The 72,089-nt window shown below is 34.1% G+C and overlaps 2 protein-coding genes across 4 annotated transcripts; both read left to right on the top strand.

The window, feature by feature from the left end:
• Positions 1–29,988: 29,988 nt before the first annotated feature.
• LOC127832277 (cytochrome P450 7A1-like) lies at positions 29,989–34,649 on the top strand. The gene is made up of 5 exons (XM_052357672.1): positions 29,989–30,116; positions 30,928–31,110; positions 31,451–32,367; positions 32,543–32,721; positions 32,900–34,649. The coding sequence occupies exons 2-5, from the start codon at positions 31,031–31,033 to the stop codon at positions 33,260–33,262; spliced, it is 1,539 nt and encodes a 512-aa protein (XP_052213632.1). The 5' UTR covers positions 29,989–30,116; positions 30,928–31,030; the 3' UTR covers positions 33,263–34,649.
• A 24,981-nt stretch (positions 34,650–59,630) lies between these two features.
• On the top strand, positions 59,631–61,399 carry LOC127832304 (uncharacterized). Of its 3 annotated transcripts, none has more exons than XM_052357724.1 (3): positions 59,631–59,706; positions 60,177–60,359; positions 60,651–61,399. In XM_052357724.1, the coding sequence occupies exons 1-3, from the start codon at positions 59,680–59,682 to the stop codon at positions 60,906–60,908; spliced, it is 468 nt and encodes a 155-aa protein (XP_052213684.1). In that variant the 5' UTR covers positions 59,631–59,679; the 3' UTR covers positions 60,909–61,399. The 3 variants fall into 3 exon arrangements, with proteins under 3 accessions (XP_052213684.1, XP_052213681.1, XP_052213683.1); XM_052357721.1 differs by having other exon boundaries at positions 60,177–60,365; XM_052357723.1 differs by having other exon boundaries at positions 60,177–60,369; positions 60,655–61,399.
• Positions 61,400–72,089: the final 10,690 nt, after the last annotated feature.

Below are 72,089 nucleotides of genomic sequence, written 5' to 3'. Positions count from 1 at the left end.
GGGCTCTTGGTCTTCTTATAGCTAAATGTAAATCTGCTGGTGGTCTTCCATATAACGTATTTACTCACCTATATGATTCTACTGTTTGGCCTACAATCAGTTATGGCTCTGGTATCTGGGGTTATCGTTCTTAGTCGTGTATTAATGCCGTGCAGTATCGCGCCATGCGTTTCTTTTTAGGTGTCGGTCAATATACGCCAAATGTTGCGGTTTCTGGTGAAATGGGATGAATACCCCCGGAAATCAGACCGTGGAAATCCATTGCTATTTATTGGGCTAGATTATCTAATATGCCTGACTGTAGAGTAAATAAACGAGCTGCACTTTGCACTGCATCTGCAGCAAATAGATCATGCAGGAACTGGGTTTACTTTGTTGATAATATGTTAAAAACTTGTGATGCACAACAATATTGTAGCATTAGTGTTTCAATTCCAAAGCATGCTATTGTCAATAAAGTTACTAGCAAGATGCAAGAAAAAATGGTTTCAGAATGGCTGGAATCTTTAAATAGTGCCACAGGCCCTTCTGGTCGTGGTGGTTATAAATTACGTACGTATCGGCTGTTTAAAAATGATTACCAGACCGAGATTTATTGCACACTTATTATGCACCCACAACATCGCGCTGCATTTAGCAAGTTCCGCTGCGGTGTCGCTCCTTTGCGCATAGAAACAGGGCGTTACGAGGGCCTAAGTGTACTGGGAAAAAAATGTCCGTTTTGTGGTAATATTGAAGACGAAAGCCATGTACTTCTAGATTGCTTTTTATACGATGACATATTGTGTCATCGTTAAGACACTCCATATTTGAGAAGGCTAAGCTTGTATATAATACATTTACTAGAATGTCTAAAAATGAACAATTGATATTTCTTTTCACAAATACTGAAATGATACTATTTGTGCCAAAACCTGTTTTAATATTCTACAGCGTCGTATTTTATTCCTGTGTATATAATGACATTGTACTTTATTTAATCATATGTACTTTTACATATATGTACTTTTATTTGACATTGTACTTTCTTTAACCATATGTACTTTTATTTGCATTTAGGTAATCATTGCTAATCAGTTCACCCTATACCTGATCTTGGATGATATTCGGTATTTTACAATGTTTTTTTTTTGTTATACGCGCATTAGGACCCGATTTACAACTCTCAGTTTTTTGTTTTTCTTTACAAATTCATCAGTCCTACAGCAGTTGTTATTTAATGATTATAGATGATCACCTAACTTTTAATACTTTGTGTAAATATGTAATAGACTTGAAGTAGTATAATATTGAATTGGTACCGTGTGCCTCTTAAAATTATTCAATATAATGGTCGTATGCATGTTTTATGTGAATATTTGTATGTGTATATGTATAATTATATGTATGTATACGAATGAGACAATAATCAAGTTTGAATGCAGTACAGGCTTGCATAGGCCGCTTTGAATCAGAGTGATCAATTTAAGTTTAGATTGTCAGTGTCATGAAAAGCTCTTATTAAATCACTCGATTCTGGTTTATTAACTGTATGTTAAAAAGTGCATTTAAACAGGCATATTTTATCGTTTGTTTCTTTCATATTTGCTTCATCATATCGTTGTTGTTAAAAGTAAAAAAATGCACCGTCATACTAACATGAAGAACAACAATGCTGTAGGCAAATGATTGTACAACAGAAACCTGTAAACGAATCGGTAATGGGAAGGAAGTTTAACAAGTAAACTAAATATTGGACGTTAAAGCCTATTTATACCAGGTGCAATATACTCAACGAAAGCCAATGTAGTGTTTTCTATGGAATATAAGGCTGATCATACACTGGACCCCAAGCGGAGTGTTATCAGCAATAAAAGAATCCATTATCAAAATGAGGCACACAGTGGTCACCTACAAAATTTGTTTTCAACAGATGGGATAGCCGCTCTCATTCATACATAACGAACAGCCCACTCTTTTTTAAACACATGGACTTACAATAAAACAGTTACACATGGGGGCACTTTTCGAATTAGGTATGATAAAACTGTCAAATTGTGCCTATTGATCGGATGTTTACTTCCTGAACTTATTTTGCACTACATGCTTAATTAAATGTTGTAAACAGAGCCACGCGAGAGGTGACATCCAACGAGTGAACGCGATTCTCCGAGGGAGTCGCCCACAAACAAGATTAATATAACATCTGTAAACAGTCAGGAGTATTAACGAGGTTTGCCGATGATTAGACAAGTGGGGTAGTATAAAGTTGTAAACACGCTCTACTGGTCATGTCTCATGAATGGAAATATTGAATAACTGGTGGAGTTTATGTATGCTATCAAGCTTTGAAAGTGGCATAAAATCTGCACGTTGTTTACTTCACTCACAACTATCGAGGACAGTGTTACTCACCAAGAATTAGCAAAGTCATCATTTTATGTCAGTGTTACTCGAACGAGTGGTACGACTGCTATAATTTTTCACGCTTGCGTGGATGTTGACCTTAAGAAACCCAGGACGGTTAATCACGTCTTAAAGTCACAATGCAGCCAGTGGGGCAACTAATACCAGGTGGTTAGGTTGGTCGTTGGGGGTGGGGGTACACTGGCAAAATAACAGAGGAATCAGGTTCACGCTTCTGCTGTGGCAAAGGGTATTACTAAGGACATGTGTACTCATTTTATGACAGTTGATGTAGATTAAAAGCCTGAACTTCTTGAACGTGAATGGTCTTCATGATTCACTACGAGGAAATGTTGTAATTGCTATTGTTACAATATAAAGCGTAAAAAACATCGAATGGGTACAAATTGTCAACATATTTTATAACGAATTTGTGGTTATTGGTTGCACATGTTACACACATCCATATAATATGACTGATAAAGAGCTAGTCATCATATACGCAGATACATCGGCCATTTTAATGATAACGATACTAAAGATAATAAACTTGTGTCAAAAAACTTTCTGAAGATTGTATAATGGTAAGACAATAATTATTTCTTACTTGTTTTTTTCCGTCGGTAAACATTTACCACATTTTTGTATACTTAAATGATATTTGATATGGGTTTTAGTACTGCATATTCAATTATTAAGAAAAGGAAGAAATCATTTTTATTTATCAAAGAAACTCTGTGAATAGGTCTCTTTTCCAATAAATTATAGATTCGTACAAATCCATGCATATCGTTTCTTAATAAAAATAGATACAGATTCTAAACAAAATTATTTTCCTTCGCAATGTAAAGCATTTATTTTCAGGATCACAAATAAGGACATGTTTAATGGTATTTGATTTACATACAATCTTATCTTCAAGACAGCCTATATAATGGTCTAACTCTTTGTGTTATAATAACACTTATGAAACGTTTTTTGCAGATCATGTTACACTCGTTTATCATTTTGCAGGGTAATTTGCATGATATTTATATTATAAACATATCGTCTGCTCATCGGGTTCACCTCGCCTTGCGGGGGACCTCCCTACCTCTTCACCCATAGATAAACTCTTCGTAGGGTCGGTCCAATCATCAATCTACACTTCACCATAACACGAGGAAGAGAGTTGTCATAAATTTTGAAAGACATGATTACTATTTATTGTTTGTTTGAGGAAATGATTAAAACTACCGCTGGATAGCTAACTAAACCTAAAACCTTGGCGGGTTACCCTTTAGAAGTTGACAAACATGGTAATAAAACAAGCGCGTGTCAGCGGCGTTGATACGACTATATTTTGATATTTTCTGTAGCACGCACACTTTGTATAAATGCATAAACTTCTTCTATATATATTGGCAAAATTGAAAAAAGTTGTTGATTCGCAAATTTTCGATTCAGTTATGATATTTGTGAGGAACAGTAATATTGAACATTTACCATGCTCTAAAATAGCCATTATATGCATCTTTTGACGATTTAAAAACCCGAAAATTATTAAGCGTTGCAACGCGAAACAAATTAATAATTTGGAGTGTTCTGTTGTTGTCGTTGTATTTTGTGAAACTACGAGGATTGCTTATATAAATTAATCAAAGCGCTGAAGGCACTGTAGGTGTTCGCTGTGCGCATAGCACAGTATGCACATGCTAATCTTATTTGACATGCATTAAGCCCCGTTTTCCCTGAAAGCAGCCAATATGTACAGATTTCAATGATAAACACCAGACTGGCCAATCTCGTCTTTACAAGCTGTTAAACACTATTAGACATATAAACCCTCTGCAGTGTGCCAGTGGTGAACTAAAAAGGCAAATACACTGCGGTTCATCAAATTCACATGTATGTTGAAACACGAACGACAACTCTGCTAGGAGAATGGCATTTGTCGTCTGCTACAACAGCCATGGTTGTCTTTCTATACCGTAGTTAAGGCTTCTAAGCACATACTGATTTGCAAAATATGGTCTGCAACATTAGCGTGAGCTAATACCCACACTAAAAAGTACCCCGGTGATTGTATCTGGAAGGATGGCCGAGTGGTCTAAGTGGGAGACTTTTTACTCCATGACTCCAGGGGTCAGTGGTTCGAGCCCTGCTGAGGGTTACCATTTTTTATTTTTTTATTTTATTCTTGTTTTTGTACAGGAGCTTTTTATTTACAAAGTTTACATTTATCAATATAAAGCATTTAATGACAAACTTCAAAAAATGCCAAAATCTGTGAAAAGGCCCCTTTAAAAAAAACGTGCCCTACGTTGGGTACGAACCCACGGCTTGGAGAAGGAAAAGATTTTTCGCAGCTACTTAACAGCGCACGCTGTCAAATTGAAATGAGATTTTAACTCAACGGCATGATGGTAATAGACGTTTTGCAAAATTATGACTGAATTGCATTACACATGCGTTATTAGTTATCAGATTTCGACTGTTTACGACTATCTATAACCAAACATACATATATTTAAAAGATTTTATTAGTTAGTAGTGTATTTGTGCTGGTGTGAACATAATTATTGTATTAATCTATGAAAAATGTTATTTAGCCAAAATATGAACAATTCCATTTAAATGGATCTTTTCACTGTTTGGTTAATTGACAAAATTGAAAAAAGTTGTTTCAGATTCGCAAATTTTCGTTAAAGTTATGATATTTGTGAGGAAACAGTATTACTGAACATTAACCATAGTCCAATATAGCCATTATATGTATCTTTTAACGATTTGAAAACCTAAAAATTATAAAGCATTGCAACGCGAAACGATTGAATAATTTGGAGAGTTCTGTTGTTGTCGTTTAAATTTACGAAACTACGAAGATTGCTTATATAAGGTATAAAATACTTATTCTGTGAATACTCCGCGGAATAGCCGAGGGGGCTAATGCGTTTTTACTTCAGACTAACTCGAGGACTCCGGGGGTCACTGGTTCGAGCCCTGGTACCGGCTACTTTTTTTTCCTTGTTTTAATTTTATTCTTGACTTTTTACTGGAGCTTTTAAGAACCAATGTTTACATTTATCAATATAAAGCATTTAATGCCAAACTTCAAAATATGCTTAAAACTGTGAAAAGGCCCCTTTAATGAATATAAGGAATACCCACAGTGTTTGCTTTTTGAATACGGGCCCTTAACTTTGACTATCTCCTGATTCAAGATTACGATGTTGAAAATTCGGAAAATCTGTTTTTGGTAATTACAGATATGAGAGATATACGTATTGAGTCGATAAATAACAGAAATATCAACACGTATTGTCATATAAAAACAGTACTCGAAAGAATATAAGCCATTTTAATGGGCTTCAAAAACGAACTCAAAGCGGGCGATGTCAGTAGAAATATGACTTTATACATTAAATTCTCAAATGGTTGTGTAGCATGTTGATTTTGCACATGTATACGCACTATATAGAATCGGAAAACATGTTGAAGAGGTTTGTATAATGGTATTAATTCGCAATGTAACACTAAATTAATTTACACGCTATTACAAAACAATAATATTGAAACATTTTAATTGTTCACAGCACAACCCGCTTAAAGGGCCATTTCACGTTTTGGTAAATTGACAAAATTAAAAAAGTTGTTTCAGATTCGCAAATTTTCGTTTTAGTTATAATATTTGTGAGGAATCAGTAATACTGAACATTTACCATGCTCTAAAATAAAAGTATAAAATACATCTCTCATCGTATGAGCACGGATGGCCGAGTGGTAAACTTTAACTCCAGGACTCCAGGGGTTCGAGCCCAGATGAGAGTTACTTATTATTATTTTTATTCTTGTTTGTTTACTGGAGCTTTTTAAATCCAATGTTTACATTTATCAATATAAAGCATTAAATGACAAACTACAATACATGCTAAAATCAGTGAAAAGGCCACTTTAAAACAAATGTTGCTGACAAGAAAGCTTAGTCAATTAAATATATATCTAAAGAAAACGCCCGGTGTGTTTAATCTTCTGCCAGTAAATAGATGCAAGCTTTCTATTTGTCAATAGAATTATCAGGTAATTTAGCAAAGGAATTAAAAACACCAACCAATATCTATGACACTGATTTTTTTTGCATTTCATATCGGTTTTACAGCTTTTTTTAAACGAAGGTCAATCATATATTTTGTCAGTTTAGTAAAAGATTGACCTCCTTGAATCAGAGGAAGTGGTACAATGGGCGTACAAATAAGTTCACGATCCATCATGAAACAAATGATTTTACCGTGCCGGGAATCGAACAGCACTTCTTAAATTTGACATTGTCGATTCAATTACAAAAATGCATTTTTTTGTGGTGTATTTTAAACATAAAATTTATAAATAAATAAATTAGAAGAATCGTTAAAACATGTCAACAAGTGTAAAAATATCATCATGTTGGACATTAAATTAATTTTTTTAAATAACATTACGGCTCGGGTCATTTCCTCGTGAAAAAAATGTTTAAGCTGTTTAAAGTAAATGCGTTGAACGAAGGGGGATTTAGCAAAAATGTACACATATTACAAGTCAGAAATTGTACAATCTAGCTGTGCATGTCTTTAGAAATAGTTTTCAAGTTGGAGTCTAAATTGACTGTAAATGCGATTAGCAAATAAACATTCCACATATGGGTATTCTTTTTACATACAGGCAAAGATAATGTATTTAATTGGAATGTAAGACGTAGAAATCTTACCGCAGACGTCAAAGCTTACGTACATGAAATGTAATAATATGTTAAAATGTACACGAACAACGGCAGATTTTGCAATTTTAACACGCGTTGAATGTCCATCTGTCGTAATTAACTGTCAGAGTTATGCAACACCACTAATCATGTAAACATGTTCGTAAATAACTCCGAGCCAGTTCGCGACAGTTCCCGAGTGTACATGTTCTTTCCTACGTTGACGCTTACGTCCAAGCAATTATTTTTCAATTAACGCTAACCAATGGGACACAGTCATGCTCAAGTGACCTCATGAGTAAACCACCTACATTTAGGGTTTGTCAGAAATTTGAACATCAAACAAATTAATAATTGAATAGATCACGTCAAGCAAAATTAGCGGAAAATGAAACAAACATTTCGCAAAAAGCATTGCGAAGCTTACATAGAATAAGAATAGAGGCAAATAAATCTTACATTGTTTGAAGCGTTCAGCGATAAATCGAAGCGTTTGACGCAAGGCGTACACTTGTTACCCATGAGTTATACTAAAAGTCGAAGGCCACACATTGTTAGGTGTTTCCTAATCTGTTATCATGACAGATATTTGTTGTTAAGTCGTGTGAAAGGTTTATGTGTGTGCAGTTGTACACCCACGCATGAGGCAACATCTAGATAAATGAAGAAGTACTGCATCAGCACCATCAGTAGTTGAAGTAGTAGTTAATTTATCAGATGCTCCATTGTCTAAACTTACAGCTAGAAATGCAATCTTGCACTACGTGAATAAACATCCGTTGTATACCGGCTCCAGAAACATTAGAATCATGTTACGAACTAAATAATGAGTTATATTTCAATCAATTCATAAAAGCCCCCACATCCACAAATATAGCGCGACAGTTACAGATTGCTTCACAAAAATAACATTATACATCAAATTACCGGCCATTATGATCCATATAAAGACTTTTAGATCATTTGGGATCAATTAATATTTGTTTATGCAGGTTAGTTGTGCCTGAGTGGTCACAACGTGGTCTGCTTTGCAAGACAAAGCTTGGAAAAGCAGATTAAATATGTAATAAATCGCCGTTTAAGGGCGTCACCGCTTGCTTTGAAATGAAGTAACACTTTCAATTAAGGTGACGTAACAATTACAACCGCGCTATGTATGTGACAATTTGGATATCAATTCGATCGCTTTGTTAACCAATGCGTGCTAGTAGCAAATAAATAGTCGTGTGTGAAATATGGCGCCTCCCGCGAAAATGCAACAGTCGCCACCTCGGCGTTGTCGCTACCTAGTGGTATTTTTAAACCGCTCTGCTTTGTTTCGTCGTCTGTAGGTAAAATTTAGAGTTAACGATATGCTTGTTAAGTCAAACAGTCAGTCTCTGAGCGGATTATGTTCAAGCGGGGGGGGGCGTCTTTATCAACAAGTCTGTGAGACGGAAACCGCAAGTGGGAAATTTTGAAACGCTACCCGGCTCCGGAGGGTTTGCTGAAGTGCTTGACCGCTGAAAATTATTACAAAGGTGTCAATCTAGCCGGATGCAAGTTTTGGGGTTGTAAATATTTGTAGATATTGATATACTTGCCGCGTGCAACCCGCTCGGTGGTACGAGGAAAACCCCTGAAGGAACATTCTCATAAGAGTATAGCATATCAATTTCTTTCGAACGCGACAACACTTATATTAAATGTGAACACAAACACAATACGAATCGTGCGTTTTTGTTGTCGTAAATTTATTAGGTTTTATGAGCTTTACATTTTGGTCCAACACAGTATAAACACAGATTTGCTCAGTCCAAAATAACATTCTTTGAGATTCATAACACCTGCATGGTAAAAATATACGTTTCCTGTTCACAGAGAAATGCCAAGTTGCCAGCTGAACCTCGGCTGCTACATGTGTCACATGTCTGTAATGGCAATAAAGGTTACTTACACTTCATCTGTGTTCCGATCTCGTTTAACGACATGTTTTTTTTCTATAAAGATTGTTTCAAAAAGAATGTGCGGCAAAATTTCAATAATGCTATTTTCGCAAATGACATTCAAAATGACATACATGAATTGCGATAATAAAAACAAAGACACCGAAAGGAAAACCAGCAATTCGAACATAAAATATTATCTATGCTGCAAATGTCTGTCTTATTTCACTTACCACATTTATTCACAATACAAGACGGACAAATCGTTGAAATTTTACTAATTGCATGAAGCCACAGATCATGCATATCTCGCACAGCACAAAACATACACCGGTATATAGAATGTATGCCTTGCATTGATCAAGATCTATAACCGTGTAGCGAATGCATACCATGCAATATACAAGATGTATGCGACACAATACCTATAGTAAATTCATGCATCTCACATCGACCTTTATCTAATCGCACATTAAACACATTACTTATAGACATACTTATAGCCGGATTAGAAATGCAGATTCGCATGATATAAGACAATACCCTTATATATCACGACGCACCCGGAAAGCAAATGCATATTTCGAATTCATTACGACTTGTATTCGTATAGCAAATGCAGATATATTGTATTCGTATAGCAAATGCATATTTCGAATTCCTCAAGACTTGTATTCGTATAGCAAATGCATATCTCTAACTGCAAGCGCCCTCATGCCAAGGTCACGTATTATAAGACGTATACCAGCATAACACACGCATATGTCATAAATCAAACGACCTATATTCTTATAACACTCGCATATGTAGTATTGAAACGACCTATATCCGGAAAGCAAAATCTGGCAATCCTTGAATAAGACATATACCAGCATGACAATCACATGGCTCGCATTCCACCAGACCTTTTGGCGCATAGCAATTAAATTGCTTACACTGCGCAAGACCTATATCCGGATAGCAATTAAATAGCTCGCATTTCACTAGATCTCTATTCGCAAAACAACTGCACAGCCCAATTGCAAAGGACTTATACCCCCATATCTTTTATAAAGCCTACATTGCATAAGACCGATACCCGCATAGCTCGCATTCATTTACACATTTTCACGCATCGCAGTTAAATAGCCCACATTGCACAAGGCCTATACCCATATTGCAGTTACAAAGCCCACATTGCATAGGCCCTATACCCCAACAGCAGTTACATAGCCCACATTGCATAGGCCCTATACCCCAACAGCAGTTACATAGCCCACATTGCATAGGACCTATAACCAAACAGCAGTTACATAGCCCACATTGCATAGGACCTATACCCAAACAGCAGTTACATAGCTAACATTGCATAGGATCTATACCCCAACAGCAGTTACATAGCCCACATTGCATGAGACCAATACAAAATAAATGCAACGCCTTCACATAATCTGATGCTTTGAGATTGTGCATAAGAAACATTTGAATCCTGATACACGAGAGAAAATAACACACACACACACACACACACACTGATATTTTAATCAAAACGGTATTAACTCTTCCATTTTCGTATTGTGCACGCGCATTTCGCAGCGCATAGGACAAAATCAACTACTTATGAACCTTAGTTAGCTTACAGTGCTAAATTGCTTACGCTAACAACGTTGAGTTTCAGTGTGGCTGTAGTCGCGCATATCAGAGGGAATAATCACGTGAGAGTTAAGATGGCGACGCCCATGCCGAGACAGTTATTGTTCGTAGTATTATACCCTTTAGTACTTCTGTTTAATTTTTAAATGACGCTCACTTTCCAGCCATATCAGTAAGAACGAGATTTGCCTTTATTTCGTATTACAATTCGCTTTTTATTTCGACTTAACTAGCTGCAAATTTTCTTATTGGAGCTAAGGGTATAAAACAAAAGGTCTATAACGGCAAAAACGTGATTACTCCCTGTGGCATTTTCTTCGACGGAAGAAGCATCATGATAACAAATCACGTGTATGCCTATGTATTAAGTAATTTCTAAACAATGTTTTTTTTAATACAAACTTGAAATTAAGTTTTTTTGTCTTTCAATATCTGTCGCATATTATCTACAAAAACAACTATTTACTAGTATATCAATTTGTATACACGGCACCGCATTGTCGCTCTGTAGATGAAGTATGTCTAGAAGGCTAATAATATATTATGCATTCTACGAAAATAGTATTGATTTCCGCATTGTTTTTATATTTGCTTGATTTATAAAGGTAAATTAAACTTCAAGTGATGTCGTGTCCGCATTACGAGATATCTCAGGAAAGTATCAATTATTTACTGAATACATTGACGAATTACATAAAAACAGCAAGTTGCATATTTATGGTTTGCACAGTCTTCCTTGTTAAAACCAACCTGGGTCATCTTATAAAGTTATGATCGGCTATTTGGTTTAAAGAATGTTATTTGTTACCAAACAGCGTGAATAAATTACATGCGGACAGGCAAACAAAAAGTAAGCAGACATCATTGGGTTAAAGCATATTTATACCTTACGAAAACATCATTGGTTTAAAGCACATTTATACCTTACGAAGACAGCATTGGTTTAAAGCACATTCATATCATACGAAGACATAATTGGTTTAAAGCACATGCATACCTTACGAAGACATCATTGGTTTAACCCATTTATGCCTAGTGGACTCTCCCATACTTTAAAATTGGATCAATTTATTTCCAAAATTAGGGATGTCTAGTATATTTATTTCTATATTTAGAATATTTCTTACAGAAATTCATTTAAGCAAACAGCGCAGACCCAAATGAGACGCCGCATCATGCGGCGTCTCATCTGGGTCTACGCTGTTTGCCAAGGCCTTTTTTCTAGACGCTAGGCATAAATGGGTTAAAGCATATGCATACCTTTCGAAGACAGCATTGGTTTAAAGCACGTGCATACCTTACGAAGACATCATTGGTTTAAAGCACATGCACACCTTACGAAAACATAATTGATTAAAAGTACATAATATCTTACACAGTCATCATTGGTTTAAAGCACATACCTTACGCAGACATCATTTGTTTAAAGCACATGCATACCTCACGGAAACATAATTGGTTTAAAGCATATGCATACCTTACGAAGACATCATTGGTTTAAAGCACATGCATACCATTCGAAGACATCATTGGTTTAAAGCATATACATACCTTACGAAGACATAATTGGTTTAAAACATATACATACCTTACGCAGACATTATGTGTTTAAAGCACGTGCATACCTTACGAAGACATAAATGGTTTAAAGCACATATATACCTTAAGAAGACATCATTGGTTTAAAGCATATACATACCTTACGAAGACATCATTGGTTTAAAGCACATGCATACCTTACGAAAACATCATTGGTTTAAAGCACATACATACCTTACGAAGACATCATTGCAAAACATGATACAAGGCACAAATAACAGCTTCGTTTAATCGTAAATTATTTTACACGATATTCTCTAAACAAAATGCGTAGTTTGCATTAGGGCCACGTTTAACCAAGGTTAGTCAATTATTTCTCCTTTCCAAATATTCTGATCATAAATCTATTTATAAAATATCTGTTTGCTGCAAATAAAGATTTGTTTAAAAAAATGATCGAACGAAACTACAAATTCAACTAGATATTTTTCTAGATTGTATGTGAACTTAGTACGCTTAAAGAGAAGAAAATTGAAAATTAGCAGTAACATAGAATATTGGGAACTCAAATAAAACATACAAGTAATGTCCTCACATCTCAATTAAAATAAAAGTAAGCCATGATATAAAATGCAACAGAAATCGCCTACAAAAAGTGAAGCATTTGCGGAGGATACCTTAGTTTTGTAAAACTATTATTTCTTCTCAATGTTTCAAATCAACACATATTTCTGCAACAAACATAACTGTACAAATCACCAAGCTCAATGTACAGTAGGTTGCATGGATGTAACATAGAGTGTAAGAGAATTGCACACGGCAATGGAAATCCAATTCAATTTAATATATAAGGTATATATACAGTCAAACGTATTGATATAAAAATATATTGCGAAACTGATACAAACCCCTAATCTTGTATGCAAACATGTTCATGATAATATTTGTCCCAAGATACGTTATGCATATTTAAAACACATAAACGCAATTACACTTGTTAATTTCTCAATTTGTTGCTTGTAATGAAATTACATATACCTTTTCAACCCAAGGAGGATCAAATTATACTCAGAACGGCAATGCCATAAATGTTAAAGCGGGTATATACGATTTTGTCAAATATTTATGAATTTATATAAACTGTGTTAAAAACTTATTATATATATATATATTTCAATATAAATTAAAATAAAAGTTAAGAAGAACATGTGTCGAAAAATGCGCAATAAGCCAGATATTTAATTCTGAAATTGAAAACAGCTGTACAGCCGAATTCGCCAGCATAAGTACCATACTTGTACGATGTGCATATAAACTTACGTAGTTTAACGGTTTATAATACAAAGACGAATGCTTCGGTTATTGTAGGAAAAAATGTACGTTACTATCGGCTCGGGGCGCTAATTTGTCTTTGCTGCATTTTATGAAATTCGGCTTTAATGTATAATTTTTCTTGCCTATTTTGTGTTATTGTAACATATTTTATCAATATATTACAATTAAACACATATAAAAAATCGTATAGGCTATACCCGCTTTAAACATTTCTTCAATGTACATATACATACTTAGAGTACAATGTTTGCGCGTGGAATTGTTTATATAATACGTTTTAACATCCTCTTGTATAATCACCACTTTGTTTAAAGAACTAGAAGGGGTATTTTATCAATAAATATGCCATCTTTTTGAAGATTCGATAAAACGAAAGTGATCCCCCATCAAGATTTCTGCTGACACGAGCGCTTAACGAATGACGTCACTGAGTTTATTTATGGTCATAAACTCAGTGCAAATATGGCTGGTCTAGCGTTAACATGAATGGCGGAACAGATATTCAACACTCTTGGGGGTCGCACGCTAAATCGTGAACTCTAAGATAGATTTTAGTTACATATACGGAATGTGAACTATTTACCACAGGAAGTAAACCGTACTATACCACAGCGTCACGAAGTGATTTATAATCGTATGTCATTAGTTTCCCTGACTTGTTAAATGACCAGTCGATGTGTATTTTCTTTGAATTTCAATTTAATGACAATGACGTGCGAGATTTACATTTTATTACACAAAACATCACGATGCGAATTCTAAATAAAGCGGAGATTGTTTATCAAATACATTTACGTGAACATTACGCAAGATGTTAAAAATAAATGTGACTTTTGTCCGAATCTTAAGGTAGCGCACCCCTAATGGGCACATATCCAAATATAATTTAATTAGTTATTTTCCTAATCAGCATCATTTCACTGAACTACATGCAAATTTGTAGGTAGGCTTTCCATGCTTTAAAAAAAATATAACGATTTTTTTCAAAACCACCCTCACGCTCGGCTGTTGTCCAGTTTACTTTCACCCATGGGTTATATAAAAGTTCCCTAATTCATTCAAATCTCCAAATATGGGCATGCAGTTGGTGTGTACAGATGCAGTAAAGGTGTTTAAAATTTAAACAAGATGAAATAAGTATTCTTTTACAGACATTTATTTTTTACAAATTTTTATCTATGAAATAGCGCCATGAAATGTAAGTGATTTCAGCCAAGTAAAAATTGGGTCGGTTAAAAACAAAGTGTCATAAAATTCAAAATAGTATCATTTAAGTTATATTTTAAACTATTTTTTTATAGAAACACTATATACAGCAAAAATACCAAGAAATAGACAGATTTACTTTTTAAAATAAAAATAAAAATGCAACATGCATCATACGTATTTTCAGCAGTAAATTACCCAATTTAGCCATGACGGTGTTTTAATTTAAAAAATTGAAGGATGTGCATACAATTTTCAACATATTTAACAATAAACATAGGTTATATGCTATATTAAATCAAATAACGTTAGAAAAGAAATAAAACGCGTCGCAAAAAGTATGCGATGTCGGCAGGATTCGAACCTGCGCGGGAAGATCCCAAAAAGTTTCTACTTCATCGCCTTAACCACTCGGCCACGACAATTTCACTATTAGTTGATATCCATAAGTAAAGAGGTAAAAAGGCTCGTCGATCTTTGAAGAAATCGCAAAATCGTATTTTTCAGATGCTAATTGGATCAAAGGCAATATTTATAGTGAAAATAATGTATTCTAAATGAATTAGGAAAACACATATCAAAATTCGAAGTTTGAAAAAAATAAAATGCATCTCTCGGAAATAACCGATCATTGAAGATCGGCAATGATCGTAAAATAAATCGCGGGAAATCATTAGAGGTGCGCAACCTTAATTGTTGCGTTGAATCTTGAATGAAAATCTTTTTTGACATCAAAGAACGTGTGCAGGTCCTGATGCCGAATTAGCTTACGGTGGAGGGACCAAGTATTGAACTTCTATAGTATTTTGCAATAATAGAAATGATTATTATCATGTGTAAGTGTGCTTATAAATCGTACAATAATGAGAGAGACGGTTTTCCATAAAAATTATATTGATAAGAACGTGTAATCAGTCGCAATGCAAAGTATATATGTTGGCTCATTTGCAAACGTGAACAAAATTATTTTAAAGTTTGAACAGACATGCATGTACCTTATAAGTGAAAAATAAATTTGAAGACTGTATTGATATTAATATCAATTAAACAACATGTTTCATGAATCATACCGGAATTTCACTACAACGAATTGCCATTAATAGCCAGATAAATGGACACGAACATTACAGATTGCATATCGCTTTTTCCACAACATTCAAAGTCACGATCTTATTTGAAACTAAGAAATTAATTCGTATCGTTATCTACGTTTATACTATGCGGATTTAAAACCAGTTTTGTCTCGAGTTATCACGATGTGTAATGCAACATGAGAAGTTCTTTTCCATTCTTTATTTTCAAAATATCCGGAATGCTATGAGTTTTTCTATGGTGATTAATGAGTCTGTATCTGAAATAAATAAAAAATAAAAAAGAGGGTCAGATTTGGTTTCTCCAAGAAAAATAAAATGATTCAACGAAACAATAAATGTCTTCTACGGTAATCCTGTACTGGTTGTAAGTTCGTTAACTTCAATTAAAGTGGTGTGAACGTTAAATGTGTTTTGCTATCATTGTTTAAATCTGTTTATGAAAATGTGTATGTGTAAAACATCGGTTCATGTTAAATAATTAACTATTTGAATAAGCCTAAGTCAAACCCAACGCACGGCGGCCTTATTGTACAAAGTGTTCGCGTGTGTTCGTTTCGGTGCAATCACTTTAAACGCACAATATGTTGGTTTCATTCATTTTATTAAATCTGAACAAATCAATTAGCCGTCATTATGTTAAAAACAAGTATCAACTTTTCATATCCATCAACGGGAGCTTAAAGGAAATTTCATTTATGGATATTGCACGTTTAAATTGTAATTGCCTTTATAGCTTGTAAGTTTCGAATGTTCACATATTTTATGGTTGTGTGAAACGGATACTTGATAGATTTAGCACTTTGATCAATTAGTAGAACGGCAGATTGGGATATAAACTCGGCGATTAAAATATTAAACACACATAAAAAAGTTCAGTCTTAATAGACTATCGAGGTTCACAGCTTTAAATTCGCGACCGTGAAACGATCATGAGAGCTTACAAATATACGACAGATTAAAGTGTGAACAATAGTAAGCATTGTATTGCATTACATTGTAAAGCAGTGGTGGTTTAAAAAAAAATAGCCATGCGCGTCGCATGTATAAAAAGCAACTCGTTAATAGCAAAAATAAATGTGCGACATTATAAAATAAATAAACGCTACTTGATTTGTGAGTAAACGTTATCGTGTTTGTGATTTAAGTGTCACTAAAGCGAATGGATTAAACATCTTAACCATTCTAAGAGCTGGTCGATCAACTAAAATTGTCTTAGATATATCATGTTGTTACAATGAATACTAAATAATAAAACGCAACTATCAATTTATTCCACTTACTTAATAAAAGGAGACTTTCAGTGGTCTTTCGTAAAAGAGTTACATTACAGGTAACCCTTTCTTATCCAGAAGCAAAGTTAAAATGGCTTTGTGCAAACAGCATAAAACCAGAACAGCCTGTGAGTAACTCGCAGTCTGTCCAGGTTTTATGCTGTTTGCTGCTTATCAGTGTATGAGGGTTGGAAATGTAGCCTTAAAAACTTGAATTTATTAAGAAAGGTCTTTAATAAAATTTAACTTTCTAGTGAACTACAAATGCGTCAAAAAACGTATCTAAGTGACAAAGGGTTAAAGTAGCACTGGTGTGTTTGCATTCTAGCGGCTAACCGCAGAGACAGTCTGAAAACAATACTACATTTCATAAATGATTTTATACAATTCACAATTTGCTGACATAATTTATAATTTACAAAAACAAGGCTGGGTTCAGTAATCCGGCATGTGTAATATTGTATCATGCAATATCTAAGTTCGATACATGAAGCAATCCTTAAATAAGGACTGTCAATAAATGAATATCGATACAAATTTACCAAAAAAGTTACTTATGAAACATTGTACTTTTATATTGCTAAAATATTTTGTTTGATAACAGTCCTCCGTGAAAAAAAATTAGACATTATCTAACAGACTAGAATCTATGTTTTTACAGATCATCTAATAGATTGAAGATTCAACTGCAGACAACCTTGCCAATCGAAACAATGTCATTTAACCCATTTATGCCTAGCGTCTAGCAAAAAGGCCTTGACAAACAACGTAGACCCAGATGAGACGCCGCACAATGCGGCGTCTCATCAGGGTCTGCGCTGTTTGCTTAAAGGAAATTTCCCTAATTTTGGAAATAAATTGATCCAATTTTGAAGGATGGGAGAGTTCACTAGGCATACATGGGTTAAAACGATTAATAAGTTTAACAAAATGGAAACTAATGCAGTTTAATTAAGGTTGTATATTTTTTGCTGCAATTACTTTTATTTTTTTATTTATAGAATATGTGTTGTTGTAAAAGAATATAAATTAATATAAATTGCTAGTATAAAAAGTGAGCACTTTTTACCATGTTATGAACTTGTAGCGTTATGCGGCAATACCATCTTTATCCTGGACAAAAAATATTTTAATTTATAAGATATCTATAAAGTGTATGATTTCACGATCTTGTTTAACATTTTAAGTTGATATGCTTTACAAAAAAAATGCATAAACTATAATAACCTCGACATGACTAGTGCTAATTTCAATCAGACGAAAATCCATGACCACAAACTTTCCAATTATATGATCTATGTGTATTAAATTTAAATTTGGTGTTTCAAAACCCGTGTTTATGTTAAATAAATTAGTAAATATCCATTTTAGTTGTTCGATGCGAACAACTAAGGTAAGTGGTATGCGTTGCAAGTCAGTCTGCTCTTAACTACTCTAAGAACGATAACCACCGCAACTGCCTGTTTATACTTCACCACTGGTACACTGCAGACAGTGAATGTGTGTATGTAATCAATAGTGTTTTACATATTGTGCGACGACATTGGCCATATGGTGGTTTTCGTTTAAAAAGAGTGGTACTGGGATGACAATTAATGCATATGCATTAAGCCCTGTTTCCCAAACTGAAGCTTAAATGATCGTTTCAATTAATGATTTGAAAAAAGATAAAAGTGATATTAACTTCAAAGTAACCTCGCTGACAAGGCAAATAAAAAAATCACTTTTAAACCAAACAAACAACAGTAAACATCTTAAAGGGACCTTTTCACAATTTGTAATTAAATGCTTAATATTGAAAAATGTAAACATTGGATCTTAAAGGCTCTATTAAAAGAAGAGGGCGAATAGCCTTAAGGCGCTCACCTGAGACCCGAAGGGACTTAACTATTCTGGGAATGTGGATTTCAAAATTATAAAAATACTTCATGAAACATAACTATAATCATAAGGTTCACAAGAAGAAATTTTCTCGCCCGTGGAAACCATGCTCTTCAGAGCACCGGAACCATTTTCAAACTATATCAAGATATTATAGGAACATGTTCTTAGCATGTTTTTTTTTAAGATTGAAGTAAAATTTGACTAATAGAGAGTTCACAATGTTTCACTATAGCAGTAATAAGAAATCTGCGACCCACCTCAGGGCCTTGCTTTTAAACCAATTGGAACTATTTTCAGACTCACCTTGCAATGATATTTCCAATTTAAACAACAATCAACCCTATTTAAAACACAAATCTGTTATAATCACACCAAAACAACCGACCTGTTTGCCATAACAATTTTAATTCGACTCTTATCAGTCTGAATGTCTTTGATGTGAGTTCCCAGCGGGGCCTATTTCTAAGGACTAAGGGCATTTAAGCTGCAAGCCCGTTACACAGTCATCACATTACCATTTCAAAAGGCCTTAATGAATATTACTGTACCAGACCAATTTAGACACAGTCAATATAGAATTAATTAGTTGCTGATAAGCAGGTGGCTAGATGGGTTCAATTGGAGAGATAATAGTGCATTCCTGACAAGCCATACATTCATGATTGAAGGTTAAACACATTTCAAGTTATATACAATTGTTTCTCCCCTAAGTAATTTGCTGTGAAATCAATATTACTATTTGAAATTTTGAGAATATTTAATAAAGGATTTTCAGATGGCATATATGTTTGTTGCACTTCATCCCCAACCAATCATCATCATAATAATCCTCTTCAGAAAGAAATAAAAATAATAAAACAATTTAACTGTATATCTTAACTGTATATCTTGATATTCAGATGACTGCATGGAGATCATGAATACCATAATATGCGTAAATTTCAATCACAGTGTACATTGGAAATTGCTTTGAAGTAGTATTATAAAAACTAATGGTGTGACTAAGTTTCATGAAGATTTGACTATAAATATGACTTCTAGAGTGATAACAAGGTTTTACTGTAGCATTTAAAGGAAAACTGCCCCGCCCCCTGGCGGTCAATGTCTTTCAACAAACCGGAACCATTTTGGAACTCAGCTGAGATATCATAAGAACAAATGCTCTGATTTTTTATTGAATATTGGACTATAAATATGACTTCTAGAGTGTTTACAATATGTACTATAGCCATCTAAGGAAAACTGCCGCCCCCCTGGCGGCCATGTTTATCAACAGACTGCAACCATTTTCAAACTGAGCTGAGCTATCATAAGAGCAAATGTCCCTACCAAGTTTCATGTAGATTGGAATATAAATGTGACTTCTAGAGTGTTAACTTGTTTCACTTTAGTCATATAAGGAAACCTGCCGCACCCCATGGAGGCCATGTTTTTCAACAGACCGGACCCATTTTGGAACTCAGCTGAGATATTATTGGGAAAAATAATCTGACCACGTTTCATGAAGATTGGACTTTAAAATGAGACTTCTAGAGTGTAAACAAGGTTTCATTATAGCCATATAAAGAAAACTGCCCCGCCCCCTGGCAGACATGTTTTTCAACGGACCAGAACCATTTTCGAACTCAGCTAGAATATCATTGATTCAAATATTCTGACCAAGTTACATGAAGATTGGACAATAAATGTTACTATTAGAGTGTTAAAAAGGTTTCACTATTGCCATATAAGGAAAACTGACCCGTCCCCTGGCAGACATGTTTGTCAACGCACCAGAACCATTTTCGAACTCAGCTGAGATATCATTGGGACAAATACTTGGACAAAGTTTCACGAAAATTGGACTTTAAATAAACTAGAGTGTTAACAATACTTTATTATAGCCATATAAGGAAAACTGCCCCCCCCCTTGGCGGCCATGTTTTTTAAAGGACCGGAATCATTTTCGATCTCAGTCGAGCTATCATAGAAACAAATAATCTAACTGCCCCCCCCCTTGGCGGCCATGTTTTTTAAAGGACCGGAATCATTTTCGATCTCAGTCGAGCTATCATAGAAACAAATAATCTACATTGTCGCACTGTCGTCATCAGATTGTCGCATTGTCGCCATCGTACCATCGCGTTCTCGCATTCTCGCCCTCTGGATTTTAATGTATAACCACGATGGTCCTAACGGTATTCCGTAGCACACACATCTCGACCTGTGTTATAAGACATACTCTTTATAAATTTGAATGTGTTGTGTTCATTCAAACTTGCGATATAAAAATCTATAAAATAGTTTTGAAAACTGAGAATGCGTCTTAGATAATGCAATAGCGAACAACCTCAGTGCCTTCAGCGCTTTGATTTTCTTGACTTATTTTGATAGCGGTTAAAAACCCAAAGACTAAACAATATTTTCTTAGCGTTTATTAAGTATCGATGTCATTCCGCACAACAGACATGAATGACACCTACTACAATAAATGATAGCTATTAAATTAATGTTACTTAATTACCAAACCCAGTTATATATAACTGCAAACGTGTCATTTGTCATGTGCCATTTGTACCCTCCGATCCCTACTTCAGTAGTTTTTAATATATTAGTAGGATTAGTATTTTGCTTCCTATGTATAATCACATTTGGAGAACTTCTTTGATAAAATTGAATATCACGTAATATGGCGACATCCTCCCTAATTAATATTGCAATGAGGAGTGTCGTATTTTATTTATAAATATTGTTTTGTGACGGGCTATGCAATGGAAAATCAATTGTATGAATGAAAATGGAATAAAAAACCCAGATGTGAACATCACATGTGAATCATTTTAATAACCAATTATCGCCTAACTCCGAAGGCCTTTTTACAATTATCTTCAATCCCTGAAAACATAAGGATAGTGAGCCACATCCTGAAAACATGAGGATAGTGAGCCACATTTTAATTGGCGATTTTTTTTCAGTTTTTCATTTATACAACATCAATACGAATCATTCATCAATTACGTTTTTTCAATTTGTTGATACAAACTTTCTATCTGTCTTTGTCAATTCTTCGCATTATTACTCCGCTTGTTTACATTGGGCATAACACTTTATTCGGGTGTGTTTTGGAATAATTCTTGCAGAAATATTTCTCAAACCATACTAAGACATGCGTTTCAACCAAAAAAATAATCGCGCATTAATGCAAGATTAGTGCAAGGTCATCCGAGTGTAATCAACCGCATCGCACACGTGCTTGCGCTCCTAATAATGCAAACTTAAACGCTCACATTCAGATATAAAACAGCAAAAATAATTGTATTGAATGGTATTCCTCTGTTCCAAGTATAGAAATTCATAAACACTTTTCATCCCTATGCTGGTGCAAAGCCATTATTAGTCAATTAGATGCTGGTCAAAACTGATTGATCCCAATTCAGTCACATAATCAGACAATGACTTTGGTATGTCAGCTATGTGTAAACAAGACAAAAGTCATACGTTAAACTTATGCCCGAACGTCAACATTATCAATATGTTATTGCTGTCCAAGTTTTTGCTAGTATTCAATTGTTTGATGGTGACCTACTTATAACTTGAAGTCCGGAAAAACACTTACAGTCGGACATCACCATCAACGTTGTAATCACTGGTAAAGCACTTGTTGAAGTGACGACGGTAAAATTGTTCGCGCACTTAACTACATAAGATGACGTTTTCTCAAGTATTTGATTAACAAAGCAAATAGCAAATAATATAATCTTCGTATATGACGGAAAATGCAGTTCTAGTAACAAAAACATGAGTTTCGTAAAACAAAAAAACACAGAGAAACAGATGTATCGTTTAAATGACAATAGTCATTAAGTGAAATACAGATTTAAAAATAACCCACTGATGTATGACTTACAAATTATTTTAAGCGGAAATCAAAACAACATAAAACGAAATACAAATTAAGTTTTTACGAACGTCTAGACTGAATGATAAAGGACGTGACTGACTATCATAAGGCTCAAGGGCAGCCGCCAATAAAGGTTATTTTACAATAGTAACACGACGAATACTTAAATCAGTCACGTGCAAACTATAGTAAGATTGTCGCATTCTTTGAATTCTCCCGTATAACAGGTCACTATTATAAAACATATAATAAATGGAAAAACGGCAATGGATTTGACGTGAATAAATTGTAACCCACACCCTATGAGTATTCGCCCTATGATTCACGACGATCCGTCGTCTTTCAATAAGCGCATTCTCGTGTTAAATGATGAAATAATTCTTGGCAACAGCTTTCCCAATCGCTCAATGAAACCTTTGACAATTGTCTTCGTTTCGTTCCGTAATTGCCCGATTGTTCACGAAGTGAGTCACGTTCCTTTATCGTGCTTCTACGTAAACAACACCGAAACGAAGTACGTGTCAAGTTACATTCATTGATAAATTTGCGTTACTCTTGACCGACAGACTAGATAATGAGCTTTGCCCATATATGGAAGTTATCGGATCAAGCAGCCTCATACGCTAGAAATGCATACGCCTTTGAATGAGAAGTGTTGATCCATTGCAGACAGCTCGATACATTGATTTCGGGTTGATAATTTGAGCGATACGGCTATATTGTAGACATGAATTAATGCAAACTATACATAATTCTAAAAGATATTGTAAAAACGGATAAACTCGTAACATTAATCGACCGAGAATAGAAAGAAATAGTACAGATATAGAAACAAACATTTTATGTATCGTTTACACATTAACCTCGTTCAGCAATTAATTGTTTTAGTAGACGTTCTAACATATAATTACTTGTCCAATGCGTATTTAAAAGAAAATCAATTCACAATATCAATCCATTGTTTCAAATAATCCCGAGTTTATCGTAACATAGAACATAAAAAGACCGCTGTTGGCGATATTAATTAATAGCGTTAACGTTAAATGTTTCTGCACTTTACATCAATTGTCTTTAAGGTATTTCAATATTAAAAACTTGTATTTAACCCGCAATTAAAAAACAACAGTACATGAGAGGGACATGTATTTCTCCTTAGATACAATCATACAATTTAATTAATGTTATGCGCTAACCATCGTGCAAACCGTACGTCATGAGTACACCTACGTAGGTCATCTTGCAGGCTAATTATTTAAATCTAGCTGCAAGGCTAGGTTGTATTGCCAGTTAGCATTTCATCCATTCGAACACGTTCCATTCGAAAACAGAAGTTTTAATACTGTTGCGCCATTATAACTTTATATTGTATCAATGATTACCAAATAATAATTATGCAACAATCGTCAAATATTTCACAGAGTTATTAATGGTCTGTGTCATTATTGACACATGTTTAAATCGTGAAGAAAATTATTCGAATTTCTTGCATCTCGGGTGTGGTGCATATTTTAAAACGCGGTGATCTCTACATGTTATAGGCCATGAAATTCGTTATTTAAATAAGGAAACGGATCAAATGTCGTTAAAAAAAGACGTGTCACCACACCTTGCTATTGGAAACATTTTAATATGGATTAATTTTACTGACTCTGTCTTCCGTTGTACTATTGTCCGGTTAACTGCCGATTACGCTGCACATTATTATCGGTCTATGTACCTGGTCTTACTATTCCATAGCCACATTTATTGCCCTATTTAAATGTATGTAAACGGTGTTAAATTTGGCCGCATATCTGAGGATCATCAAATTTAGTCATAAAGAGTTCTTTTATTTAATATGGGCCGTGCTCTATGAAAAGGGGGTTTTATGCATGTGCGTAAAGTGTCGTCTCAGATTAGCATGTGCAGTCCGCACAGGCTAATCAGGTTCGACACCTTCCGCCGACACTTTCCGGACTGCACAGGCTTATCTGGGCCGACACTTAACGCACAAGCATTAAACCCCCTTTTTACAGAGCGCGGCCCTTATGTAAACCAACGCTTCATACTATATCCGTTTATTTTTGGTATATTCTTCATATATATCTTCATTTCCGTATATAGTCATTCGTTTGGTAATGGATGTGAACGCCTCTATAGATAGCACCTGTTTAAATTTAACGCAGTTTGAGTTTACATTTTAAATAAACGGTGTAAACAGTTTGATGATCTCTTCGTGACCTTGTACCTGTTTGAACAAACAGATGCGTTCTATAATCCGATTTCCCTATTGTTGTGTATTGATTGATATACGAACACAGTTTGGTCATTATTCGAATCCATTTAAGGTAAAATCAATAATGAGTGTAATATTAATAGATTACTATAATCTTTTTCGGGATAATACACAATGACAAATTGCAATAAATTTGTAGAAAAATGATGTCTTTAATTGCAGCTTTTTGTATATAAAAGTACTAGACACGGTTATACGTACAGTATTTAAGTCTTTCACCTTAACCCATTTATGCCTAGCGTCTAGAAAAATGGCCTTGGCAAACAGCGTACATCCAGATGAGACGCCGCATCATTCGGCGTCTCATCTGGGTCTGTGCTGTTTGCTTAAAGGAATTTTTGCAAAAGAAATATTCTAAATATAGAAATAAGCATACTAGAAATCCCTAATTTTGGAAATAAATTAATCCAGTTTAGAAGGATGGTAGAGACCACTAGGCATAAATGGGTAAAAATATTTCATACAATGAAATGTGTATTTGCAACGATCAAACATCTCGAGTTTATTGTTAAAGATTATGTCGAATGACTACATCGGTAGACTTATATGATGAACCAAAGTTGCGGGTAATAAACACTTCAAAGTTATACAAGTAAAACCTATAATAAGTCGATTTGACTAACTATGCCAGTCAATGATTGGTTTTAAGTAGCAAGTAAGGCGTTAACAACACCCTAAAGTTGATCAGGTTATGCGTTAAACAACACCTTAAAGTTTATCAACGTGTTAAAGTTGCTCATGGAAACAGAGATAGATAACACCTACGTCTCTGATGAAAACAAACGTACAATTAGTCGATTTGACTAACAACACCTTAAAATAGATCAAGTAAGGCGCTTACAACACAATTAGTCGATTTGTCGCCTTACTTTGCTACCCATTCCTCCATTCCACTGAACAAATTGACAGGTTTGCGTAGTAGATTTTGATGACGACAATACTGAAAAACTAGACGTTATTAATGAAATAAATCTGTTGGTAACAATTACATCACTGCAATCATTATGCAGCTTTTGGAACTGATCTTTATAACATGACAAAATGCCAGCAATATTGGAATGTAGTTATAAGCTTATATCATAATTGGTATGCTCGTGTGATAACCATTGAAAGCCGGATTCAATATACGTCACATACCCGGAAAAAGCTCCTTCATATAATCTCTAGACACGATCACGTGATGATCATAGTTGCAACAAGCACTAAAACTATTTGGCTTCAATTATCAAGAACAGACGTTTGGTTACGTTAATATGAAAAATTGACTTCCGTTGTTTAAATATCATGTGAGCAAACAAAGGAGTGTCTGATTGGACGGAATTTGTGACGCATGTTTGAGAACGCAAAGATTAACTAAACGTAGTAACTAAATCGGTAAAATTGAATTCATGATTAGCTACTTAACTCTAATCAAACACTCGTGAAACTATAACTATAACTACATGTGTAATTACTGCAATAAACACCTTCTTATATAAAAACCAATTTACATTGTTAAACCCATGTATGCCTAGCGTCTAGTAAAAAGGCCTTGGCAAACAGCGTAGATCCGGATGAGATGCCGCATGATGCGGCGTCTCATCAGGGTCTGCGCTGATTGCTTAAAGGAGTTTCTGTAAGAAATTTTCTTAATATAAAAATAAATATACTAGACATCCCTTATTTTGGAAAATCCATTGATCCAATTTAGAAGGATGGGAGAGTCCACTAGGCATAAATGGGTTAATGTATACACATTATCTACAATGTTTTTTAAACGTTTTCATAGTTTCGGCCTTGGTGCCTTTTTCAACAACTACAAATGACGTAACGTAAAATGGCAGGAATACCTATTTCAACTATCGATGTGCAAATTAGTCCACGATATTAAACAATGAAATGCTATTCTTTCGGATTATATATAATACATATATTTCTTATGGTAATATTATATAAAAGACTGTAAATATACTAATAAATTTCAACAACAAAAACAACATATTTTTGGGATTCCCACCAGCTTTGAAAGTATCTGACAAGTTCGCGCGATCACATATTTTTAATCATACTCATATAACATCATTGACACTGCTTGGGACAACGACAGTATTAAAATAGGCATGCTATTCGTTTGACGTTCTTAGTATTTAAGGCAGCGTAATTTGATACCAATACAAACATGACACTGCTGTGCATGTTATATTAAAACTTATTACTATTAATTATCGTGTGATGATGCTAATATGCGCCGTCTTCACGTTGCTTGGATACATAAGTGGGGATAGCATCACCAAAAAGTCAGAATGATAACGGAAACAATTAGCGTGGGTGTTTTAATTAACGATTTACCCAAGCGTCGATATTTAAGAAGTACATCATCGACTGTAGTTACAATTAAATAGTTAAATATAGTTATAGTTAAATAGTTCTTTTTAATGCCCACTCATTTTCGAAATACCTTTGGTTTACACAAATGTGTGCCACATTTGGATTTGAGTTGCCTATTTTAATACTTTCCTCCACGGCAAAACGTGTTAATTTACATCAGCATTAATCTATTGTTTACTACTAGTTTTCGTGGGAGAGAATAGTCTACCGGACCAAAGTAAATGAACGTTCCGAAGTTTGATATGTTCATAAATCTATGGTCTTTCATTTGTCGATGTGTGCGCAGATCTCCAATTACTGAAGTATTTTGAACATAATTGTTATTTTGCACCTGTTGTGTCAACAAAATAAATGTATTGTTTCTGATGCAATGGCAACTACAACGTGTTTCTCTATATTGACCGTAAAATTACCACTCATTTGCGAACGCACGTCTCATCATATTGACCACCTCGTATGTGGAACAATTCCATAGTCCCGTTTCATTGCTTCATCGGTAGTCTGAAGAGTGGCTAGTAAAATGTGTTCCCAATTAAGCCAATTTGATCCTTTACTTAGATAGGTCGAGAAAATAATTACATGTTTGAATAGGACTTTAATTTAACTGTAATGGGCGACAATACTTGATAGTCAATATTTCTGATTTTCTTACACAAATGCCTTGAGTATTTTATAGGTATCCAGAAACAAACAACCCATTACGAGACCAGTGTCCGTTAGTCTAAGATGCCACCCACATCACCTTTTTGTCTCAAAATTCCACTTATGTAAAAAAAACTACTTGTTCTATGATCACATCTGACCTTTTACTTTTAAGAGGACCCTTGACCTTTCAATGGGATATTATTTACGTCCCTGAATATAAGAAGTATAATATAAATTTCATCTCAATCTATTTATGATAAAGATTCAAAACAAAAGGTTACTTCTTAAAATAAGTATGAAAAGGTGCATGCATACTCATGTATTATGCGTTCCATAAATGTATTCAAATGTATTTTGCTAGCGTTGATATATGGATTACTAGGTGTTCGTATACTGTCTTCGCGGAATGCTTGTAAACGAAACGTTGCAACAAACTAAGAAAAAAATACATATATGACTAGAGATGACAATAAATACTATTAAATTTTTATTTTTTGCTGTGTATAACTATATATTTAAAGGGATCTTTTCACGGATTGGTAAATTGACAAAATTGAAAAAAGTTGTTTCAGATTCGCAAATTTTGTTTTAGTTATGATATTTGTGAGGAAACAGTATTACTGAACATTTACCATAGTCCAATATAGCCATTTTATGTATCTTTTGACGATTTGAAAACCTAAATATTATAAAGCGTTGCAACGCAAAACGATTGAATAATTTGGAGAGTTCTGTTGTTGTCGTTTATAAAGTTAAATATATAAGCGCCATCCTTCTTTTGCGTGCGAATGTGACCACATCGATGCAGGTACCGTGTTGAAAAATATAGTTAAGCTAAAACAACTAGCAACATATTAGTTAAAGTTGAGCAATATGTTCCTAATCAAGCGTATCTTTTGACGTTATATCAGTATTCGTCATTGGTATAAAACATCGTACATCATACATATCATCTCACTTATTTACCCATGTATGCCTAGTGGACTCTCCCATCCTTCTAAATTGGCTCAATTTATTTCCAAAATTAGGAAATATATTTATTTCTATATTTAGAAAATTTCTTCAGAAATTCCTGTAAGCAAACAGCGCAGACCCTGATGAGACGCCGCATCATGCGGCGTCTCATCTGGGTCTACGATGTTTGCCAAGGCATTTTTTCTTCACGCTAGGCATAAATGGGTTGACATTTCAATCTAGAGCGAGAGTGTCACGTTCCCTAAAATGTCTCGTACAACTAAGAGGTCCGATTCTTTCTGACTGAAATCAATTACTGAAATATATATAAACATTTAAAAAAAAACGTTTAACTGTCATCGACAATATCTTTTGGTAATTCCCAATTTTATTATTCCAAAATGAATAACGATTTTTTTCTTGTGCGAATGATTTAATCTGAGCGATCAATTAAGATTATTAGATTATATGTTCCAAAGATCGCTTAGAGTAAACAATCCACTGGATTAAAATTAAACACATTATTTTGGATATAAATCGATGAGTCACAAAAAATACTTTAGCAATACCAAAATGATACGTCATATTAATACATGACATTAAACCTTCATATGAATTCCTATATCTTGAATTGTCACATAAATAACGCTTTGATTGTATAACAGTTATGAAATAAACAGAATCAGCCTCAACAAACTCGTTGTACAATATCGCACGCATAAATGCCACTCGAAAATCTCAAGCAAGATCGGTCTATCAACGAACTGTACAGCGAGATTTAATACGACACTCGTATTGGCTGTAAAAATAGAAATAGGGCGGAGCGAATTACAGCAAACTGCTATATAAGAATAGCTGTTTACGATTGTGATAGTACACACACTAGAGCGAAACGCACGTGTTAGGATAAAAAACTAAGAAAAAATTAACTCAGAGCTTTGTAATACATTTTCAATCGAAAACGAAGTTACTGGATTATAATATTTACTGGATTATAACGAAGCTGAAATGTAAGTGTTTAAAACCAGACGGAAACATATTGATACATAAAATTATTATTTAATCAAAAAACTTATTTATAATGTTGTATCCTCTATGTCAACCGAATAATGTATATGTGGAACGTGATTATTTAATATACCAACTTCATAATTTGTTTCGCGTTAGGTATTAAACACTTTCCCACAGACAGACCACGTGGATTCTAGTGTACAATAAACATTGTATTGCTCCGTTTAGTCATAGCGTTCAAATTAAATCAGTTAAGTCGTAACAACCGAGTAAAAATACTACGGACACGCGATACACAAATATAATCAACGTCTATTGTTTATTGTTTTAAGGCTAGATGAAAGGAAAAACTAGTAACAGTAAACTGTAGTACTATCTAGCGCTAAATCGCAGGGAACAAGTAGAGAAACGTTTCTATTGAAGAAGATTTTGATAAAAATCAGAAAAAATATCATGGTGTCGTTTCTTAACGTGAATTAGAGGTAAAGGGATTTTCCCATCTAGAGATCGGTAGTATTGTGTTAAACCCTCGATAATCAATTGTAATGTGGTTTAACACAAATTGCCCCGTCACCGGAGTGTTAAATATTTAACAAAATAAAAGAGAAGATAAGATCTGAGAAATTCAAAATGCTGAAGTGTCAACCGAATAATTTGTTCTTTTGTTTTTCAATTTTGACGATGACTTCACTGATTAATCTCCGGAAAGCGATACGGAATTCCAAAAATGCATGGTGAAAGGCGAAGAGTTCCTTTTTTATGATTATTCACTGCTAATCTCTGTGACTTTACCATGCTTTTTTATTGTAGTGACAACCCAACAAACCGCATTCGACAGTTTGAGTCTACCAATTTGAGATTCTTAGAGAAACAGTTCCCGCAACACAGGAATCGTCAAACTCGCATCACGGAAATGGTTGCAGTCACATTATACCTCGCAGTGGCCGTTGTCACCTTATTGGTCATCTATATCAAATACTTCGGTAGAAAAAGGTAAATAAATATACGTGTGTTTTACTAACATTAAAGCATATAAGAAAATATTATTTACAAATTGTTGAAACTGCATGCTTTACCATTTAACTGATTTCTTTTATAGCGCATTAAACAAATTACAGGTCATTTGTTTAACACTTTCGCATGCCAATCTGTCAACGTAAGTAACAAAAACGTAAAAAAAAGCTAGAATTACTAGACGCGGCTTGTCACTGTTCGTGTCATAATCCAATTACCATACGAATAATGACAGTTTCATCAAACAAAATGATTTAATTTATTAATTTGCATGTTGCTGTTCACAAAGAAACTCATAAGATTTTAATTTTCATTTCAGAAAAGAGGGTGAGCCGCCAATTGTTCCTGGACACTTTTTGTTTGGCAACGGAAAGGCATTCTCGCAGAATGCAGTGGAATTCATACACAAGTCTACAGCGCGATTTGGAAAAGTGTTCACAATCCGTCTTTTAAACCAACACGTTACAATCATAAACGATCCTCATTCTTACGAACAAGTTTGCAAGGAAAGGAACTTTGACTTTGATGCGATACAAAAGCAAGTGAACAACAATGTTTTCAGTTTCAAACTCCATGATTCCAAGAAAATGATAAAGGAGGCTTCTAAGAAGGTCAAGGGCCAGTACTTATACGCCAACATGCAATCGTTCGCCCACCACTTACAGGAGGCATTCGATGCCAGCACGGAATCGACGCCTGCTGAGAATGGGTGGTGCAAAGACCGTCTTCGAGCGATGTCATCAAAGACCATGTTCAGAGCAATCTTCCGCACCATTTTCGGCAAGGAGAAGCCTGATGATGTGTTCGAGCCAATGACCGTCTACAAAAATTTCGATTTGTTCCACAAGTACTTCAATTTTCTCTGGCTCGGACTGCCAATCAAGCTTTTCCCGAAGGCGTGTCGCGCCTTGGAGATGCTGGTACAGATGCCAACATCCAACGACATCATCAACAGGGACGACGTCTCGGACTACATTCGCTACTCCACACAGTTCATGAAGGCACACGGACAGACCGAGGCTGATATTATTGGACACAATCTCGTCTTCTTGCACGTCAACTACAACACCTTCCGCGTGTCTTACTGGCTTATCTACTACCTTACTCAGCATCCAGAGGCTATTGAAGCCCTCGTAGCCGAGATTGACGATACAGTCCGTGTGAAATCCGAAACCTGCGACGATGAAAGCGACATTGAGCTCTCTATTCAAGATCTGGACCGTCTGCCCGTTTTAAGTACGTTAAATTTCTCCATACTTTTTATGCTCATTTTTTAATCGTTATCGTAACCGGATCTTTACCAAAAAATAGAAATCCAATTCGAATGTTTTTTTTTTTTAATAATTCGTTAATGTTTTTATTTAATAATTATATATAACGTTTTATATAATGTTAACATGTATAATTACAGACAGTATCCTGAACGAAACTATTCGTTACACAAGCGGCGTGTTGATGGTACGAGCAATCACTGAAGATACCGCGTTCACGATGGAGGACGGAAGCGTCCATAATCTGAGGGCAGGGGACAGAGTTGCCATGTACCCGCCAGCAATCCACAACGACCCCGAGGTGTTCGAAAATCCTGAAGTAAGTAGTATTTTACAAGATTCATGTTAACAAATGTGAAAACATATTCGAAACGATAAATTATTTGAAAAAAAATGCTTTAACATATAAGTACACAATATTTAATTTCCATTCCGAAAAAACAGACTTATTGTTGCTTAGAAAGATGGCTAATGTGTTATTGTTTGTTTATTTTCAGGAGTTTAAATATGACAGATTTATCGATGCCAAATTTTATAAGGATGAAAAGGAGATTCGAAACCCACTCCTCGCATTCGGTTCTCTGTGTCCCGGCAAGAGACTGGCCATGACGCAAGCAAAATGGTTTATTTTCAATCTCGCTCACCAATTTGACTTTCAAACCGAAGAAGGGCAAACCTGTTGTCCAGATGTGAAATACTACGGTCATGAAATCTTACCACCCACCAATGACGTTGATGTCCTCTACAGACGGAGAGAGAATCGCCGCAGAATTGAGTTCGTTCACGACCGGTTTGTAACATTCCATTGTGTTCTTGTCGAAGTAAATCCCTACAGAAACTTACAAAGTTATGTTTTGTGATCCTTAAAAGACATGACATTGTTTTCGCCAAAATATGTGCATTGTGTTACTGTTCTTTCATTTCCACATATATTTTTGTATACGTTTTTGCAGTGCCTAGTTGTTTTTAATTTGGCATGTATTCTTGTTTTATATTATAAATATGTAAGCGAGATATTGTAAATGTGCTTAAGAAAGAATGTGTTTAGAAAATGTGAATGTCAGTATTTAAGTATAAATGCGTATTTGAGTGTTCGTATGTAATATAGCATGTCAGCATCAATCACTGTTAAATGTAAAACGGGTAACGTGCATATATGTAAATAGTTTTGTTATAAGTGATACAACTAATACTGCATATACTTTAACCCATTTATGCCTAGTGTCCTGAAAAAAGGACATTGCAAACAGCGTAGACCCAGATGAGACGCCGCATGATGCGGCGTCTCATCTGGGTCTGCGCTGTTTGCTGAAAGGATTTTCAGTAATAAATATTCTAAATATAGAAATAAGTATACTAGACATCCCTAATTTTAGAAATAAATTGATCCAATTTAGATGGATGGGAGAGTCCACTAGGCATAAATGGGTTAAAAAAAAAAGATAAACGCGAAACAAGCTCAGAAAGACTTTTTGTATGATTTAAGGATTGTTATGAAAGTATAACATTGAACGTGTTATGCATATTCTATTTGTATTTTGGCATTTAAACTTGTTCAGATATGATGTTCATACATATGTAAGTGCTATGGTAATATACATTTTATTTATTGATGTTCCAGCAGTTGTGAAATAGTTAAATTATTTATTAAGAGTTGTGTAAAGCCCTTCACACATCATTTTATGTTCAAGAAATTCACTCATATGTCCAATCTTAAACACATTATCCATCATCATTAATTTATCGTTTTCATCATTACCATCGTCATCATCATCATCATTATCATCGTCGTTGTCGTCGTCATCATCATCATCATCATCATCATCATCATCATCATCATCATCATCTATAATTATTTAATTGTATAAACCCCACATTCACTTGTAAATAGTCATTAAATATTTATTAAATCGTTTACCATTTACTATTATTGTGGATATTAAGTGAAAAGGACTCTCGCATTGCTATTAAATTGAGTTGTTTTAGAAATAATTTCTTTATGGTAAATGACAAATACCCAATAAAAGTACTATCAGTTTACTTGGGGGACCTCTTCATATACATTGTTATATTGTAATTATTACAAAATGTTTGTTGTGAATAATGTGTTTATTTTATTGCAATTGTGTGATGTTAACTATTTATTATGTAGTGAAGATATTTCAGATGTTAAGTAAACCCGTCACTGGTGCTTTGTCAATGTGAATAAAACAACTCCCTATTTAAAAATAAATATTATTGAAAGTACCACATCGTTTATTAATACTGTCCATCAAAAGCGTAACTACCCAGATAATTACGTTACACGGTAAATGTCACACACGTTGTCATGTGTCCGACTTCTGTCTAAAACGTCTGGTTGCAGGACGCTAACGTTGGAAGAGGCGGTCGGTAAATAATTTCATACATTCGTATTGAGACGCAAAAAAATGCTGCTTTCATTAAGGGTGAGGTTGGTATTAAGACGATTACAAACAAACGCTCCTCACATTTAGGGCGCGCACAAATAACCAGTATTGATACAGGCAACGATAATACAATGCAAGCAGTACATAAGGGTACATCTGCGGTGAATAGAGTGGGTACACATGGCATTTTCTTGAAAAAAAAGCTATAAATACAAAACTAGAAAAAACTGTACCCATTCGATTGGTTATACAATAAACACTTACGAACTGAATTGGTTTAGAAAATAAAGTGAGATGTCATAACCAATGTAGAACATTTGCATTCGTGAAAACTCGTCTTGAATTTTGGTACGCCACAACAATGTCTGGTTTGCGCTAACATAATATTGTATAATGTTTATGCGTTTAACTCATGGATATGGACATCAATAAAAATTATTAAAACATTATTTATAAAATAAACTGATTGACAAAAGATGCATAAATTCATATTAAATAGATGACGTTAACTTTCAGAGTCGGCCTTTTCACGAGCAGTAGATATACAGCACATTCGAAACAATTTGTATCTTCTATTATTCTCCTGTAAATGAATATATATTTAGTTTTTTTTTTAATTAACGTATGTATACCGCAAGCATGGCTGTGAATATGTTGAATGTGAATACTTTTTAAAAAGATTCTTAGTAACATGCAAGTATTAAAGGGGCCTTTTCACGTTTTGGTAAATTGACAAAATAAAAAAAAAGTTGTTTCAGACTCGCAAATTTTCGTTTTAGTAATGATATTGGGAGGAAACAGTAATACTGAACATTTACCATGCTCTAAAATAGCCATTATATGCATCTTTTGACGATTTAAAAACCTGAAAATTATAAAGCGTTGCAACGCAAAACAATTGAATAATTTGGTGAGTTCTGTTGTTGTCGTTATATTTTGTGAAACTACTAGGATTGCTTACCGGTATATACAGTAACAATTACAAATCCCATTGAATGAGCACGGATGGCCGAGTGGTTTCAGCGGTAGACTTTTACTCCATGGCTCTGGACAGGGGTCAGTGGTTCGAGCCCATTTGATGGTTACTTTTTTACTTTTTTTATTGTAATCTTTGTTTTTTACTGGAGCTTTTAAAATCCAATGTTAACATTTATCAATATAAAGCAATTATTGGCAAACGCCAATACATGCCATATCTGTGAAAAAGCCCATTTAAGCCGTATATCACACTAAAATAATATGCGTAAAAATATATGGTCGACCACCAATGTGTTCCGATTCCATGTCTTCTTTAGTCTAAAACAGTATTTTGATATGTTTAACGGATGCAGTTAGTAGAACAGGTGTTGATGTTCTTTATAACTAGAGGTAAATGTCATTATAATGTTGGTACATCTGGATTCCCTCCGTTTCAATCCATCTGCCGATTGATGTAAAATGTGAACAGCGGATTGTGAAATGGCGTAAGTCAACTATCATAATGTCAACAGAGAGATCAAACTCTCAAACTTGTTTTATAACTCATGCACATGACTCAATGCCATTTTTTCACAACAATATTGATTGGAATTTTGATATGGTTATAAAGCAGTTTTCCTTTCAATGATATCTCGACAAATTGCGACTTCAGTGTGGTAAATGAAAACAAAAAAGCAATTCTCTGGCAAAGGTAATTTTCAGCGTCGTTTTGAGTATCAGAAAACGAAATAATCAATTAAAAGACACATTATAACATTTGTCGAATTTATAAATGTAATTTTCACACAAAAAGTTAAAGAAAACAAACGGGGGTATTTCATGTCAAGTTGAAATACATTCTGCTTCACACGATAGAAGTAATTCTCATATCTATTACCCCATCCGTGACTTCTTAATAACGCTTTTTTGTGAAAGGATCAAATACAACCAGCGAATCGCGCTAAAATACATCTAACTTTCCATACAATAACATGTTAGATAATCGTTTGCGAAAAGGCATTTATTTTGCAATAAAAATCAAATTATAACGAAGTATGCTCATTTATTTAGCAATAAATTAATCATTATTCTTTTCGGATTCATTGTTCAATTTTTTATTAATTTGTTTTATTAAATTAGTTTTTTTAAATATTAAATTATGTCCGTAATATTTACTTGCGTCAATGCATTGATAAGGCAAAAAAACTCACTTTGACATTAACGAGGGGATTATTGTTATTCGAACTACTACTACTACTACTACTACTACTACTACTACTACTACTACTACTACTACTACTACTACTACTACTACTACTACTACTACTACTACTACTATTACTTCTACTACTACTTCTACTACTACTACTACTTCTTCTACTACTACTATTACTACTACTACTACTGCTGCTGCTGCTGCTGCTGCTACTACTACTACTACTACTACTACTACTACTACTACTACTACTAATAATAATAATAATAATAAAAATAATAATGATAATTATTGTAATAACAACAAAATCATAATAGTAATGACCATATGTAGTTTTGATTTTATTATCACAATCTATTATGTTATGTAAATGCTAAAGAAAAACATGATTTTAGTCACACCTATACAATTTTAACAAGGTATATGCTTTTTTTAATTATGTGTGGCGCAAAAATATCTGGTTAATATAATCATAAAAATACAATTATTATTATTTATGACTTGTAAAAAGTAAAAATCAACTTATATGCACTTGCTGGTTATGTTTCGTGTAATACTCTCATTAAAACATCATTTAAAATTAAAAAGAAATACAAAATTACGTATGTCTTTGTTTCCTTACATTTTTTAAACTTTCCTAAAATGACGTTTAATACGTGTATGACGTTGTGTCGACTTATGCATTATTAACGTTCGCTTAAAATTTACCGTAAAAACTGTATTTGAATGTTTGTTTTGGTTGTTATTGTTTTTATAAAGTGTCCGCATTATCTTGTCAATAAATGTATTTTTAAAGGATTTGCCTGTTTCTAAATACTTCTACGAAATAACGGCTGCATTTTAAGAAGCGTTTGCATCGTATTACAGCTATAATATTATGTACCGGTACATGATAATATATTTCATATATGGTTGCAATTAATAAGCTTCTTTAGAATTTGAAGTTATAACACATTTCTAATTACATATATACTATCGATAGTTTTTAATATAAGAACCTTGTACATGTATGCATTGTTGCAATAAAATGTATTATTACATTGTTTAATAAATAAACTATTTACTTTGTAAACACTAAATGCTATCTTTGATCACTTGGGCTTTTGGCCTTCTGGATGTATGATTTAATAAACTTGTTAAACTTGTTTAAAGTAGAGAATGACTTATATCATGAAAAGGTCCTTCTTTAATTAATGTTATCGCAGGCAGTAAAATGAGAAGTTAAGTCATATCTACATGTAGTTGAAACATGCATTGTTGCGCTGCTGAAGGTCAAGATTCTCAGGTCATGTGAACGTGACCAACATCGTTGTTTCGAACGAGCAGTAAACTTTACATACCCTTCAAACACGCGCAGCCAAAAACATTGCGGCGTCAATTATGTTAGTAAGATACGTGTCAAGATAATTAGGTGTTGTCATAATTATTCAATTTTACCAAAAAAATGTGTATTCATCGTGACATTTTGCGCATGTAGTCAGGTCCGTTTTCAGTTTTATGGGTCAGTGTCACTTTGGCGCATTATGAGTCGACGTTGACCGTCATGTATAATTGCAGAATCGTGACCATGTACCAACTTGGGTACCTGAACTGCAGCCGTGACCCTACACGCTGGTTGCCCCTGAACGTGTGTCCCATTTGTTATAATTACAAGGACGTGACAGTCGGACTGTCAGTGCACGTATATTGTGCATTTTACGGGTATCTCTGAATCGGTATTTAAGTGATTAATTAATATTTGATGTGAGAGGCAGACAGTTCATCACAGGGAAAGACAACATAATTAGGAAGATGTAAATAATTGAATCGCATGATGTGCGTAATTTGACGGGAAAAACGCAACACTGTCGCCTTTTACTGTTTGTAAATATAAACGCAAAACTTAAATAAAATGTAGGAAAAATGTAAATATTTAATTATTAAACGGCCGTTCACATTCAATTGATGTAAGTAATTTTGATCTGTGTGTGTGTAATAAGCTATTGTTGATGTCATAAAATGCCAGTCAATGACGTTTTTGCAAATACTTAATTTTATCGGTTAATGTTTACTTCCGACTGTACACAGTTTGCGGATCTATAGATGAATTTCGTGGTAAACAAAAATATGTGCATAAGAATATGTTTAATTGCAGTCAAACAACATGATGGTGAAATTGCAAATGTTTCTTAATTAATTGAACACGGATAAGTTAGGTGTGCCTTTTTAATACATGCACAGATGTATAATAGCGACCATGTTTACAGTCTATGTAACATCGAAAACGAAAAGCCGGCATCAATAAATTAAATCTGCTCTTGTATCGGTTTTGATTTGACATCGGCATTTCGAATGAATTAATTTCAAATTATGAAATATAAACTTTTATTGCGACTTAAAATTGCCCCGTGAATTGTAAATGGCTCTTTGATATTTTTTAACATAAACATTGCGTGTAGCCTATCAATTACGTCGATAATTTTTCTACGTTTTTCAACATTTGCGTGCTAACGTTGCAACATAAAGGAATTTAAATTAAAAGGACAAGCCGAAGAGAAATTGGACCATTGCTCATATGTATAAAGCAATGACTGCCGATTGCCCAGATTACTTTTGTAATATATCATTCCTTTTAAAAACAAATGTTAAAAGTAACGATTTATGTCTAAACTTTACCTTTGATCCCAACACCGCTTTTTATTGCATTTAAACACGAGACGTTGAGGTATTGTTAAAAAAATAAGAACATGCTATAAAATTTTGGGGAGCAACCAGCGGAAAAATAGACAAAAGATATTAAATGAATTAAAAGAGAAACTTTGAGAACTACATGGGTGATCTCGAGGCCAGATAATTATGTTGCTAATTTATGTTTAAGCAAATGAAGGCTGTCTTTCGGGGTTCAGCCATTTTTAATGTCAAACGAGTGTTCAATCGATATAAAAGAAATGTATTTAACACAAGAGAGAAAGAAAGCAAAAAAGAACAAGAACGTTTTAATAACAGGAGACATTCGTGGTTCCATTATAAGGAGTGTCTGGAAGAGTTTAGATAGATACTTATATTTTTAGTCACGCAAACTTGGTTTGAATGTTTTACATGACCATATACGTTTTTTTTTCATTTTCCCGATTTGTAAATTTAATTCGGTGCTTTTATTTTGGAGATAGGAAAAAACTAACGTGATTTTTATTGGCGAGCAAAATCACTTTTGATAATTAAACTGTTAGTTTAAGATTCATTTTTACCCTTGAGTTTGCGATCATAGTTAATTTTTGGATAAAATTAAATAAGATGTTTGGTGAAGGGGTGGGTTCAAAACAATACAGCATATAATTATAGCTTGTATTTAAGATTACTTATTTCAAAACAAAAGATGTCCTCTTACTTGCGAGAGTTTCTGAAGAAACAAGTTTCCTTAAACATCGTCATCTTCGTCTCGCTGCTAACAGGTATTCCATATAACTTGGTGGACAAACGACAAATGAAAAGAAAAAAACACATGTACAGCATTTGTATTCAGATTTTGTTTGTATATAGGCAATGCTTCCTATTATTTTGTGTTGAAGCAATATTTCCCGACCACAATTTTAATTGTTATTTTTAAAATATGCCATATTTCAATATACACAGTTATTTCACTTCACAAGATGTTGAGTAAAATAACTGTGTATATTGAAATATGTCATATATTAAAAATAATTAAAACGAAATCAATTAATTGTTACGAAAGAGTTTGCATTCATAAATTTTCTCTTAGATGCGTATTAACACAATATAAAATAATACTTGCACATACGGGGTAAAATTTCAGAAAATATGTTAAGCAGCCTTGAGAAGATGTCACTAAGTAGAAAAAATAATGTAAATGATACGCATGCATGTAAATATCCTAATAATTTTTAACTGTGGTAAAAACTAATAACGTGGGTGTGAGAAGTAGTGAAGGCGTTGTCTGCATTTTGGTTTAAGTTGGTGTTGAAATCTTGTTAAGTGAGTGATAAAAAACAAAGACAGTTAAGATATTCTAAGACGGTATGGTAGGCATCTTTTTATCCTGTCACATGCCTTTAAATCAGCCCGATAACCAGGCAACCTAATATCCCAAAAGATATAAGGCTAGATGACCACGTGACCTCGAATATCCGTCAGTTGATGTCCGCGCATGCGCACGCCTGTACTATTTTCTATTTATAAAATATACTTGTTTTCAATAAAAAAAAACAACATACGTGTAAAGTACTGTTTGTTTAAAAATTATTATTTTAACAGCATAATTCCGTCTTTGTGTATTGAATTAATAACGATTGACTCGATTTCTGTGTTGTTTAACAAGACGGAAGCTAGCTTAAGCGTTTTGCATGACGTGACGTCACAATGTATTTGCTGCGGCGTGTTTTTTCCCATATTAAATATTTAAACACAAAATACTGGAAAACTATATATTTTAGAAACAGTTCAACGAATGTTGTAAATGTGACAGGATAAATAGAATAATAGGTTGGTGACGTGGATGGAGAATGGTTATCTGGCTCGTCGGGGGATCTTATCGGGTGAGCCGATAACTTCCTCCGACGAGCCAGATAACCATTCTCCATCCACGTCACCAACCTATTATTCTCTATATATTTTTCAGATTACAATCGGAAACATTGATTAGATAAATGTGTTTTTAATCCAAGTGAAGTTCGGGATTGGTGCAGTGGGTTTAGTTCACAAATAGTCTTTTATTTATCTTAAACAGACACAATTTTGATTTCCCAAAGTACTAGTATAGATCGCGTCATAAAGACTGAGGGATTTAGTGTTGAAGGGAGACAACTCGAACGATTTCGCTTGTTTCGTGTAAAATACTACTGTGTTCAAGGTTAAGGTAAAGATTTTCAATTTGAAATATTGGTGGTAAAATTTCACAATACGGATCTTTCGAAACATATAACAGTGAAAACACGTCACTATGGCAAACATAAAGAAAGCACATAGGTCTTTATGGTGCAATTTAATGAAACAAATTTTTTTCGACAGCCTCCAAAAAGCACGGTTAAAATTGATGCGGATGGAATGCAATGAATGGAGACTATGTTTATGTGATCATGTGAAAGGGAAAAACGAATTTATAAAAAAAGTCATTTCTACGCCAGGCATCCAGATAGACAAATACTATCAGTAAAGGTACTATGAAACCCCGGTACAATATTAACACTTTTGTGGAGACCAGAAATGAAACAAAAAGCAATACACACAGTTGCGCAAAATATGCCACGCATGGAATGAAATGGGTGTTTAAATAAATTAACATACAATACTTATGTCATGACATGCTTACATATAAAAATATGAACTAAAGCAATACTTTTTTGAGTTACAGACTGCAAAATAAAATATTGTAATTGGCTCTCCACAAGTGAAATAGGTTACAAGCACCGACGAGAGTTAAAGTTCTTGGACTCTTCATTTAACCAATGCTATCTGTAGATCTATGAAGTTTAATTTTAATGCATGTCATTGTAATGGAATTATAGAGTGAACAAGACAATTAACAAAGGACAAAACCTGTGTTAACCCATTTATGCCTAGCGTCTAGAAAAAAGGCATAGGCAAACAGCTTAGACCCAGATGAGACGCCGTATGATGCGGTGTCTCATCAGGGTCTGCGCTGTTTGTTTAAAGGAATTTCTGTAAGAAATATTCTAAACATAGAAATAATGTACTAGACATCCCTTATTTTGGAAATAAATTGATCTAATTTAGAAGGATGGAAGAGTCAACTTCATAAACCATCAATAATTGTGTTAATATTGAGCGGTTGTACTTTTACTCTGCTCTTCCTCTCAATGTCTTCTCTGAATATATTAAGTTTTATTTTATTTCCTTTAGTACTTTTCTATTTATGCTAGACACATGCACAATCAACAAAGTTATGAATCTAGGAATGCAGCGAAAGTGTTTTTCCGTAACCATAGCATTTTTATTGAAGCCTTCCATGATTATATATTACATTTGAATACTTCCAGAGTTATGCCCCCACAAGAAACAAACCATACAAAACGTACGCAAAATGCAATAGCTCCAAAGAACTAAACGGAAAAACAGGTGTAGTTATTGTACGCTGCGCTGTAATATTGATCAACAAGGATGGAGGAATTCCAAAACAGTCTGTGAAATACAATAATTCAAATCGTCGACGTCATGTGTTTTAAATATTACGTCCCTTGTGTTGACCCATTAAACACGGCACTACGCTTACAATTATCTCGCGTCAACTGAAAACACATCTGTTTTCCTAAGGTAACGTTACGTCGAATAGGAGACGCCACTTCCTTGTTACTTCGATCATTAAATCAATGCTTGCAAATATGTTGAAACAGGCGACGGCATCCTTAACATTCCAACGGTTTGTCAACATAATTTCAATTAGGAATGATCATTAAGATGTTTTGATTCTGAAACATCATGTTGCTTTAATTAATATTTAATGAATACTGTCGGGAGTAATGACATTCCAGACGTCAAGGAATACGTGGGCGGGAAATTATTCTGAGACTGATATCCAATTTAATTTAATTTAAACTTTGATTCTTATGTTAACCGATTGTTGAAACATGCTTTTGAGTGTCGTTGTATTTTTTATTTATATCATTCTTTTGATTCAAATTGATATATTTTATACTTGGTGAATAAATTCTAAAACAAAAAAGATCATTTACACACATTTCAAATTCGTTGACAAACACTTGATTGGTCCCATGTAGCCCCGACCTCGTAAAACCTGCTGTGGACTGTATGTGTGTACTTACACCCGTCTTGTTTCGTGTCCACTCATGTGACGTGCCCGGTGGAGTTCCTGCAATAATGATTTAAGCAAAATACTGTATTCTGACATATGTGGATGGATTGATGTAGCTTCTCGACATCACGAGACGATTTGTTGCGGGCCAGGCTCAGCGCTGTACCTTAGCAAAGGTACACAAACGACGTCAAGGTACTAATAGGTTGAATATTGCAATAGAGATCTATTGTTCTTATCAGCTTAATACATTTTTACTTAGGCCACGACTTTTATATTTCTTGGTTTACAAAACCGCCGACCCTAATTTTTGGAAAATGGGAAAAAAAATAAAATCGGAAAATCGTCTTTTTTTTAAATATTTTATTCCCGACCGCACTGCAAAACGAGCGAAACGAGAAAAAAAACGATCCGGTTTGAGTACGGTTGCGAATAAAATCAAGTAAGTACAATCAACGATTGGTTCACATATATTCAATTGCAGAGATCGGGATATTTTTCAATGTGACACATTATGTACCAGTCCTTTTATGGGCACTTCTCAAAATTTATTTCGGGTAAAAATTACAGACAATAAGAAAATCAGCGTCAGTCAAATGTCGACCCCATCAAAATTTATTTCCGTGTCTGTGACGCAACTATATTGTTTAACATGTTAATTATATTAAACAAACCCGATAGTATTTGATAATTAGTATAAATAATCCAATAAAACACTGCCATTATTTACGATATATGTGTTTAGGAATTTTGTAAACACGTCCGCCATAGTTTATAGGAACTGTACAGAAAGTTTGGAAATCGGAACAAATCGGTATATCTCGGAAAATCATTGATAAATGTATTTGTCGTTTCAACGCTTTGGGCCGAGTAATTTCGGCAAATCGGAACTCAACTTGTGTAAAACACTAGCTCAATTAACCGTTAAACTCCGCCTCCGTTCTCTGCAAAAGATTCGAAGGCGGAGCTATGCACGTGCTTTTATTAAATTGGAGGATTGCAATTGAGAACCAAACACACAATTGATTCGGCATGTTGATTGCTAGACAAAGGAAGCCAATTTTTTCGGCGCGAAATTTGTCGCTTTATTGCTTCCGACAGAAAGCGGCTTTCCTTTGATGACGTCAAACTGTCAATTCACACAGACTGCACATTTTCGGAAGACTTTAACTGACTCCTTGTTTACAATTCCAGTAAAAAAAAACACTTGCTAACATTAAACTTTGGATTAAATTATCAAAATAAAGCAAAAGCGAAGTTGACAAATATGATTAAATTAATTCGCGTCAGTTCAAATAAGACGTTTTGCGTTGTAAATCAACGAGTTTTCATGACAACAACAACTTTGACAAACATTACCGCGACGACGCATGGATCGATCTACCTCGATTTTTTTTTTCATGTACGATCTCATAAGTCGAGTAAGAGCAAACACATACCGGGTAATTTGTGTATGAGTAGTTTATCTTATATAAGATTTATGCAACGGGCATCGCATTGCGTAATGGTGCGCATCCAATTATGGAAATGAAGCGCAGTTTTTCGTTTTAATGGGAGAAGAACGCATGTCATGTAATGCAGTGTTTAAAATTGCCTGATGTTACATAAGGTGCTGTTAGGACTCATTTTATTTGAAGATATAGATGTGTTTCATTGCATAATTTGATTTTTTGTCTCTGTGTTTAAGGTTATAAAAGATATGTTGTCTTTGTTCTGATGTTATTAGTATTAACTTTTTTTTCCAATGATGTTTTTTTTTTTTTTTTTTTTTCGACCGCCCGATGGACCATTTTCAAAATAATTTTTGTAAACCAATAAAAAAAAAGTCGTGGCCTTATGTGCTTTATTTTATTTGAACTCACGACAATAAACAGCAATATGGAAGCATATGATTTTGATTGTATCAGTTGATTTGTCTGTCCGTCAAAACGGGTTATTTCATGTAACAACCAATTTATGGCATAACTGAACAGTATGACTGACAAGAGATCAAAAAAGGACTGTGAAATCTCGCCACATCTGCGAACAGCTAACTAGCATATAGGTATATACATAATCGAAAATATCAAAAGAAGTGGACAATTATCATAATTTATATTTATTTAAGTCGCCGTCCAAAATAACGATTTCATATGCAACGTTCAACCGTTGAATCAGATAAAGAAGTACGACTGGTAAACAAAAACAAACATATTGTAGTAATAGCCTTGATTCCATCGTTCGACATATTGTTTGACTTTGTAGACTTGTTGGGTTAATCAAGAAATTTGAAATTTGAAGTCCATAAGTAGGTCAATGTCAAGGTGAAATGGAGGTCAGGGTGTGGTATTATCGAGAGGTCAGGGTGTGGTATTATCGAGAGGTCAGGGTGTGGTATTATCGAGAGTATTCACTGATAACAATCATGCACTAATAACATTTAAGTAGCATGCGATATTGATATTAGAAGAAACGCGTCGCGGTTAATCTTACATCATATAACAATCATGATTGTCGTTTCAATCCATGCATATTAGTATATATTTGTATTTACACAATAAATTATTTGCTAGAATATTTCACAGTATTGCAGATAGAAAGCTGGGTAGCAGTCCTTCTTGATGTGCACGTAGGGCGTTAGTCATATTAACCCTTTGCATGATGGGAAATTTGTCGTCTGCTAAAATGTCGTCTGCTGAATTTCTAAAATTAGCATTTTCTTCGATTTTTTTCAAAGAATACTATCAGAATAGCAAACAGTTTGGATCCTGATGAGACGCCACGTTCTGTGGCGTCTCATCTGGATCCAAACTGTTTGCAAAGGCCTTCAAAATTCGGTTCCAGCACTGAAAGGGTTAATCTCACTAAGTGAAATACAAGAAAAGGACGAACACTTATGGCAATAGTGAAAGGTTATGTCTTTCTGCAACATTCTTAGTTTGAAGCAAAAATGGTCACGTTTGCGTTAATTGGAATCCTTTCTTTTAAGGGATTTGACGAGATCGGAAACCATATTCGTATGCGGTCATTTCGTTGTATCATCGTTCGTTCTTTCGTTCCAAGTTACAAATTGTTGTTTGTTTCGTATCAAAGGGTATACCATTCGCTGCTCCGTCCAGTATATACTTAGCGTATAATCACGCCTGCGCAATTTTTTTCGTAATTTGTTTTAAATTTATGGTGTTACCCTGCGATGTGGTGGCATACCAACTAAGAACGCGTAAAGATATTAGCGGTCTGCAGATGTTATGCTCAGGTGCTGATTTTCCTATGTAAAATTATCTGGACCACAGTAACATCTGGTAACAAGCAATATTTCCATATTCTTTATTACGAGGGACTGATCAAAAAGAAACCCATATACATATTACAATAATTTTACAACCAGTAGCAAATGGCGACGCAAATGAATCGTGAAACGAATTAGCGACATTTGAATGCCGCGAATATAATTTTAATATCATTCAATTTATTTTGGAATTATGCTCTATTCACCGCGTGAAAGCATTTGATAATTTTCCAAATTTTCTTCATGTATCTGTCGCGATTCAGTAGCCGCTCATAAAAGAGTATCCCCTGATAAAAATAAAGTCATCACAATTTAAATTAATACTTAAATATCAATTCAAAATAATCCATCTTTATACAAAACATCATGTCTTTTGTAGAACACTATTCACAACTGGACCAAATTCATTATGCTTTATAAACGACTGTCTGTGACGGGCTTTGATCGCTGTTAGCGGCTTTTCCATGATGTTATAATTATCGCCTTGGCTTGAAGCGCCTTTTGTACGGGCCAATTTTGGATAAATTAAAGCGTGGAATATTAAGCTGCGAACATACTGGGTAAACTGGATTCATTTGTTCCGCACAGCAAGTATGCTTTGAGCAAAATATGTTCGAATGAGGCACAGATCGACTTTTGAATTTTTCGCAACATTAATATCGCGCCTAATTGCTTATTCACGCAGTGAGCATTTATATCCAGTTAACCGCCACAGAAATTTCAATTTCAATAGAGCTAATCGTCTTAAGGGTTGTAGAAAATCCTTAAAATTGCAAATAGTTTATTAAAAACATCTTAAAGCCGTATCAAAAGCCTTTCAGTCTGTGTGTGATAATTGATGGAACACCCATCTTATATTTGAAGACCAAAAATTTAACATTCCAAACGTTAGTTTTGATCTTGAAACGCGACGGAATATATGTCTTAAATTTATTTCCATTCAGGACAAAACATTTTTATAAAAGCTTTCATTCAGTCTCGTATGCAAAGCATCTTTTAAAACATGCATTAAAGAATCAGGCCCAACCGTTTACTCTTGTCCCATCGTAGTTTCGAGTATGAATATCACAAAGTCCCTAAATGCGCATTCATTATTCTGAACTCAATGTGTGCAAAAGTGGGAATAAATTCCAGAACAAGTATTCTTTTTTGAAAATTTATAGTCACATAAAAATAAATACGCAACATCCAGACAATATTTGACATCAGAGCACTACAATATGGGCATTTCTCGACGATTAGAGCCCATGTCCGCAAATTATAAACATTTGAAACAATTGCATTTGGGCACATTTCCTCGCATTCAAGAATTCAAGATGTTTATATTCTGTCAGACGCGTTGTGAGATTATTAACATATTACACGCCGGGTATGCGAATACTTCGTTGACGGATGGCACTTCACTAACAGAGAACAACAAAAGCCACGCGCGAGAGGTGAGTTCTTCAGCTTTTTTGTATTTATGTTCTGTTTATTTGGTTTTTAGACACAGAACATTGTTTGGGTGATTAATGGTATAGCATTTCGTATTGCGAAGAAAGAAATTCGCGGAAAAACGGCGAATTATAAAAAAAAAAACGATAACATTCCATCGATAATCAGCATGAATTGAATGATCAGTACATATTTTAACAAAATAAACATACTTGGAAATAAATCAAGAACGTGCTAACTATTCGAAATAAAAGATCAATATATCCAGTAATGTTACAACATGTTACATTTTAGTTTACTAATGTATTTGAGAAAATTCAAATGTTTTAAGAGCCGCATGCACATTTTTCATCTGCACTTCGTTTACCGATCATCTAAAAAACAATGGCACTTCGTTTCCCGACATCTAGACACTTTTTTCCAGATATAACACACTCGTTTTTTGTGAATCAAACATGCAGAATTCGCTGTGGAATACTGTTAAAGTAAGCAGGCAATAAATAAAAATGTATGTACTTAGTACGCAAATAAAAAACGAATTACCGATGCATGTTCTTATCCCTTTGAAATATGATTATGGTTTGGTATAAATGTGAAAGATAAATGTTAAACAAATTGGACATGTCTTATGAGTAAAATCTATATGACCATATATTTTAAAATACGTTCTAAACGGTTGATCTAAAGCATTTATCTTTATGTCCAAATGAAGGTACTAAGGCTATTTACTTATATATTAGATAGCATGTCATGAATAATCACTCTGCTTTAACTGCCTCTCAGAGATTAATATCAGCAGCGATGCAGGTCCGAAATTCTATTGGAACTTTTTGGCTCAATGCCAGTAAACGAAAATAGCAATAAAAGAACGGGCGGGGTCGATTTAATCACACAACAGTGGTGTAAAAAGTTATGCATATCCGTCTTTGTTTTTAATATAATCAGCGACGACACTTTCCGCCTAAACTGGATTTTCGTCAAGAAGAGTCTGCCTCTAAAAGAAAAGTACAATAACGGCGCAAAGTGTCGTCCCTGATAAGCCTGTGTGTATTGCACAGGCTATTCTGGAACGATACTTTACGCCCATGCATTAAACCCCTTTTTACAGAGCTAGGCTTATATATATGTATATATAAACATGTATGTGTGTGTGTGTTTGTTTGTGTGTGTTATGTACACATTTATTTAATACTAAATATTATCTCATTTGAAAATCGCAATTATAATAAACATAGTATAAATTAATAGTAATGTAATTTTTGAAAGATATATTTTCAAAATGTTTCGTATGAATAGCCATAATATAAATAAATGCATTTAAGGTAGAAGATAAAACTCAGTTATTAGAGTGCCCGCTTTGTTGAAAGTCTCCGTAATCTGAAGTGCCCTTTATCGGTAAACAAAGTGCCTGCAACTTTATGTATGCCACCTATTGCAACATGCACTATCTTTGTTTATATTTCATTGAATACTGTCAAAATTTCAGTATTTGAAGCACAGTGATTACTCTACATGCTGGAATAGCAAACAATTTCTTGCAATAATTCTGAGTAGTTTTATTTTGTTTAAATGTTTACTGTTCATCAAGTTTTTGCTGTTTTCCGATCGAATTTTCTATTTTTTGGGCAAAACTGTACCATTCTTCCGTGAAATTGTGTATTCCCAATACAAAAGGATACACCATTTTATCAACTCGACCATGTGTCTTTTCTTAAAAACTAATCTTTAGGATATAACTTTAAATAAAACAGAGGAACTTACCTCTCGCGCGTGGCGTTTGTTGTTCTCTGTTAGTGAAGTGCCATCCGTCAACGAAGTATTCGCATACCCGGCGTGTATTAGAGGTTAATAAAATATACCATAGCTTCACAAGTAAAAAACTGATTGAACTGATTCATTTCAGTGTGGTGGCTGATTTGATCCACAACGTTCTAGCTTGCTGGCAATTTTGAAGAAGGCCCCCATTACGTACGTACAATAAAAATATAAAAATAACCACCAGAACGACAAAAAGGTGGCCGATACATACACTTTTAAGTCTTTCGCAATTTGTGTCGTCATGACAGAAATATTTGTCGTTCTGCTGGCATGTTGGCGGGTCTGAACACGCAACATGGCCAAGCGCCAAATATACATGTCATAACGAATGAAAAATGTCTCTAATATCGGGTGCCTATCCGATAATCATGACCTTTGTTGACTCTGTTGACCGTGTGTCGTTCTGGTTGACATTTTCATCGTAAAACCATTGCAATCTATAAATAGAGGATGACGTCACTATGTTATTGTCAAGATTGTTTGTTCACCGTCTATCATCACCACCGGAAATAGAAGACAAGCGAAGCGAAAGTAAACATCATGAAAGAGGTAGTGCTCGTGAAAAGAATAAGTTGTATCATTTTTATCGCGAACGATTTCCTAAATCTGTATGACAAATTAAACGTGGACACATCAAACTTCTATCGTTAGAAGTTGGAGTTCTTAATTAATACATTCGAGTGTTGAAATATATCAATCATCAGCTACCTGGTACCGAAAGTTAAGTTCATTAGGACATCTTTTTTTCCTTTTCTAAGAGGAAAGTATACTAATTTTGCCGAATTTTTCAATGATGTGCAAATAGAACTATAAAAACTATCGTGTTTTGCAAGCTTCAGCCCGAAAATCTAGTAAGTATGCAAATGTTTGGCTAAAATATAAACTTCATCGTGTACGGCGAAAAGCAAAATTAGAATATTATATTAATTGAAGATTCGTAAACAAAATTTGCTAATTATCGCTACTTTTCCTTTCAGTGCAAGGGTTAATGATTGTATTCAGTTAAATTAACTATATTTAAATAGAATGTTCGAGACATTATCCCTAGAGAGACATGGCGCTGCCAAGCGAATATTAGCAACTTTCCCATTCCTACAATTTGTACAAATGTGTTATTCAGATTACAATTCATTAAACATCATTTGTTGATCTGATAAGGACTGTATTCAATAATTTAGAAAATTGTGTTTTTATTTTTATATAGTTCGTGTTAAAATGCCAATACGCTGCAAATATTCGCCGTACATGACTTTAATTATTTACCGTACACGACTTTCGCCATAAACAACTATTCGCCGTACACTACAATTATTTTATTTTAATAGATTTCCACGAACATTAATCTAACCAAGACCAGAAACAGCGTTAAGATGGTATATATTGCCTATAAGAATAGGAAATCAACTCCATACACGATGACAAACCATGTAATAATAAAAGAAAAGCTGTTTCTTCTAGAAGTACCAATTTCAAACATGTACCAAGCATACATTTTTGTAAATAACGCTTCATCAATACGAATTGCAATATAGATACAAATATTTAAACATATTGATCTTTCTGTAAGATTCCTAACACGCACTGGTTATCCAGGAGCGATTATTTATTAGATAGTTTAGGTAAAAACTTACTGCTCTCCATGGTTGATTTGTTTACTTTCGCTTCGCGGGTCATCTATTTCCGCAGGTGATGATAGACCGTGATCTATGTAGTGGTATGATCAAATGTTATTCTCTGATCTTGTACATTCACTTTCAGTTTCTCATTCTTACAAGTTTTGACACTTTTTAAAATTGTATATATTCAATTTATTGTAGCATGAAAACACAACAAAATTGTTTTCATTTCCCAACAGTAAAAAAATAGCAAAAAAATACAAACTTTACGGACGATTACAGTGTCCGCCATTTTGTGTTTTGATAGCCTCAACTTAATCAATCAAAGACAGTCTGTCGTATGTCTAAACTTAATCATTCAATTCCTGATCTCAATAAGTGAACTGAATATATGAGGACAAAAATCTTTTAATTGCGAATTACCAACAGTATTCACTTTTATGCATGCACTCTATCAATTAGTATGCGCATTATTTACTATACAATACATTCATTTCCAAGTCATATGCACATATTGATCAGTTCCAGTTTTTAAGTGTAACCTCGTGTCATGAATACATGACAAAAGAGCATAGTTCAATACATAAATATGCATTGAAACAAGATATTGCTATGGAACAAATGGATGATTTACAATTCAAATTCATAATATATAGTTATGGTATATATTAGCGGATACATCCAAAACAATGGGGGTGGACATACGATTCGTGTGTCTTAGTTGTGAACCGGTCAAGCAAATTTGGCGACCAAATCTGTAAAGAAATACAAAGTTTATAAAATGTATATTATGTTCTGGTTTATTTGAGATTTTTTATAAATTTTAAAACATTTGGATCTCGAATTAGTTTGTAGCACATAAGTCACATTTTCAATCAGTGTAGCCCCAGTCCCATATAGATGCCAGATCAAGATGGATCATATCCGGCACGATCCGACATTTAAACCAAGTAACCGTGTAAGTCCGGTTCGTTCCCCGTAGGTCCGGGGATGTCCTCGGTGCTTCGGTAGGCCGACGCGGCAGTTTTGGGAAGTTCAAAACAACCCAGTTGATCCGTGACATTCCGTATGCCGTTCCATTTGGGTCAAAAGTTCAAATACGCCAACAGCTAAAAATGCGGTAAAATGTTTGTCACAGCGGTGACAAATTATGACTGTTGGTATATTTTTATGCCTGCTGTTACATTTATTTGTTTGGGTCAGTTTTCAACCAATAATTTTCCCCGTAACAAACCGATATTTTTCAAGAAAATATTTAAATATTTAACAATAGTTTAAAATAAAATCAATACGGAATTGAAGCTTTATTCGTTGTAACTCAAGAATTGTCACTTTATGTTTATATAATCACAACGTCATAAAGAATTAATAATTTATATAGGTGACAATTACAGAAACATTATTTTCCGTTACCTCAACGTCTGGGCGTGTTTTTACAGCCAGATAAGGTTCATAAAACCGGGTATGCCGTGAAGGGTGTCGTCCCGATTGTCCCACATTTAGAAATTCAATACACCGTACAAATAGGTGTGAAGAGGCGTAAGATGGGTAATACAAGTGTAAAAAATATCATGTCTAGGATTTATTATGATTAACTACGATCAAAGTATAAAACGATAATTATCTATTGTTTGTCTGCTGTAACATAAATACAATTTAAATTTAAAAAAAAATAAGATAAATAAAAACTGTTATTTTATATAATTAAATAACAGTTGAACATCTCAAACATGCATTAATATCACAGGTGGTTAGCGTGTGGCTATGATATTAATTAGTGAAAACATCATTTTGAATGATAAATAATCATATTATAACGAAAAATTAACTTTTCTGAAGAAAAAAAAATTTCACTATCAAATATATATATAACAAGGTATGCAACTCAAAATCACCCCAAAACGGGGTGCATCGCTTTGAACAGCCATATCTTCATAAATTTTGCAGCGATTTTCACGATCTCGGTCTTATTCAACGCAGAAATGAATTTCCTTTCTGGAAATGTATGTCTTGCAATATTTTTACAAATGCTGGGTCAACTTTTAAGAAATAACACGATACACAACACGCATGACCCAGTTGACAGTGATCATGCTGTCTTTAAGACTGAAATCTTCACGGAGTAAAGGGCAACTTCCCTACAAAGTTCATGTAGTTCGATACCATAATTCAATAAAACGTATGAAAAAACATTATTACCGTTCTTGTCGTTACATTCTGCATCAAGACTAACTGTCCAGCGTCGTTTGAAACCTTTGTTTACATACATTTCAACTAACTGACATTTTAAACATACGAGTGATTTCATTGGTCCAATGCGGAGGTGTGTCTTTACAACTGGAGATTTCATTCATAAAGAATACATGATCAGTGTCAACTGGGTCATGCGTGTTGTGTATCGTGTTATTTCTTAAAAGTTAACCCAGCATTTGTAAAAATATTGCAAGACATATACATTTCCAGAAAGGAAATTCATTTCTGCGTTGAATAAGACCGAGATCGTGAAAATCGCTGCACAATTGATGACGATATGGCTGTTCAAAGCGATGCACCCCGTTTTGGGGTGATTTTGAGTTGCATACCTTGTTATATATATATTTGATAGTGAATTTTTTTTTTCAGAAAAGTTAATTTTTCGTTATAATATGATTATTTATCATTCAAAATGATGTTTTCACTAATTAATATCATAGCCACACGCTAACCACCTGTGATTAATATATATCCATGCGTTATCAATAAATTAACCTAACTTCACTTTTTTCAAAATTCCACGTTATTTATTTACTAATAAACACGAAGGGATGAGCATTTTGCTTGACGGATTCAGATTTGTATTTTAATATGTATACTTGTATACTCATTGATCTTATAACAGTGTTACTTATAACTAAGTAGTGTTAGTATGCCATTCGAATTAAAGTATACAGAATCTTTATTCAGAGGGGAGATTAAATAACGGATTGAATGATTGATGCTTTGAATCGAAATATTAAGATTAAATGGAGATTGTTAAATAAACAAATTACCTGAGATTGTTTGATTTTTTAATACATTCATATTTCATTTTTATAGGTATTAAATCGATTGGTGATTAAATATAAAATGTTAATAAAGTGTGTCTATATTCCCTCTATTGGAAGAAAATAAAAATAAAATATTTATCGAGAAACACTTTTGTGTTTATGTTTTGTTAATTTAATCAAATAAATACACGAAATAAATACCCCTTTTCGAGCCCCAGATATGCGACTTACCTGTATGTTCCGTTATCGATATTTTTCTCTTAAAATAAAAATGTGGGACAATCGGGAGTAAACCCCGTGAAGGCAGTGGACCGTTAAACAAGCGATAACGGATTAATAGCACAAGTCTTTAACAATTGATTCCCTCTGATCTTCTTGCGATAAAGCAGATGATATGCCAATAAGTGTAATTTAACAAATAATATTCGCCGACTTGCCGTTTTGCAAGACGTTTTTTCATTGGTTAGTTTAATTTAGCTATTATCAAACTCTTTGGATCAGACAAAGTATCACCGCATTTACAAATATATCACTGCAGTGATAAATTTATGACCGCAGTGATATATAGTTTAAGCTGTTTGCGAAAATGTACTTTTGCCCCAAAGGGTACGTCATAATTCCGGGAAGATGGCAGCATCCGGATTGCTTCGTGAAGCTGCAGTATATGGTCCGAGAAAAGTCGGCTTTATGCTTTGGTTTTCCGTGAGGGTCATTGACTATTCGGTAACAAATGTCAGAAACCGGACTATCAAGGATCATGGCGGCGGTTGTCTACGGAATTTTCGCGGCGGTTGCAAGGAACACGTCGGTACAGTTTGATTTCATCATTGCAATCACGGATAAGAGCGGAGCTACTAATGAGGAAGCTTAGACGGTGCAAACACGATGGAAAACACGGTGGAAACATGAAGGATATAAGGACTCTGAACAACACGGACGATGCCGGGAAGACAGGGCACTTACAAGAATCTTCACGGTGTAAAAACGGTGAAAACACGGAATATCACGGAGTAACATGGAATTTCACGAACGATGGCGGGTGATCATATAAATACAAGCAATTATCATGATTACTAAAGCGAAACTACGACAGATATCTAGATAATTCGCGAAAAAAATTATTGTATCTACACCGGTCAACAGAATAAAAAGGAGGACCGTCAAGGTCAGAACATTATTTGCAGTTTAATAAAACTGCACTTTCGTTTATTTTCTGGTGCTTCTTCTGAACTTGTGTTCATTTTGTTTTTTTCATCACCGTTTTACCTGTATTCAAAACAGAAGTAAGATCAATGTGATCGCCTTAAATGTATGTATTTGTATGTATATACCTTAGTAATTTTTATTATTGAAAGAATAACATTATTAAGCACTTTTTATCGCGCAACATATATATTTTTGTAAGTGGGCTATTAGCATTCATATCGAATATGCGTAAATGTCAAGCAAATAAAGCATTGTCCTCTCGTACGAATATACATTTCGAACTTTCTAATTTGAATCATACAGCCATTAAACATTTAAAATGTATTCACAAAGACCCTATATTAAATTAAACAAGTGTTTGACAACCGTCACACAATGGGAAACATAAAGAGGATGTATAAATTATTGGTTATTTACTCGATAAAATAGCAACCATGTTAATTAATTGTTAATGCTTTCATGAATTATATCTCTATTAACGAAAGGTCGATGTAAATCCTTGTAAGAAAGATGTCGGCGGATAATAGCTGATTGGCAATTAATATGCATCAAACAATCCATCACTGTCTTTTAAAGGGCTGTTCAACAAGTCCATGATGAGTAGAAAAGATGTATACGAACACAAAGTCCTTCTAAATCCACGCATCCATAGTCTATGTGCTGATTTATGGGATAAATATTAGACACTATAACAATGTATATTTATAAATCAGGACATGTACCGTTCAATTATCAATCAGAATATGGGCGGAACATCACAATACAACACCAATATATCATTTGAAGTAATAATTGCAATAAATTGCAAACGATTTATTTAAAGTTGATTCCGGTATTTCCCCCAAACTTACATAAATTAATACTATTTGTATTTTTATAAGAAGTATTTTTTTTTTTTTTATAAATGTTATAAATATTTGTCATTAAGTATATTTCGGCTGAAAAGATGAGTTTGGCACATCAAATTTACACAAGCTTGAAAAATATTATTAAATACCAATTTATAACATTTCATTGACATTTGACGTGATTTAAGTTGTTAATTGTAACCTTTATGAGTGTAAATGATCATAATATACGCCGTTGACGTAATCAAACGTAAAGTTTAAATGGTAACGCATCAATTACAGTTGCCAGGTGTCGGACGTTTATTCCTCTGGAAGCACATAAGCATTATAAAACCGATATGATTAACATACAATAAAACGCTATTATACACTTATGAGTTTGCACAGTCATCCCCCACACACGGTTTCCTTGTGATTGGAATAAAATATAATTAAAACTAAAATATTATCCGCAGAAGGCATACATAGGTTTGCATGTATGGAATTCTTCAACAAAAAAAGTGTTTTCAGTGACAAAAAAATCATTCAAACTGGGTTGTAAATGTATGCAAGAAAAGATAATGAACTAGATTAAGTATATGTTTTGAATGCTTCACACGTTAGAAGTTATAACCATATAATATTCTTGCTTACGACACCTCATTAGGTGGCACATTGTGTTTTTTTTAAGAAATGAGAAACACACATACAACAATTTAAAGGGTTCTTGATACATATGCCTAGCAGTGTAGTTATACTGTATGGAAGGTCAATGGCGTATACTGAGACACATTAACCCATTTATGCCTAGCGTCCAGAAAAAAGGACTTTGCAAACAACGTTGACCCAGATTAGACGCCGCATGATGCGGCGTCTCATCTGGGTCTACGTTGTTTGCTTAAAGGAATTGGCATGTTCTGGCACATGTGGCGATACATATCTTATGTGTCCAACAAAACACACAGTTTGGTTGAAAATTGCCATGTTTCTTTTAATGGAAATATTATAATGACAAGCTTTTTTTCATAAACTGAAAAACAAAACGAAACACACAAAACAACTTTCATGTATGCTAAGCATATAATCAACGCATATAATTATAAAATAGATTTTCCTTGATTTTCTAAGTACTAACACTTTTCCAATAAAATAGTTCAGTATTAAAACTATCAACATATTTATAACTGTTTTCACAGAGTCAGAAGCTCAGGAAAAGTACAATACTGCTCACATAGGCACCAAACAGTATTGAAAGGGCCTTCGGGGTTTGGAAGCGAACCTTTCATGTCCTTCATGGTAAGGTATGTAAGGAAATTATTTATATTATTAAGGATAAAATTTATTGAAGATTATAAAATAAAATGTATTTGATCAACACAGATTGTTAATCGAAATTGACACCATTATATATTTCTAGGCATATCAAGTCTGAGAGTTGATATTATTATTTTTGCATGCCATAGACACACGTCAGTTCTTAAATTCAACTTACTCATAGACGGAAAAATATGCTGAATATTCTAAATATTGTAACGAGTATACCGCCTCACGCACTCTTGTCAGGATACCTCGCGTAGGTAGTATACCGTTGGTACGCATCAGTAATAGCCATCCCTTTGATTATAGTTGACCCCGATCCGGAGTTTCAATCCCTCGGGTTCATCAACAACGAAGCCAAATAAAAGTTTCAACAATTTAATACTGTGTTTGTTATATCAATATATATAATTTGCATATAGATAATACAATATGCCAAGCGGGCGTCCCTGAAAATAAGTGGACACAATGGACGAGGAAGGACCGAGCCTATGCACCGGGATCTTCTTAACTGTAGTTATTACATAAAAATTACATTTACTGTACTGAAGCTTTAATATTAAGTAGTAAACGGAGGAGCTCTCATTTGTCTGAACATTCTTTTTCCCATCCTGTTAATTATGTATAATAAGTGTATGTACTGAATTAACCGTAGTTCTTGGTTGTCTTAAGGAGGTGTGAACTCCAGAAAGAAGATGCTGAGACTGAATTCTGAGTCCGTATTTATAGATTCCGACTCAGTTACCACGTGACAAAATGAACCAATAAAATCCTCGGCTTTTAACAACAAAGTGTGCTCAGGTCCATTCCTTAAATAATATAACAACCTAAACTCAATGCATCATATACAGCTCTTTGGTCAAATGAACAGCTTTAACGAAAAGCAGTATTTACAAATAATTAGCTGAACATAGATACATGAAACAAACAATCGCCGAACTTAACAAATGGTTAGGCGTATGAATAGGTGAGACAGTAGAAACTCCGCCCCATGAGAAATAACATCTGCTCATGTAAATATTAACATTTATATAATGCAACAAATGACTAGGCTGTATCTCGGCAAAGCATCCAAATACTCTCAAAGGATTACTGTTAAATTATAAAAACAATAATGTTAATACTGATCAGACGCCGAGACCTAGCTTACAGACGAAAAATAGTTCGCGCCTGAACTTTACATGGCGGTCCTTTTCAAAGACGCTGACTAACAATATCGTTTACTGCTTAAAAAGTAAATATTTAAAGTTATAGATCATAAAGGGGATGAATATAATTACATTTACAAAATTAACTTCTGCAACTATTTAAAGTTTAAGTGTGCAGTATAACCTACACAACAATTTACAATCAAACGAACGCGTTGTCTGGAGTTCCTTCCCCTTTCACTACGTAACAGGGTCAGGCAAATACCAATAATGGCGGCAGCCAGTGGACGGTTTAAGGTAAGGTTGATTCTTTGAATCAAATGATCATTTCTATATATTGAAAAAAATGAAGACAGTCTTATATAACAAATACGTCAGTGTCTTCCATTTGTTGTGATCTGCCCGATTTCATGCAGAAAATACTACAAGAATACCTAGCCATATTTCGGATGAAACCAACAATTCGGATAATCCAATGTTTATAATGTCTGAAGGAATTATTTGCTTAAACTAAAGTTATTATTTAAATATTAAAGAAATTATTAATGCGAGCGTTTCATGCAAATGACTTTTTACGTTTATTTTAGAGCACTTTAACAGAGTTTATAATATTATATTGTGTTTCTGCACACAAATATTGATGCTTTAACATAAAATATTTAATCCACATGTAATGGAAAAATGGCCAGAAACATAAAAATATGCCGTCTTTGTGATACGCCTGTGTGGGAGTTATATGATATATGGTTTATCGTTATTTTTTTCAGCTCCTAGAACATAGTTATTGCCTAAAAGAAACACCTAAAAAAAAGCACGAACGAATTGCGTCTTTCTTTTCCGGTGACCATTCATACGCACCTGTGACAGCTAACACACCAGAAAAGAAACGAAAGCGTGATTTTTCCTCACCCACAGGAAAAACCCCTACACAGCCTTTAAAGGCTAAATTGGTGAAGGCGAGTTTAATTAACACAAAATTGCATTCATATTATCATTGAGACACCCTTGATGCTTGCTTTGAAATTGATAGATGACACAGTGTCTTATCCCTTTCATGGTTTTAAAAGCTGTTCTGAGCTTATATTCAAATGTAATTGTAACCTTGTACCTATGTCCACCCAAATTTATTCCAGTTAAAAGAGTAAGATGTGAATTAATAATATTTACACTATAATTTAAATTCTCAATCTACTATGCAATAATTGTCAAACATGTGCCAATTTGTCTGTATGCTTATGTAGGAAGACAAAACACGCAGGAACCTGGGCTGGACATCTGAGGAGAAGGCGTTCCTCATCAAACATGTTGAAGAAACACCAAGAGACCCCAGAACATCTCTAGTGGAGTATTGGAATGAGATTGCTGAAAAGATCAATGCCGCTTTCCCAGACAGTTCTAGGAATGGTGTACATGGAGTATTATCTGCTCTTAGGCAGGGGTATCATTGGATTCCATCCAACTCATTGTGGCTAGATTTTGGACATACTCAAAGTGAATAAGCATTATATTAAGCACAGATCCGAGGGGACTGAAGTTGCATATGCCCCCATAATTCCTCAACAATCAAAGTTGACTCTGCAAAAACCAGTGTGGATAAATCTTGCTCACCTTGTTGTTTAATAATACATTAACCGGAGCAATGTGAAAGTGATATTATGGGCATCTAACAGGTTATAGGTGTCTATCGCAACCATTTATTTTTAGTGTTTTTAATTCATATACAATTATATTTGTTAATGCAGCATCAACATACTAAAACAATTCCAGAAAGAGAAAAATAATGAAATGTAGTTTTCATGCAGATTTGTGCATACGACACAAAGACACAATTTTGTTCAATAGTGAAAAATGCCTGTAATATCACTCATGATTCCAAATTGTAAGAGAAGATATAGTGAATCGAAAACCATCAAGCACGTGTTTTTAAGTACATAAGCATCGTATCCTTTTGATAAAAACAAGTTAATTAAAATGAAAAGTTTAATGAGAACATTTGGTTTAACATATTTTAATTTGCGGACACGCTTCAAAACATCTCCATAAAATGATGGATGGGAAATTCCATTATTTAAATGCCATTTTAAAGAAACATTATTCAATTTCAAAGTTAAAGTCGTCCTATTTGTCGTATAAACTAGTTTTGATCAAATTATTATTAATAATAAGGTTAAAACAATGAATCAGATCTACTTGCTTAGTTTTAGATAATTCTAACATAAATTCGCTTTCATAACAATATAAAACGAGCACCGCCTTGCGGGTGCAGACCGCTCATCTATTTTCTTTTTAAAGGTGAAGGGACTCTCATTTTCAATCACAAAGGAGGGAGGGGTGGAGTGAAGAGCGGTGCATTGTGTGGGGGTGTGGACATTTATTACATTATCTTCCAAAAATGCGAAAAAAAGGAAAAAAAAATCAGGGGTGGGGGGGATTCTTGGGTGCGATGGTTGGACGGTATTTCAAACATAAAATAATCAAAATAAAAAGTTTTGTTTTTTACCGTTAAAAAAAAATTGGAGAGGGGGTGGGGTGGGGGGGGGGGGTATAGTGTGAGGGTGTGGTGGTCATTTGTGAGATGATCTTAAAAAAAAAAGAAAAAAAAAATAGGGGGGGGGGGTTGGGGGGGGGGGGGCACGGGCGATGGTTTGGGTGGAGTCTATTGTGGTATGTCAGGTAAGAGTAGTTTTGTCAGAGTATCAATCAAATCTAATCATAAATAAAGAATTTATGGCAATTTTAAGCGAAATTTAATAATTTGACCTTGAGAATCAAGGTCATTCAAAGGTCAAGGTAAAATTCAACTTGCCAGGTACAGTAACCTCATGATAGCATGAAAGTATTTGAAGTTTGAAAGCAATAGCCTTGATACTTAAGAAGTAAAGTGGATAGAAACACAAAATTTAACCATATATTCAAAGTTACTAAGTCAAAAAAGGGCCATAATTCCGTAAAAATGACATGCAGAGTTATGCAACTTGTCCTTTTACTGTACCCTTATGATAGTTTGCGAGTGTTCCAAGTATGAAAGCAATATCTATGATACTTTAGGGGTAAAGTGGACCAAAACACAAAACTTAACCAAACTTTCAATTTTCTAAGTATAAAGGTCCCATAATTCCGTCCAAATGCCAGTCAGAGTTACATAACTTTGCCTGCACAGTCCCCTTACGATAGTTAGTAAGTGTTGCAAGTATGAAAGCAATAGCTTTGATACTTAAGGAATAAAATGGACCTAAACACAAAACTTAACCAAAATTTTCAATTTTCTAAGTATAAAAAGGGCACATAATTCTGTCAAAATGCACGCCAGAGCTATCTAACTTTGCCTGCCCAGTCCCCTCATGATAGTAAGTAAGTGTACCAAGTTTGAATGCAATAGCATTGATACTTTCTGAAAAAAGTGGACCTAAACGCAAAACTTAACCAAAATTTTCAAAGTATAAAAAGGGCACATAATTCAGTCAAAATGCACGCCAGAGTTATCTAACTTTGCCTGCCCAGTCCCCTCATGATAGTAAGTAAGTGTACCAAGTTTGAATGCAATAGCATTGATACTTTCTGAGAAAAGTGGACCTAAACGCAAAACTTAACCGGACGCCGACGCCGACGCCAAGGTGATGACAATAGCTCATCATTTTTTTTCAAAAAATAGATGAGCTAAAAAGGTCAGCTTTAAGTGGCGCACAATTAGTACCCATAGGAACGCCAATAATTTGTTTAACCCTTTCAGTGCTGGAACCGAATTTTAAAGGCCTTTGCAAACAGTTTGGATCCAGATGAGACGCCACAGAACGTGGCGTCTCATCAGGATCCAAACTGTTTGCTATTCTGATAGTATTCTTTAAAAAAATGAAGAAATTCAGCAGACAACATTTAAGCAGACCACACATTTCCCAGCATGCAAAGGGTTAAATATTATACCATTAAATTCAACAAACAAGTTATCCAGAAGAAAAGTAAGTGCTGCACAAAAGTCAAGACCAGTCAAAATGATGTAATTATCTAATATCTGATTAGTAGAAAAGCTGTTTTTCAGCATTTTCTTCCTGCACCATTTAGTGCAATAATCCTGTAAGGATGTTACGATTTACAAGTCATCATTTAGAAAATGTCCGAAATCGCAACGTAAACGTGAACGTCCGAATTTATGGTCATTACTCAAAGCGTGATTTCTCTATCAATTTGATAAAACATTCACAATAAATGCAGATAACGTATATATTGGTTTATTCCTGATTTATTTAAACAATAACCCGAACATGATCGTTTATTTTGTAAAATTTGCTCACATTTGATAATCCACAGGCAGACGCCATGTTTGAAGTTTACCTGACCTTCTTTTTCCGCAGTAAAAGAAGCAGGGTACCAGAATAACGAACGCGGAGTTTAGTGTTTGACAAAAGACAGTGACAGACTAACAAATAGCAATATTTGCTACATTAAGGATAAGCAATGGTGATTTCTGGTGGATTCAGCTGGCTTCCTCCGTAGGCTATGCAGGTATTTTCTGTCGATGTGTTATGAATGTTTATAATGTTTACATTTTCACAATGTCACCTGTTTCCGGGAATGATACAAATGTCAAGTAAGGAAACTTTCCTTACAATATGAATAAATGTTACTGATTTTGACATATTGAACAAGTCAATGTAACAGCATTATACACAACTTTCTCGTATTACTGTAAAGTACTGATGCATTACTGAATGCCAGCTAAAACAATTAAAACATGTTTAGATATGTTTTTGTGTATCTGTTAGAGCTCATAAGAAATACATAAGATATTAGTAAATTGTTACACTCGAGAAAAAAAGTAATTGTTACTATTTACTCTGCATCAAGCATTGGGGACAAATTTGACAACATTTTTAACAATGACTTTAGATGTAACATTATTTTTCAATGTTATTCCTCCAATTTCTGTTTATAACAGATTAGAATGAAGCCTGCCAAGGTCAGCCGCATCATCATTGCCTGTGCTGTTCTTCATAATCTGCGGTTGATGTGGGGGAACCAACAGTGGATCCGGAACCTTTAGAAGAGGTTGCCAAGGGAGATATGTTTCAGGCTGTATCGGATGGAAGAAGAGTTAGAGATACCATTGTCGCAAATTACTTTACTTAGGAAATTAACAGAGTAAATATATTTTTTTTTCATTATATTTGTGCTCGTATTTCTCGGAGTCATACACTGATAGTTTGGTTCCTTGTTTGTTTATGTGGGTTTAAAAGCATTGGAACATCATTCAAAAAGTGAACAAAATATATTATTTAAATGCCTATATAATATGTTTGAAACAGTGTTAAGGTAATAACCTCATTTGTACTCACTTATTTTTGGATTTTTTTAAAATGAGAATATCAGTCTGTACTGTGATTCTTTCGTAGAACTTTTCGTGTTTGTCTGCCAAGCTGTTCTGTTTGGCATAGTACACCATCTGCATCTCGGTCAGTAACCTGTATATGTTTAAATATTTTTGTTTTTCTTGATTTAATCTATTAACGTATTACAAAAAAGATAAGCATTGTTCTGAATGATTTTGATTATTGATAGCCATCAGCTAATTACTTATGGTTATTGTTAAACAATGATCTGATTCTATGGGTTCAGTATGTCCGTTTCATTATTAGCAAATTATATCAATTTAAAGAATATGACATTGTCATTATATAGTTTAAAGTTGAATTTTTAGCTTATATAAATGAAACAAGGTCCACGAATAGTTATATACATACATATATACATACTTAGTCTGAGGCTCTTTCTTGTTACTGTTGCAACGTGGGTGTTCATGTGTATCTGCTGATGCACATCTTGCCTGATCTCTGATGAACATACATTATAGAACACTGTTATAGATCTATTATGTTAAGATCATATTATTTGTTTCATTGAGTCAACTTTGTTAAAGCAAGACATTATTTGTTTTATATATGCTGTACAGTAGAGATATAATATTGGAAACTGATTCTTACACTGTTAAAATCGTCAATAATCGAAGTTTAGACTAAACATAATAAAATCTTGGACAAAATACCACTTTAGCCTCCGCCAGAGGGGTGGATATGCACACGGAATGAGCCCATTCAGTATGTATTCACACCTCTGGCGGGGGGTGGGGGCTTAAGTGTTATATTGCCAAATCTTGACAAATGAATGAGCAGTCAAACCAATACAATTTTCTGATTGTTACCACAATAACAGCTCGATCAGATAATTGCTTCAGACTGCATGACAGACTTGTTTAACAACGGTAATTTCAAACATAACTTTTTAACCATTTGTTTCGTATATTAAATAATTGTACCCCTCTCTTGATTTTCCCAACGATGGCAGCTTCCAAGTCCATATTAAACCATCTTGCTATTTTGACTATACATGTCGTGTCCAAAACATATGTGATACGTATTATACGTTATTCTATATCTGATATGGCTTATTTTCAGTACTAATTTATAATTTAATAGCTTTTTTGCAAAGTACAACAGAGACACTTACCTGCGGTCACGCTGGCCTAAACTTTATATTGTCACTGTAATGAAGATTATAGGATCAAAGGTTATTGATGATTGTTGTTGTAAACTAGTTACCGTGTGAATTGAAATGTGTCTGAGTTGGTGTCTGTAGCTATAAGGTTTTATGTCTGCTTCGAGGTTATATGTACAGTCTGTCCTCTATCCGGCTCATGTAAAACGAGTACTGAAAAGAGACTAATTCAAGACTATCATTGAAATAAAAATATTCTTGATAATACTAACCTGGGACGAACAAAAATGCTACTAATCTACATCATCAAATGTGTTAAGTATATTCACTCGAAAAAAAAAATACTTTTTACAAAAATACTTGATGAATTGATCTCTGAAAGCATAAAACACAGTACACAATCTGGAGGAAATAAAATACATTTTCAAGTTGTTTAAATTCATGCCCAATTCCAAATCATATTCATCCTTTATGTTCTGGTCACAAACTGTATAGTAATAGGGTAAAATGTCATCCTGTCTTTATGAAGTATATATGTACTTGTCCCTTTAGCATGAAAAATTGTTCTGAAAACAATTGAACATTCACTTAAATGACAATATCACGAAGGCATTTCTTCAAGCAAAAAACAGCAATCCAAAACAAATATAAATAAAACTGTCTGGAGGAAAAGCAACATATTCAAATACTCGCAGCCATTACAAAAGGCAGCAACACCGAAAGAGGCTAGCAATAAAATTCCTATTGAAAATAAAATTTTGATGATCCAGATTGCCAATTTCGTATACAAATTAACATTTACAGTGCGTTTGCATAAGATATGTATCGCTACATGTATCAGAACATGCCAATGCGACGTTGTTTTAGACTTATTCAGCGGAGAAAACGGTATTCCTTGACATGTGCGTGCTCAACAACAGTTGTTCTAGAAGTTGGCCGTGTATAACAGCCATGTGCGTGCTCAACAGCAATCGTCAAAACCAATCGAAACTCAACTTTACCTTGAAAATAACGCCATTAGCAATCGATGTATCAATTTTTTGCCAGTTTCAATGCGTCCGCATGAACAACTGGTACTGAAACAGTGCTAATTAGTGTGAAAACAGTTATATTATTGTTAGTCCGTGTTCAACAGCAATTGACGGTTCAGGAAATCGCAAAATATTCCATGAGTTATCTCCACACTCAGACCAACCAGAGGGAAATGGTTGATACTCGATGAAACCGCGTCCGGCTGGCCCTATGATAGGCGTCATCCGATTAAAAACAAGTAAGTAATAAGGAAGATGTACCTGTTTAAACACTCAAATTTTCCATCGTATCGAGGCATCGGCGGCCATGTTTTCTCAATTCTGACCACGTGATTCCCCGTATTGGTAAGGTTTACTCCCATATCTGTTAAAACAAATGATTTATTGATGCATTTAAAAAGTATCAATATTTAATGGTAAAATTCCCATATTGAGCATATTTTTGCGTTTGAACACATATTGGTGATCTTGACTCGGCCCAAATTAAATGCAAATCCTATGAATGATCACCATGTATAGTACATACGTAAAATGCTAAATTCCACTTACTCGATTCGTTATTGAGTTTTAGAAATGAAACTGTGTTACTGTATTTAGTAATTATTAACTGGACCCTATCCACATGCTATCAAAAGCAAAGTTTTAATACAAGGTGAAGATTGGATATTAAGGATCTATGTAATTATTTTTATTACAGTAGCTAAAAAAATTTCTTCAGTTGTTTAGCAGGAACTTTATATTTATGCATGAATGTATTTATGATGACTTTAAACCCAACCAACCCATAAGCCATATTATGTAAGAACATGTAGAAATACGTAGATACAGTACATCACGTTATTAAAAAGATTTTTTGAAGCTTGATTTTTTCATTTCAACTTATTCAGAAACTTTATGTCTAGTTCCACCTCACCTGTTTTGAATTATCGCTATTTCTAAACCCAGTAATCTGGTCTCATCTCAAGTTTTTATGCGTGGTTACGAACTCATAATTTGAAGTGCTAATCAGCATAAACATAGTCTACATAGTCTGTTAACACCTATTGTTAATATCAATTGTTTGTTTTTGCCTTTTGATATCACAATTTTTTTGTGTTTTTTTTCTGAGTCTGGCACTGTATGGCAAAGTTAAAAACAAAACGGTAATTGGTTTATGTGCACATATTAAACTTTGTTTGAATAAATTATTATAAACTAAAATGATAAATCAAACAGGATATATGTACCGGTACATGTGTGTCATTTATTCCCATATTACCATTATACCAATTTGCTTGATTGTAAGTCAAAGCATTCTCCAAAAATAAATTTTTTCTTTTCACTTTCACTGTGATTTGAATATGAATGCTTTATACTAAAAATAAATGTGATTTGAATATAAATGCTATGTACTTAAGTATAATATGATTTAAATTTAAATGCTTTATGCTCAAGAATAATGTGATTTTTATATGAATACTTGGTGCTGTGCTAAATTATAATGTGATTTTAATATGAATACTTTATGTCCAAGTATAATTTTCAGGTCTAAGTATAATGTGATTTGAATATGAATGCTATAATGCTAAAGTATAATACGATTTGAATATGAATGCTATATGCTCAAGAATAATGTTATTTGAATATGAATGCTTTCTACTAAAGTAAAATGTGATTTGAATATTAGCCTTTTCAACTCAAGTATACTGTGATATAAATATGTATGCTATATACTCCAGTAAAACGTGATATTGTTGGTGTCGCACTGAAGTGCGGCGACTAGTATGTAATACGTTTTTTTCGCTTATGGGAGGAGAAGTTATTTTACGGATCAATGTATATATTTTTGTTGTCAGAATATCTTGCATAGTGGTGATTGTGTGTGTAAATTAGTGTAAATAAGTACTGCATTTGTGCCTTTTACATTGACTACAACATTTATTGCCAATAATGCAAAGCTAATTGTTTTAATTAATAACTGATCACATGGACTGGGCAATAATAAAAGATCACAGGGACTGGGCAAATACGTGAACCGGTGAAACTTTCTGGTTTGTATAAAAACAAAACTTCTTTGTTCCACTATCCTAGCAACCACCTAGTTACTAATAAAGGTGCTATACAGCGCGAAGCGCGACACGTATTATTTATCCTAATAATGAGTCTTGATAAAGGAGGCAGCCGCTAATCAATGAGGAGCACCATCACAGCACCCCAGTCTCATTACTATCAAGTCCTCCTACAGGTTTTTTTTTAAGAACAAGTATAGAAGGCAACAGGCCTGACCCGTATCTTGCCAGTGGTATAGACCCTTTGGTATGGACCTTTCACCCCGCTCACTATCAAGCGTTTAAACTTCCGGGTTTACATTTAAACCGACTATTAATAGCTTATTTATATATTAGTTAGAAGGTGATTTTTCAAGCGGTTGCGTAATGTAGTGGTTAAACGCTCGCTTCACATGTGAGAGGCCCAAGGTTCGAGTCCCAGTAGAATAAAATTATTTTATTTGTGTTCTATGTTAACTTTTTGTTTTGATGTAGACATTTTAGTTTAAATAAATATGCTGTTTTATTGTAACCATTTTTTGTTTTTTATTATGCCCATGAAATATATGTGTGAGAGGGTGGGGGTGGGTTCGTAGACACATTAAATTTTTTTACAGTGTTTTCATATCAATGAGTACTCAACTCTGTCGTAAATGAGCAACGTACAAAAGTTCAGAATCATCTACCCTTGAAGTGGAAAAAAATATGAAATTACTCTTACAAGATGAAGAAGATTTTTTAAAACCTACACAGTTTTGTTCCATTAATGAAAACTACACACGGATGCCAGTAAAAAAAGGAAACCAATGTAAATAAAATGAACTATGAAATATTTGGGGGTTACAACACAAAATCATAGATAATGGTTATTTGGGGGTTACAACACGACATCATAGATAATGGTTATACCAGTATCTTTTTCTATTTTGTTTAAAATAATCGGCCAATATATTAATATTTACAGTAAACAAGAAATATCTTTAAAAAAGATATACGGCGTTGATTGTGGTCGATGTTTATGAACGATCAAAAGTTATCTCTATGAGATAAAAAGTAGCGGATGCCTTTTTTCTGTGCAGTTCTTAGCTACATCACAAGCAAATCAATTACGGGGTGTTGCGCCAGATTTCGTGGCTTATTTTGCTTTATGTGATATTATTACTCAGATATCTTTATTTACAGAATAGAAAAACACAAGAAACATGAAAATAAACGAGTGCATATAGGTCAGCCGGCAATACTCGAATCTTATTTAATTGCATAATTATAGTATAGTGAATTATTGTGCTCATGCTTAATAAACTGGTCTAAATGGATAAATATTTCTAATTAATTTTATCAAAATTAATCCTTATCATGCAAATGTTGAAAACATATTAAAAATCGATGATTGACATACCACAATAATATCGCCGAATATCTTTATTTAGTATCTTTCTGATCAAAACAGACTTCAAGTGCACACAGTTTACGAGACGGCGTTTATATAAAGATTTCTGCAACTGACCGCAAGCTGACCTTGATACCTTGCGGATTGGAATGCAATGCATTAAAGTTAGGTAACAATTCTGCTGCTGAAACGACGGCTTGTTTACGCCAACTGTACACGACCAAGGCAACAGCTGTTCCTAAACTATTGATATATCGACAAAGCGACTAAACGAACTATTTACTCCATCAGACAAAAATAGCATAGATTCCAATTTTTTCCTTCAATGAAAAGATCGCAACCCCTTCTGCGAACTCCGGTGATGAACTGTATATAAACTATGACTTTCACACACTGGCCGCGAATTGACCCGAAACCTCGCGGGTTGAAATGCAATGCAAGTAAGTACTAAATATGAGAATATAGCCTTTAGTATAAACGCTTTTGCGCTGGTAATTCTCTGAAAATAAAAGGTGAACGCACAAATTGTATTTATGTCGAAAATTGATTGTAAAACTGTTCTATCTATTGAGCCTTTTCATTAGAGATAAAATTGTTTCATGCAGTAAAACAGTGTTACAAAGACGCGGATATGTTTCCAATGTACTGGTGTTATACTCAAATCAGCCAATGGAATAAATGAAGTGTATTCATTCGTACCTAGCCGCGGGAAATGTTATTTGAATATTATTGGACACTTACAAAGGTCAAGTCAGGGTGAAAAGCTGGCTTAATACAGCTTACGCCGAAAAAAATCGTTCCATGTAACTTCATTGAGTGCCTTTTATAATGAAATTCCCGACGCCCTTTGATGCTTTGCATCAATACTTATCTTGTAATATTAATATGAATGCTTTTTCTTTCATGCCGAGCGTAAAATGAAAGGCAAATATCAGATTATGATTACCAGATTATTTCACTATAACTCAAATAAAATAATGAGGTTTGACCTTTCACTCTTTCTTTATCCAATTTTGGATGATTATTTGTAAATTGTTTTAGATTTGTAAGTAAATAAACTAATTGTCAGTTAAAAATTCGACCCGCTAAACAATGTTATATAACTTTAATTAATAAAATAATATAATTAAGCAGCAATATTGCAGAAACTGATGCACTATTTTCCGATTTCAACAGATTAAGTGACATTCTTGTGAAATAGTTCGCGTCAAGAAAGAATCCATTGCGTGTTACATAAAAATCAAGAAACACAGCTCTCCTTAAAGGTCACAGGGTTCACAAGGGCAGGTCAGGAAAAAAATGCATTTGCACAGGCGCAGCGGGACTTGTGATTGAACTCTGAAAGCACAGCAGCTGCTTCTATAAATTAGCAACCATAATAACAGCTGATTCTTTATCAGATCATCGCGATAAAAACGGAAAAACCAAACCATTTTACTTAGTGATCAATAGAACCATAATTTCATTATGTAAAGCAACACATTTTTATAGGAAACATGTGTTATTTTAATCTCCTATAAATTCCGTTTCTTTATTGTTTCATGATGATAAGTAATACACTGTTTATTGAGAAAAATCATGACAATCGGAAATTATTCATCCATGTTCGCTTAAACTCAACAAAAAACAACAAAAATGTTTGCTTATTATCATTTCAATATAGCTCTGTTTGATATATGTTTTAAATAATACTATATGACTATTAAAACCAGATTTTAGCATTGATGGCAATATTCAGATTTTGAC

The sequence above is a fragment of the Dreissena polymorpha genome, chromosome 5 (genome assembly GCF_020536995.1).
Source record: "Dreissena polymorpha isolate Duluth1 chromosome 5, UMN_Dpol_1.0, whole genome shotgun sequence".
Classification (NCBI taxonomy): domain Eukaryota; kingdom Metazoa; phylum Mollusca; class Bivalvia; order Myida; family Dreissenidae; genus Dreissena; species Dreissena polymorpha.
This window is presented reverse-complemented; position numbering and strand designations above follow the sequence as displayed.

Excerpts from the sequence above, each read along its gene's own strand:
- LOC127832277 (XM_052357672.1), top strand. The coding sequence starts at position 31,031 with ATGGTTGCAGTCACATTATACCTCGCAGTGGCCGTTGTCACCTTATTG. Across the intron at positions 31,111-31,450 it reads AAATACTTCGGTAGAAAAAG|AAAAGAGGGTGAGCCGCCAA; the intron begins GTAAATAAATAT and ends TTTTCATTTCAG. Across the intron at positions 32,722-32,899 it reads AGGTGTTCGAAAATCCTGAA|GAGTTTAAATATGACAGATT; the intron begins GTAAGTAGTATT and ends GTTTATTTTCAG.
- LOC127832304 (XM_052357721.1), top strand. The coding sequence starts at position 59,680 with ATGGCGGCAGCCAGTGGACGGTTTAAG. Across the intron at positions 59,707-60,176 it reads CAGCCAGTGGACGGTTTAAG|CTCCTAGAACATAGTTATTG; the intron begins GTAAGGTTGATT and ends TATTTTTTTCAG. Across the intron at positions 60,366-60,650 it reads TAAAGGCTAAATTGGTGAAG|GAAGACAAAACACGCAGGAA; the intron begins GCGAGTTTAATT and ends ATGCTTATGTAG.